This window comes from Artemia sp. Qi Xiang Cuo, chromosome 19, assembly GCF_049724085.1.
Source record: "Artemia sp. Qi Xiang Cuo chromosome 19, ASM4972408v1, whole genome shotgun sequence".
Classification (NCBI taxonomy): Eukaryota; Metazoa; Arthropoda; class Branchiopoda; order Anostraca; family Artemiidae; genus Artemia; species Artemia sp. Qi Xiang Cuo.
Window position 1 is genome coordinate 11,619,676 of NC_142812.1, and position 72,089 is coordinate 11,691,764.

At 34.4% G+C, this 72,089-nt stretch overlaps 1 protein-coding gene across 1 annotated transcript; it reads left to right on the top strand.

Moving 5' to 3' along the window:
• Nucleotides 1-17,029: 17,029 nt before the first annotated feature.
• Nucleotides 17,030-56,878, top strand: pasi2 (Protein). Its single transcript, XM_089104831.1, has 6 exons — nt 17,030-17,109; nt 31,511-31,712; nt 42,300-42,429; nt 46,432-46,526; nt 52,074-52,310; nt 56,456-56,878. Exons 2-6 carry the CDS (start codon nt 31,518-31,520, stop codon nt 56,540-56,542), a joined length of 744 nt encoding a protein of 247 aa, XP_088960957.1. The 5' UTR covers nt 17,030-17,109; nt 31,511-31,517; the 3' UTR covers nt 56,543-56,878.
• The last annotated feature ends 15,211 nt before the right edge of the window (nt 56,879-72,089 follow it).

Genomic DNA, 72,089 nt, shown 5'->3' on the forward strand with positions numbered 1-72,089 from the left:
TGAAAGAATTATCTGTATAGCAATTTATTTGAGGTTCACCCTTTTCTTACAGTTTGCAGGTTTTATGCTCAATTTATCAGTTTTGGGGAAAATACCGGAAACCCTGACTTGTATATCAAACAGTTCGTGATAACGAACTGTAAGTAAGGAGCAACCCAGCTCAATGGTAATCGAAACTCTAAAAACGAAATTTTGATACCAATAGATACATCAAAAGAATCCGATTTTAATGCTGATTTTAAATATATGAGTTTCATCAAGTTTAGTCTTACCCATCAAAAGTTACGTGCCTAAGAAAATTTGGCTGATTTTAGAAAAAAGGGAGAAAGACCCCTTAAAAGTTATAGAACCTTAATGAAAATCACACCATCATATTCAGCGTATCACAGAACCCTTCTGTTGAGGTTTCAAGCACCTATCTATAAAAATGTGAAATTTTGAATTTTTTTGCGAGAAGAAAGATCACGGATGCGTGTTTATTTGTTTTTTTTTTCTGTTTTTTTCCCAGGGGTGATCCAGTGGTCCTAGAATATCGTGGGAGGGCTCATTGGAACGGAAATTAAAAGCTATAGTGCCCTTTTTAAGTGACCAAAAAAAGTGGAAGGCAACTAGGCCCCCTCCCACGCCCATTTTTATCCCAAAGTCACCAGATCAAAATTTTAAGATAGCCACTTTCTTAAGCATGGTCGAAAATATGATAACTATGTCTTTTAGGATGATTTAATCCCCCGAAGTCCCCGGGGGGAGGGTTGAAAGTTATGAACTTTACCCAATGTTAACATATAGTATTGGTTATTGGAAAGTATACAGACTTCCAGGGGGGATTTTTTCTGGTAGGTGGGGGGGTAGGTGGGTCGGGGGTTATATGGGAGGATCTTTCCATGAAGAAAGTTTTAATGGGGGAAGGGATATTGCTATGAAGGGGGTGCCAGATTCCCCAGCATTATTAAAGAAAAAGATCAGAAATTAAATTGAAAAAAAAACTTTTTCAACTGAAAATAAGGAGCAACATCAAAACTTAAAACGAACAGAAAATATTACGTATATGATTGGGTTCACCCCCTAGTCAATACCTCGCTCTTTAAGCCAAAGATTTTTTAGTACTTTCATAAGAGCTATTTATTCTAATTAATGGTCCTTGTGATTAAGGGATCATTTTTAAAGAATTGGAACAAAACTCGAACTTTAGCTTAAAGAGCAAGGTATTTATTAGGTGGCGACCCCCCCTATTATACGTATTAAAAATCTATGAATATAGAAGTTCGTTACGTAAGTTAATTCGTAAGTTACGTATATTTATTACTGGTAAAAACTTTCGTAAATAAAATTAAACAAGTTTCGAGAAAGCCATTTAACCAAATAAAAGTAAAATGAATATCAAATTTTGTTTTAATTATTCATGTAGCCTACGGTGAGCCAAAATCAAAACCTGCATTAATTAAAAAACGTTAAAAAATTAAATAAAAAAAAGTGTTTTTAACTGAAAGTAAAGAACGACGTTAAAACTTAAAACGAACAGAAATTATTCCGTATATGAAAGGGGCTGTCCCCTCCTCTACGTCTCGCTCTTTACGCTAAAGTTTGACTTTCTCACAACTCTATTTTTTCTAAACAATGAAAACTTTAGCGTAAAGAGCGAGACGTTGCGGAGGGGACAGCCCCTTTCATATACGGAATAATTTTTGTTCATTTTAAGTTTTAATGTCGTTCCTTAAGTTCAGCTATAAAAATTGTTTTTTTATTTAGTTATATTTTAGACGCCTAATGCCATTAACAATACTTAAGAAGACATGCGCTCTTCTATATCCGAAATGAACTATACGCTATGGAATAATTTCTAAATATGTCATCCTGAATCTATTTCCTTGACTTCCTAGAGATAATTTTTCACGACAAATTTCTATGAAATAAATTTTAATAAATGATAACATAAATCCTGACTTGAAAACAGAATTTCCGATTACTTTTTAAGATTCAAACTTCTATATTTATTATTTTTTGGACGTGTAATGCCAGGAAAATTAAGCAAGAATATAATTACTTTTCTCTATCAAAAACTCAGCTGTGCCTTAAGAAATGAAAGTTTACAAAATTAACCGTTTCACGGAAATTCATTTACCACTTTAAATAATACAGAGTCTTAATATAGGTAAAAAAAACAATAAGGATAAAGAGTTTGATGATTACTTAGTAGACTCAGAACTTATTTCAGGATTTCTCTAATTACAAGTTAAACTTTCACATCATAGCTACAATAATCATGATGTATTTACACACATGGTAAGGGACCGGTAAAGGGACACGGTAAGGGGCTGTACATATTTATTACCAGTGAGACATAGTTATATGTTTCTTTTAAATTGTCACCTATGAGTTCACAGTTACTGCTATACTCTACAAGGCCTTGGCACCAGAGATAAAATTTTGCAGCAATTCAGTTTTTACGCTGAGTCAGTTTTTGGCTTGGAGTTTGTTTTAGTACTCATTTTTCTCTCTGCTAGTTTAGTGTAGCAATATCTCGTTTTGTCACCGAGTCAGGACCGGAATTTAAATTTTCGACTTAGTTTGCTTTTTCTTATAGGCAGGACTTCAGTCCTGTTTTACGAAAATCAGGATAAGCTTGTTTTTGCACCGACTCAGGTGACACTTTTGACTTATTTCATGTTTAGATTGAGTGAGGACTCATCTTGTTTCTGGACTGAGTAAGGACTTAGCTTATTTTTTCACCGAATCAGGATTTTACTTGTTATTACACGAATCAATCAAAATGACTTCACAAATTTTTGTAGCGGATCAGGGCTCAACTTCGTTCTGCACCAAATGAAAAATTATGTCATTTTATTCGCGACCACTCGGGACTTAGATCGCTTTCGCATCGAGTCAGTCTACAAACTGGACTAGCCAAGGAAGAAGTTAACTCATTTTCTGGACTGAATTAAGATATTGGCTGCTTTTGGACCAATTCAGGACTCACTCGTGTTTGCGCTGAGTTAGAACTTGGCTTTTTGTTTCCAAAGTCAATCTGCAGCTCTCAATTAACCTTTTCGGTATTGAAGTTGAAACTCTGGTTTGAAGGAGATTGAACATCTCCTTATTGGATATTCCAGAATACATTATTCTGGCTTTAAGAAGATGGAACATACAAACCTTTCTGTTATTTTGCTTGTAACCTGCCTTATTTGAACCTCTAAAAATATTTATAGAAATTCCTTGCATGATTCTAGTTTTAAGAAGGCGTAACATGCCCACTTTCCTCTAAATAAAAGACATCACTGAAGAACGGGCCGAATAATCCCAGGCCCTTGATCCTGTGGCTTTGGAGACTAAATCTTTTCTGAAGGAGGAATTGTGAACATATGACTGCAAGAACAACTGGGGGGGGATAGCTTGGGTGCTGGTGAGCTGTTTCGTAACCCTGAAAAACAGCCTTAGAATTTTAATTCTCGGTTAAATAACTCTCTTTTCAAGTTTCTAAAACCATCAACTCTAAGCGAAGTTGCAGGGGAAATAGATGATTACACATCACTCTTTACTAATAATGGTAACTATTGCAAATATTTGTTATTTTTTTATATTCTTTAAATACTTTCTTTTTTTAATTTTTAATAAGGGGCTACTAGCTAGTGGGGAAAAGAATAGATATTAGTGTACATACAAAATAGTGGTTTATCTAAAAGGAACACAGTGTTATGAAGCTGCTTGATGGTGTATCCTGGGACAAATAAGGAAAGAGTTTGCCTAAGAACTTAGATTATTTTCTATAACGTTACAGCTATGGATGGTTCTGTGTAAATGTGGGTGAATGAAAAAAAGAACTTTCAAGATGTTTCCTCCGAAGTTGAATGACTAAAGCTGAGCCCCTTCATTTTGGCTAGAATCCTGCAAGACCGGTAAGTAATTGTAACTCTAAGAATTCATATTTTATAAGCGACTACATCTTCTTCAAAGATCCATTCACATCGTTCAATGCTTTTAAAAAATGCAGTGCTTAGCCGACCTTAGGGTCTCAGCCAAGTAATTTTTATATGCTTTGAAATATGATTGGTTAGGTTCCTGGTTCTCACACCCCTTTTTTGGTTCAAGGCCTTTTGGGTTTATTATAGTTGTCGAAAGGGTGAGGACATGGGGCAATCTATATTAAGTGCTTTCCTAAGTTCACTGACTAAATTTCCTGATGCCTGTTCTTAATCCTCTTAGTATAGGCATGGAGAAGAACTAGTGTTGTCGGAGGAGCTCATTCAGTTTCAGAACACACGTCGTGTGTAGTCTTCTTCTAGTCTAGAAGACTAGACTAGAAGATCAAACTAGAAGACTAGAAGTTTTCTAGTCTATAAGTCTTCTAGTCTTATGGTCAAACTGTTTGTGGTAGCGAACGAACGTGTAAATAAGGAGTCACTTGAACAGATAGTAACAGAAATTCTAAATAACGGGGTTTTGATAGCAAATAATGTATTAAAAGGATTCGTTTTTATTTTGATTCCTAGTATATAAAATTCATTAAGTTTAATGTCACCCATCAAAACCTACGAGCTAGGGAAAAATTGTCAGACTTTCAAAAAAGGGAAGAAACGCCCCCAAAACTGCAAGCTATCTTGATGAATACCCCGTAACTAGATTCAGCAAATAAGAGAACCCTACAGTAGAAATTTCAAGCTCCGATCTACAAAAATGTATCATTTTGTTAGAAGAGATTTCGCCATGCGTTTTCCCTTGTTTTTGTTTTTGTTTACATCACTCTTTACTAATAATGGTAACTATTGCAAATATTTGTTATTTTTTTATATTCTTTAAATACTTTCTTTTTTTAATTTTTAATAAGGGGGCTACTAGCTAGTGGGGAAAAGAATAGCTATTAGTGTACATACAAAATAGTGGTTTATCTAAAAGGAACAGAGTGTTATGAAGTTGCTTGATAGTGTATCCTGAGACACATAAGGAAAGAGTTTGCCTAAGAACTTTGATTATTTTCTATAACGTTACAGCTATGGATTGTTCTGTGTAAATGTGGGTGAATGAAAAAAAGAACTTTCAAGATGTTTCCTCCGAAGTTGAATGACTAAAGCTGAGCCTCTTCATTTTGGCTAGAATCCTGCAAGACCGGTAAGTAATTGAAACTTCAAAGATCCATTCACATCGTTCAATGCTTTTAAAAAATGCAGTGCTTAGCCGACCTTAGGGTCTCAGCCAAGTAATTTTTATATGCTTTGAAATATGATTGGTTAGGTTCCTGGTTCTCACAGCCCTTTTGTGGTTCAAGGGCTTTTGGGTTTATTATAGTTTTCAAAAGGGTGAGGACATGGGGCAATCTATATTAAGTACTTTCCTAAGCTCACTGACTAAATTTCCTGATGCCTGTTCTTAATCCTCTTAGTATAGGCATGGAGAAGAACTAGTGTTGTCGGAGTACCTCATTCAGTTTCAGAACACACGTCGTGTGTAGTCTTCTTCTAGTCTAGAAGACTAGACTAGAAGATCAAACTAGAAGACTAGAAGTTTTCTAGTCTATAAGTCTTCTAGTCTTCTGGTCAAACTGTTCGTGGTAGCGAACGAACTATAAATAAGGAGTCACTTGAACAGATAGTAACCGAAATTCTAAATAACGGGGTTTTGATAGCAAATAATGTATTAAAAGAATTCGTTTTTTATTTTGATTCCTAGTATATAAAATTCATTAAGTTTAATGTTACCCATCAGAACCTACGAGCTAGGGAAAAATTGCCAGACTTTCAAAAAAGGGAAGAAACGCCCCCAAAACTGCAAGCTATCTTGATGAATACCCCGTAACTAGATTCAGCAAATAAGAGAACCCTACAGTAGAAATTTCAAGCTCCGATCTACAAAAATGTATCATTTTGTTAGAAGAGATTTCGCCATGCGTTTTTCCTTGTTTTTGTTTTTGTTTCTGTAGGGTGATCTTATCGAGCCGCTGGATTCAGAAGATCGGTAAAAGACTCAATCGAACGAATCAAAACTTCTAGTGGCTTTCTCAAGTGACCAAAAAGATTGTTCTACCGAAAGTGGTGTTTTCTGGCGTTTAGTGGCACCAAACTACGATTTGCCCAAAGTGGGACCAATTTATTGTCCTTTAAAAATTCCGAGACATTCGATTTAAAGTTATCAAGAGCTCAATACTACGGTTCCCAGTTTCAGAGGAAGTACTGCTGCATTGTTGTGCATTCGTTTCTGAAAGATCACGTAGTCTACATAAGATAGATTTTTAATATGGGAACTTACCTTAATGGTTGATTTTGACAAAGGTGAATGACTTGATTTTTCATGAAATTATGTTTAGTGATGCAAAATTGCGCATGTGCTATTTTGAAGAAGGGGCTTTGGGTCAGTGTGTAGGTGGGGGCAGAGGTAGTTACCTAAACGAGGCAACTGTCTCTTATACTCAAATTTTCTAACTCTCCACGAGCCTTCAGATATACACAGAACGGGGAAATGGTGAAAGAGAGAGTAAATATTAATTTTTCATCTCCCTTCATTTAGAATATGTCTTGATAAGGCTCTTCTGGAATTTATTTTAAAGCTTGGTTTAACTAAATCGATTTGCTTTTTGTTTGATAAATTTATGTTTATGGGTGTGTAAGAGCATATCAGCCATTGCAAAGGAGGGGCGTTGGGTAATATTGTAGTTGGAGAGGGGGGACCTATAACTCAAACGGTGCAATTAAACGCTCAAATATACTAACTCTCATCAAGCCTTCAGAACTATAGAATGAGCTTTGGGGATGAGGGGGAAAGGTGACTGAGATCTAATCCCTCTTGATTTCCAGGATGTTTTTGGTCTAACCCCTCAATATTTTTTCTAGTGGGTGGGGGAGAAGAGGTACAAATGCCTCACCCATTGCTACAAACTTTTCCTCTGTTGCCTAAAATATCACATTCACATGCCAAACGGTGCAACAGGCAAGCAGGGGACCATGAGCCTCGTCAGGAAATTATTATTTTTCGCGATTTTAAATACTAATAATTATTATAATATTAATATATTTGTTTCAAAAAATCACTATCACAAGCCCCGAAGGGCCAAATTCGGACTTCGGAGTAACAAATATCATAAATAAAGTCGAAAACTTTGAAAACTGGCAGAGAATGCCAAAACGACAAAAAAAAAAATCCGAATAAGTAATAAAAATAAATAAATGGTAAGATGTCTCTTCTATTTGCATGCAATGTTTTAATATATTTACACATAGGTATACAATGTACTTAATATCAGAGGAACTTAATGTAGAGGTCATGACGGTTTCAGTCGCGTAGAAGATCAAAAGTCACGCAGAATGGTCATCTATATCGATGGAACAGTAATATCTCAAAACGGATTGGGCTTTACGTAACTTGATATTTCTAATTCATTTTCCTCTACTCACCAACTTCTTTCAGTTATCCATGTTTAACTTAGATCATTATGATATCTATGTTAGGTTGGGAGCCCAGGCTGTTTTGCATCCCCTTTTTTCACTTATATTTCCGGATTCTTTTGATTTTTTTTTTCTTTTTACTACATCTTGAAAACTTGTTTAATTTTTGTTTACATCTGAATTTTATTGTGTATGCTTAGTGCACAAATTAGAGTCACTGCTGTGTATTGGTTACACAGATTTAGCTTCTTTTTTTCTTTCCCCAGGGACGTAATTTCATCAAAATACTGGGGGGGGGGGGCAAAGGCGAAGCCAATTCTCCCAAATCAAGTGAAAATGACTGTAAAAACTAAAAAAATAAGGCTTTTGGTACAATAAAGGTACTATTTAGTACTTTGAAAGTACTGTAAAGGTACTTTATATCACTATACAAAGGTAACTTATTGTACTATAAAGGTAAATATGTACTAAAACCTGATCTGTTTCTGTTGACGCTTGAATTACGCAGGGTTATCTTAGTTTTGACAAGATTTTGGAAGAAACTAAGTGTCAGCGGGGGGGGGGGCAAACCGGGATCTGGGGAGCAAGCCAAGGCCTGGGGCAGTTTCCCCCCGTCCCATAGCAAATTACGTCCCTGTTTTACCCCTCTCTTTTTTCTTTCCTTTTTTCTGTTAGCTGTTTCAGGAAGATCAGAAGTTAAATCCGTAATAATCTGAACATTCATTTAATTCATTTGAAGTACCCCTAATTGAAATTTTGAAAACATGGACCTGAAAGACTTTTTTGGGGTATAGGTACCTCCTCCCAATAAAAGAAGTCATTCCCCAGTACCCTGATAGATAATGTACACCTATGCAATACTCTATAGCTGTTTTATTGAATTAATGTTTTATAATAGGGATTCAATTTTTATGGACTGCATATATATTTGAGTGTGAATAATAAACTGCATTGTAATATGGCCATTGATGCTGGTTAAAAACGGTTGGTGATCCTCAAGAGCCATTATTGCCACATAGGCCACCAAATTGACGTTTCAGCTGCTGTTTGTTTTTGTTGTTGTTTTTTACTGGGAGAAGTAGCACGCTTGTCGCACAGAACAAGCTTGATGCTGGTTGGATATCTAAATGCCCTTTCAATAGTTCTCAAAATTCTTTGCTCGTGACTATGTTTTCCCTCTTCGGGGCCAAAACATGGAACTCGGCACTTTCCTTGAGACTTTGAATTCACCATGTTCGAATAAATGTAATTTGGTGTTTAAATTCCCATATCCCAAAACTTACCTACCCAGTTTTTCAGTAAACTGAAATCGAAATCAAATTTGAAAATCTGTTATTTGAAAAGAATTTTATCAAAATTCAAAGCTTATCTATAAATCGTAAATGCTATTTATATTCATCTTAATAGTAATAGTTAAAGACGGAAGCACAGTTCCAAGAATGTGGAAGTACAATTTCGAGAATTTTGCAAAATATTTGTTACTCAAATTTTAATCTTGAGATCAAAGATTATCAGTTTCTGTTTTTCAACTGACTCAGTATGCCGCCAAGTGGAAAAATATTTAAAATTTAGAGGATTATTAAGTGTTTTTTTCTGTAAAAATTTTCTTCCTCCATAAAACGACCTCACCATGTCTTATATTAACAAAAGATTTGAACAACCTGGATCTATCATAGCATTTTGAAAAGCCACAACAGTTTTGATTTGTTTCGATTTTGCATACTGAAAACTTAGAAGATATTAACTTCAATCGTTATTGTTTTAAAACGCAGATGAAAACTTCATCTCAGATCGACGATTCTGAGTTGAAGATATTTCTAAGAAGCCGTCAGTTGAAAGTGTATTCTTCAACTCCTGCACCCAAGGCCATATTTCGCTTATTTTATTGCTCATTGTTCAACTTTGACAAAAAAATATAGAAAATGAAATAGATCAAACCATAACAAAAACAGTGAATTCGGTAAGCAAATAATTTATTTTAGCTCAGAAACAGGGTGTACTTTTCTAATTTGAATTAAGCTGATTTGGCAAACTACAAGAAAGGAAAGTTGACGAATTTCATACTCTTACCATGTGCGTTCCGTCAAATTCACTTGAATTTTGTATTAAAAAGGAGGATTGAGATCAAGTTCTTTTTGCAAAATTCAATCAAATCTTAAACTTTTTTCAGAGATGCAGAACGATTTTGCGATACTTTATTCGCAGGATTTATAAGTTGTAATATTGAATTTTGGACCTTCTTTACCGGATCTTGGAATTGGTTTCGAAATCAGATTGAAATTTGGACCGTCTGAAATGCTGCTGTAACTAAACTTTTTTCTCGTATTCAGTACAATTTTGGACTTTTGGTCCAAATTATACCGAATTTCAACAAGTTTGAGGTGTTGTCCCTTCCCTCCGTTGCGACGTCTTTGTCTCCTAGAACGGAGGTAGAAAATAGGATCCACTTGCTTTTACTTTCATTGCGGCTTCCAATGTTCACATTTTGTCCTAGTCCAAATTTTGTCCCAGGGCCGCCAACCTGGGTCTAATTCAAATGCTATAGGGTATTTGCAATATTTTGTGGCTTGTAGGTTTTATCTCTCTACCCCCAAACTAAATAAACATTTAGCTTCTTTTGTGTTCTGTTGCAAAAGAAGAACTAAAGCTCCTTCAATATTGTGACGATGGGTTAAAAGGTGTAACTCTGTGATTACCAGGTTTCAATGAGCACAACCACATGTATCATGAAAACAAATACACTGGAAAAAGCTAACGCTACTGTTCATTGAATATCAAAATATTAAAACGTCTGGAAAAGAACTCTTGAGCCAACAGATTTTTGAGTGTTATTGCTTGTGTCGCGTTTTTCTCGAACTGTCATTATGTAGTGTTTTCTCTCAGAGTTCTAATGGGCTTTAACACACACGTATGTTTCTTCGGATTCGAAAGATACGTCGCTTGGCTTGTTTTGAACATATTTGAAATTCCTTCCTAATAAGAAAAAATCGGCGTCAGCCGGCGGTGCGTCACCGTTTCCCCTAAAAATCAGCTATTCGCCGACGAAAAGAAAACCGAGGTCACGTATTCTGTCATGCTGACAACTAAGATACATAACGATAAAAAGAAGAACCAGAACTGAAATTTGAAATCCAGGGTTTTTTCCTGGGACATTTGGCCAGTGATGCCAAACGTATTACAATTGTACCATTTTGGAACATTTCACCCCTACTGGTACAATTTAGTACAATACCATAAAATATGGTACATTTTATAAAATTATGGTACAACATGGTAAGATTCAGTATTTTCGTACCTATGCCTGTACTCTTTGATCTACAAGTATTTTATTTCATCCTGATCTGTTTGACATAGTCAAGATAAGAGGTAGATAAACAGTCAGTCACTATTTTCCTTTTTCCGAAAACAGACACTTAACTTCTGGTGTCCAAACGTCGACAAAAACCTTCTGTGTATCAACATCAAGTCTTACCGATTGAAACTGAAGCTATAATGACACATGGATTCGTGATGGTTGAGAATCTAGTGAAATAAAAGCAAAAGCCAACATTCCAAGGTGAATCTCCTCAGTTTGAAAATTTTTATTAAGGAAGAAGGACCCTGCTGAGAGAAATTAAAAGTAAGAAGAAATTTAAAATAAGGTGATCTAGCTCAACTATATATATATATATATATATATATATATATATATATATATATATATATATATATATATATATATATATATATATATATATATATATATATATATTATATATATATATATATATGTGTACTCCTTCGTTATACCTACTCTTTTATATACTGCTAGTTTGGCTAATGCTAATGAAATAAAATAAGATGAATATATAATAGTTTAGAAACAAATTTGGGCTACATATTTGCACATTAGATGGGGGTAGGGTGTGGCAAAGCATAGCATATATTAAATACGTAACCTAACCTAGGTACCTCCCCCCCCCCCAAAAAAAAAACAAAAAACAACACTAAATATTTTATACGCAATTAAAACCACGCAATACATTGTATTTCTCTACAGCGGTGGCTTGGATCATCCCGTGAAAGCGGGTTTTTTGTCGCGTCTGGAATTTGACGTTTACAAAAGAGTAGGTATAACGAAGGAGTACCTATATTACTATATGTAACATTAGAAAACCAGTCACAAATACCCCGCCCGACGGTTAACGGCAATAGACAGCGATCGTTAACAACACTGTACCACGTGGTTTTACGTGCGTGTACTAGTTTTATACGTTGGTTGTTGGGGTTTAGGGGGGGGGGAGAGAGGGTGGCGAGGGGAGGCTAGGTTACGTATTTAAAATAATCTATTCTTTACGTATCACCACTCAACACCTTGATTTTTACGCTAAATTTTTTAAGTACTTTTAAAAATACATCTTACCCTATTGTTCTAATTAAACGGCCCCTGTGTTTCAGGAGTCATTCTAACAGAATTCGAACAAAATTCAAACTTTAGTGTGAAGAGCGAAGCGCTGAGAGGGAGTAACCCCCTTTATATACGTAATAATTTCTGTCTGTTTTAAGTTTTGATGTTGCTCCTCACTTTCAGTTGAAAACACTTGTTTTTTTTTAAATTCTGATCGATTTTAAATAATGCCAGGAAACCTGCTCCCACCTCCAAGGAGTAACCAGTTCTACACGGAAATATCAACTAGAAAATTTAATCTCGGTGAAAATTTACTCCGGACAATTACTCTTAACCACTTCGTGCATAAAATTGAGACGGAAAAGAGAAAGCAAGACATATAAAGTAAACTTTGTATAAGAATTCTGGCAAATTCCCCCAGTGCATAATTTCCCTGAAAATTTCACTCCCTGGAAAATTTCTTCCCCATGGAAAATTTACCTGTGGAAAACCTCCCTGCCTAGAATGTGCCCGCCCCCCCCCCACCTGATAATGTATGCATACATCTCAGTAACAAACACTCTGCCCAAACACTCGCCAAATTTATAACCTAGACCTATCCCCTGGGGTGGTGGGGGGGGGAATCTTAGCCCCGAACGCATTTTTATTGGGCCTTTTAACTATGATGAACCAAATACCTATCTCAAAATGTTGATCTGACGATTTGGGTAAAAATGGGTGTGGGAGGGGGCGGAGCCCCCTCTCACTCACCTTTTGGTTATACACCTAATTTTTATACCTAATTGTTATTGTTATACATCTAATTGTTGTACAGATCTAAGGTTCCATAGATTCCTCGTAGCAATTTACTTATTATGTTATCCTTATGGTTATCATGATTCAAAGTTCCTCCTAAAAAAAGAGCTCTAATACTGTCAGTGAAAACAGCCCCTTAAAACGGAAATTGTCTGACTTTTATGAGTGTACAACTTCATTTTTTGAGCTGCTGGGTTGTCTGTTGTTCCCCACTAATTAATGACCTTATTTTAGAACATTTGGCAGAAGTCAGCCTTTAAATATATCCAATCAAGCCTTCGTTTATCCGGTTTATTTTATTAACAAATATGTGGAAAATCAGCAAGTGAACCATAGCTTTATCATTTTGTTGTGTTTTACAAAGTGTATAATGACTGAAAATATTGAAGGAAACAAATTTGATTACGGCAAAAACTGTTATGGTTAGTTTTAAGACCTTGAGGAGCATAAATGTGATGATCAATAATTCGATGAAGAATGGAGTAATATTTAATGTACTAGAAAAGACAGAATGAGACAAATTATTTAATTTTTTTTTCAGATTATTAAATATCAGCAGTATATTGACAGTTTTTTCAATCTTATTGGAAGACAGACACCTCATAATAAAATTTTATACAATGATGAGGATCAATCTCCAAATCCTACAGGCCATATAATTGAAAATTCTTGTAGCCAACAACCAACAACGATTTCCCAGAATGTTAATGTTTATCTAGTTAGTATAAATTAAGAAACATTGAGAAAAAGAAAAAGAAGGGAAATAGTAAGTAATAAAACCGGTGAAGAAGAGTATCATACATGCTCATCGATTTTGATCAAAATTTGACAACAGTTCTCTGAAGTGGAATATTTAGACCGAAACAAAAAAATAAGAAACAATCTTACTGTTGGGAGTGTTATTGCAGATTCATAGTTGAGCCGGTCTGCGAGCACTGCTGTAGCAAGGGAAAAGGAAATTCAGTCAAACAGCTCAACTGCTATTGCTAGATGTTTAGAAGATGACAACACACCTTCAGTTAGTTACTGATGATACAGAATCACACGTTACGGCTGCCGGAGCTAAGAAAGCTACTAAAAGGACGCTGAATGAAAAAACAAAACTTACCCAAAACTCGAATATCGACATTGAGGGTAAATAGTACATCGGAAAAGGGCACACAGGGCAGCCTTGCTGTAATCTGTGTAATATCGAATTATCAGGTAATCGTTTTCATATTAGGTACCACCTGAGAAATCCTTCTCATTTAAAAAAGTTGTCTGCAACACTTAGTACTGCTCCCGTCGTACAGTTCTCAATAAATAGTATAGAAAGGAATGACAGACTTCTAAGAAGACAGAGAATCAGACAGGTCGAACTGACTTTAGGTTAATTTCTAGCAAGGCATAACTTGGCAATCTATATTATGAAAGAGCTTCCCGAAATCTCAAAAAGAGTATTTCCTGACTCGGACAGTGCAAAAGGTGTTCAGTGTGGAGGCACAAAAACTCCGCATGTGATTAATAAAATAATTGGACAATTAGCTCACGTGGGCTTGTGCAACCTGATGAGAAAGAACCATTTTTCGGTAATCATTGATGAAAGTACTGATGTGAGTAATTCAAAAAGCCTAGTTGTTGTTATTCGTCATGTCGATGAAGTAAAGGAAGCTAAGAATGGTGGATGGAAGAAAGTTGTGAAGGACTCATTCTTGCAATTTGTTGAAGCAAAGCAGTGCACAGCTAAAGATCTATAAATATAGTGTAAGGGAAATTTCTGCTTCAAAGTATCGGAACGCTAAAGCAAAACCTGGTGGGTTCTATACCAAATAATTTATCTTTGATGATGGCGGGACAAGGTAGTGTGCAAGCAAAGCTTTTGCTGGATTTACCAAACCTGTTTGTTCTTGGGTGTACATGCCACTCCATCCATTTGTGTGCCTGTGCAGCAAGTCATAAGCTACCTACAGACGCAGAAGGATTCTGTCAAGACGACTACAATTTAATTGACAGAAGCCCCAAAAGGGCTGGTGAGTTTGTCGATACGTAGAAGTTCTTGGAGCTTTATGAACCCAGATTCCTGCACAATGGTACAGCTAGGTGGCTCTCCTGACTTCCAGCTATTATATGTTATCTTGAACATTGGGATTATTTGATGCTTTTTTTTCCGAGTGAAAGCTTCAAAGAAGGAAACAAGCCAGCCAAAACCACAGTTACATTCGAAAAGTAGGTGTCCCCGACATTCAAAGTATATTTTGCTTCTCTGGAATATATCCTACCATTTGTTACTGACCCTAATCGGTTGTTTCAGTCACAGGATACCCAAATCCACATCTTGTACAGTCGAGTTAGTGAGCTGTATAAAGCAATTATCAACCATTTTATGAAACCAAACTAAGTGGAAACGACAGAGGCACCTTTGATACAGCTCAGGGACCCACAGCACTTTCGAGACATGAAACAAGTAGACTGTGGTAGTCGTGTAGAGGTTATATTTATTAACAATAAAATTTTGTTATCAGCTGCAACTGCCTTCAAAACAGTTTGTGCCGAAATATGATAGAACTGAGCGATGAGATTAGGCAAAGGTTTTTCATTTCAAATTACTCGTCGGTTAAATACTTAGACACACTGGACCCAAAGACAGCTTTGTCTCCTGACCACTCAAACTCAAGCATTGTCTCCCAATTTGTCCAATTTCCAAATTTGGCCAAGGAGAATGATGTGGAAAACATTGCCGAAGAATGGAAAAGGATGCCATTTTGCGCTGATCTCAAGAATTGTGCAGATTCTGACCCATTTTATTTCTGGTTTCATGGACAAGAATGATTGTGACGTCTCTCAATTCAAAAGTTTCTCGTTCTCGGGTGCGTTCAAGATAATAATACTTCTCCTAGCGTAGTTTTTTGATTGTGCCGAGAGGGCCTTTTTAACTATTAATTTAAACAAAACAAAATTGAGAAACAGACTCGGCTTTACTACTCTAGATGCTGTTCTGGGTGCTAAACGAGTTGGTATCAAGGACTGGAAAGCCTCCATGAGCATAATGACACACCCCAACTGTAAATATACAGGACAAGGGTACAGAAAATCTGCAACTGCAAGTGCCACTATGGCTTCTGACTCATGTAGTGATGTTTAATGTTATATTTCTAATGATTTTCTGATGTATACCTTTTGCAGTATTGAGTAGTTGGAAACTCTGATAACCCCAAGCTTATAAAACCAGTTCTAATTTAAAAAATAAAAGATGCCGTTATCTAGATGTTTAAGGTGATTTAAGAAATAGTGAACGATATGGCCTCTATTGTACCATTCGTTGGGATATATCAAACTCGACCTTACAAGATGAGTAGAGGATCTTTTTAAGGCATTTGGAGAAAAATATTGTTCCAACATTACAATCTCCAGTAAATACTAATTAGACCATAGCCCCCAAAGTCATTTCTGTAATCAGTCTAAATTTAAAAATAAATTTTTTCCTGTATTGTTTGTAGTCGGTAGCTTATATTAGGTGAGGGCTACAAGGAACGATCCTCCCCTCTATCGAGATCTTCATAAAAGGGAAAAGGGGGATTTTTATGCAAACTATTCAATGGAAAATCAGGTCTCAGCAATTGCTTTTCGGCAATATGCTATAAGAACACAAGGTTAAAATGTAATTTCAACCCCTGATTTGTATTATAATCGTAATTTGGGATCAATTTCAAGTGGTACTATAAATGGTCGTAAATGGCCGAAACGAATATTGTTGGCCTGTATCAAAATGTTTCTATAGTAATATATGTTACTCCGAACAATTTCTTCAAGTACTGTCAAGAGTAATGTACTGTATTAGAAGAGAAAGAAAAACAAAGGAATGGAGAGAGAAAGTGAATGAAAATGTCTCATAAAGAAAGAAAAACAAGCAAAAATTTGGCTTTTAAAGGCCAAATGAAAATACTGAAAAAACATAACCAAGCGATTATTTCGAGGGGACAAACGCCTCTCTTCTTCAGCGCAAAACGAAATAATGTATCCAAGGAAAGTGCCGAAGAAAAAACCAACAAAAACAAACGCGGAAAATCAATGTGAAAAGAACCAAACAACCAAAGAAAAAACCAAAAACTTAAAAGAAGAATCAAATTCAAAAAAGCCAAAAGTTATAAGAATTAAAACCAAATACCTAACAACCATAAAAGCGAGTTATTCGCAAATATCCGCGATTTGCACAAAATTCAAAAAATTATTCGCATTGTTCTGTGTTTTCAGTATTTTCATTTGGCCTTTAAAAACCCCAATTTTGCTCTTTTTTCTTTCTCTATGTTATGTCACGCAAATGTGGTTTAAGAAATTATCTTTATTAAAATTTCTTATGCAAAATTTTCATAGATAGTACTTTATGTCACCGACGATCCGCGTGTTACGCGAAGCGTAACACGCGGAAAAAAATTTGGTACAATTTCTTTATCTTTGGTACATTTTTCATGCAATTTGTGGTACATTTTGTTTTGAGGTGTTGGTAACACTGCATTTGGCTCTAACAAAATCACCATCCAAGACCTTTATGTTTCTACCTTGTAAATAAACTAGGAGAATATTGTAAGATTGGTTATAGTATGGTCTGTGAAAAACTGTATAGCTTGTTCTGTGAGGTTTTTACCTACTTTAAACAAGTTCTTTGGCCTTGTCAATGCTAGGTTATAGGTCTATTGCATTGTTGATAGATTAAGTGGTAAATTTTAAAGTATATCAATAATGAACATTAAAAGTTCATTAAAGTGGTATAATCTTTTTGACTACAGGAGTATAAAGATATACAATAGCCTAAAAGGAATTTAATGTCAGAAAAACTGGGGGACAGCTCCACTCTGGGTAAAATTCTACTTAAGCTACTTTTGGCTATCTTGGAAAGAGGTTAGGTTAGAAAAATGAAGTTTCAGGGATGCATCTACAGGCTAAAGTATGCCCCAGGAAGATGTTTTGAAGTAGCCTAGTTACCTCCACTCCTCTCTCTAGAGGGTCCTAACCTTTGATGACCTTTAAAAATCTGTGCGTTATAAAAGTGAAACCTTTACAAAATAGATCTTCTGCTTAAATAAAGGACAACAACATTTTTTTCAGCTTCACAACTTTGCTCAATCCCATAGGCCTATAAGGTCTTAAACATATGCAAATATATTTCCTAAATTAAAAATAACCCATTGATATGGATTAAAATTTGGTAAATATTTACCAAATCATATTATTGACTTACAACTAAAGTGAATATACCACTTGATGCCTTTTTTATGCTCTTTCCAAATATGATAATCATTATAGTCAGAAATGAATTTTACCCAGATATCCACTCTTTGACTATTGGAAAAAATTAGTTTATAAGCTTATATAGAATGGTACTATCCAATCTCCTTATAATTAAAAACATTTTAGTCATCTAGTTGGAAAATTTGGCCCATCTGTATAGGAAAAATCTAAATTTGCCAACTAGTTGACAATAAATGTTGCCCCAGCAAAACTTTCATTTTCCAACTAGTTGACTAATAGCTTCTCCTCAGCAAAACATAATTTAGCCAACTAGCTGAAACAAACATTACCCCAGAAAACAAATTATTTTCCAACTAGTTGATTAATAATAGTTAGAATTTATTCTGTATAGCATAAAATATGTTAATAATATAGTTTTTTTCAAATTTAATTATCACTATTGTTACTATTGTGTTACAACTTCCATCTCTCTCCCTGTCTCCCTCTTAATGGGATATATATTTTGAGTTATATATTGGGTTTTGAAGCCAGGGATTTTTTGTTTTAATTCCCAGGATAATTAGTCTTATACCTGGTCCTAAAAGTGAGATTGAATTTGTCAAAGCTCGGAGGGTTCTTCCTCCTGTCTGTTTAAGGAAAACAGATGCATATTTGAAGTTTTGTTCATTTCTATCTTACATTTAATGGACATAAATTGTGTATGTTCCTTCATTTATATGTCTTTGTTTCTTTTTTGGAGGAATATTTTTATCTCATTTTAAGAATTTTTAATTAATTTTTCCAACTAGTTGACTAATAACTTCTCCCTAGCAAAACTTAATTTTTCCAACTAGTTCACTTGTAACTTCTCTGCAGCAACACTTAAATTTGCCAACTAGTTGACAATAAATGTTGCCCCAGCAAAACTTTCCTTTTCCAACTAGTTGACTAGTAACTTCTCCCCAGCAGCACTTAATTTTGCCAACTAGCTGGAAACGTTGCTAGTCAACTAGTTGGAAAATGAATTATTTTCTGGGGCAAAGTTTCTTTCCAGCTAGTTGGCAAAATTAAGTTTTGCTGGGGAGAAGTTATTAGTCAACTAGTTGGAAAACGAAAGTTTTGCTGGGGCAACATTTAATGTCAACTAGTTGGCAAATTTATGTGTTGCTGCAGAGAAGTTATTAGTCAACTAGTTGGCAAATTTAGATTTTTCCTATACAGATATGACAAATTTTCCAACTAGATGACTAAAATGTTTTTAATTATAAGGAGATTGGATAGTACCATTCTATATAAGCTTATAAACTAATTTTTTCCAATAGTCAAAGGGTGGACTCCCATTTTACCCCCACCCCTATATACCAATTCAGGGTATATATTTGCAAATTAGGGGGGGGGTTGAGGCAAATTTTATTTCTGATGTAAATGGGAGGTAAGTTTAAACTTTACCCCCCCTCCCCCTAATGTGCAAATATATACCCAGAATTGGTGTAAGGGGGTGGGGGTAAAATTTATTTCCAACAAAAATGATTATTATATTTGGAAAGAGCATAAAAAAGGCATCAAGTGGTATATTCACTTTATTTGTAATTCAATAATACAATTTGGTAAAAATTTACCTAAAATTCTACTCAAATAACAGGAATTGCATTTTCAAAACTAAAGCCAGAGACAAAGAAACTGAAAATTAAGGTTAAAAGGTTTTTTTTTGTCAAAATTTCAATAGGTATAGACCTGTCATGTAGGCAAATTTCAGGAGCCTCTAGAGGCAGAAAGAGTGGAGGTAGGTACTTCAAAATACTTTCCCAGGACATACTTTTGCCTGTAGACCCATCCCTTCAAGTTTCATCTTTCTAACTTAACCCCTTTCCAAAATAGCCAAAAGTATCTAAAGTAGCATTTTACCAGATAATGTTTATATTAATGTACTATTAAGGTAGCTAAGAAACAAACTTATCTCTATAGTCAGAATTGCATCCTGAATCCAAATTAACATTCATTTTTGTTGGAAATGAACTTACCCCCACTTCTATATGTATCAATCACCTCAAATTACCTTAAATCACACTTGCTAGCCATATGGATGAGTCCAGTGTATGCCAGTTAGTGATGATAGTGCTGTGGGACATCAGCTTCATCCCATTGCATGAGTCATAGTTTGGTCTCCCATTCCTTATCAAGATTTGCTTTGAAACTGTCAAAAACTGGATAGTGTACTCACTGTTGTTTTGCTCGGATTGCTCCAAAGGCTTATGATGCAGTTGGAGAAGAAATGGTTCCTTTTCCTTGTATTACCATGCTTCCAAAAAAGCTTTGCTGAATGATCCCTGGTTCTTGATGATTTGGCATGCTGGAATAAGTCTTTGTCATCAGACTAGAGCAGTTTGTAAGTCATTATCATATCACCTCTTTGCCAACAGTATGTTAGAGTTTTAAACACTTAAACCCCTTTAAACACTTAGACACCTGTCTTTGGATGGACTTGAGGGCCATCTGGCCTGTTTTATTAATTGGTGTGGCAACACACATTCCAAATTCTAATCTCAGTCTCACCAGGCTCTTTTAGAGTTTTGTGATTATTGCTGAGGATCTACTTGTCATTCTGCAATTGATGAGACCATGAGTTTGGTTCACCTTTGCTTCTGCAGCTCAGGTGTTGCATTTGAAATTAAGGTCTTCATCAACAACAACCCCCAGATCTCTTTCAGAGGTATTCAAGAAAGTGGTTGTCTCACACTGGCATTTGCTGACATAGAGTATTGCCATTGGGGGTTGTTTCTTCTGAAATGGAGAACCTTGCACTTATCTACATTAAACTTGAGCCTCCATATCTTGGTCCATTTGCCAAAGCTGTCAAGATCTGACTGTATTAAGGTCACACCTTGCTGAGTTCCTACAGGACCAATGAGCTTTGAGTCACTGGTATACAGGCTAAGTTTGCCTGTAACAGTTCTTGGAGCATTGTTAATGAATACATTGAAGAGTGTAGGTCCTAAAACTGTTCCTTGAGGAACCCCATGCAAGGAACCAAAAACTCTGACCTGCTGCTTTCTTCCCTTTAGGAAAGACATGATCCAGTCCACCTTACTCTCTTCAATTCCAATTGCCTTCAGTTTCAAATGAAGCCTTTGATGGCAGACTTTATTGAAGGCTTTAGCAAAGTCTAGCAAGACCATATCTACCAGGAGACCTAGGTCAAGGAGCTTGGTTATGTGATTATTCAAGTCAATCAGATTAGTTTTGACTTATCTGCCTGGTCAGAAACCATGTTGTTGTTCTGATAAAAGGTTATTTGTGATCAAGTTTCTAAGAACAGCAGTGTTGACAATACATTCTAGCTACTTTCCAGTCCATTGGTATGACTTTGGTGTCAATAGATTTCTGGAAGAGTCTTGAGAGGGGCATTGCCAGTTGGGAATGAGCTTCCTTTAAGAGTTGTGGATGTATGCCATTCAGCCCAACAGACTTATTTGGATTAAGCCTTTTTAATCTGAGATTTGAGCTCAGCCTGATCCACTGTTATTGCTGACATTTGAGGGATGATTTTGTAGCATGGTGGGGTTGGCCTAAGGGCATTGTCTGGGGGTGCAAAGACTGATGTAAACTGGTGGTTCAGGGCATCAGCAATTTCTTGCAGGTCATTTGACTGGGTTCCATTACAATCCAGCTCTGTAACCATGTATCTACCAGGCTTATGTGTTAAGGCATATGTTCAGAACTTCTTGGGATTGGTTTTTGAGGTTGCTGTGATGGCCTCCTCATATTTCTTTGTCAGTTCTGTGGAGAGGGCTGAACTTTATTCCTTGTGGCTTTGAACTTTACCAGGTAATCACTTCTGTGGGGGTCCTGATTTATGAGCTAGGACAGTTTCTTCTTCTTATTCCTTGCAGTTTTCATTTCTCTAGTCATAAAAGTAAGAGTTCTTGGTTTTTGTCTCCAAGTGGTTGTTGTATTTCTGCTGATGGTGTCTAACATCATATTTTTCATTTTCTCCCATGTGTCTTGTACCTCCATCATTTTGACAAATGACCAATTGTGCTGACTGAGTTTGCGCCTGATTTGATTGTAGTTAGTATACACAGGTCTTGTTAGATTCAATGTCTTTGGGTACAATCAAAATTGACATTTTATGGCTATGTGGTCACTATTTCCAAATGGGGGTTGTGATTCTATGTTGATGAGTGACTCAGGATCATTTACCAAATCAAGATCAAGGAGTGAAGGATTCTGTCCCTTTTGATATCTGGTCAGGAATGTCACTGCCTGGAACAGTGAGTGTACTTCTAAGCAGTCAAGAAAAGAATGCATAACTGCATTACTTGTATGGCCATACCCCTCAGTCTACTCAATCACAGGTAAGTTAAAGTCACCAACTATGACGGGATTCTTATACTTCTGGGAAGCACCATCAATAGACTGGCATAAGGCTAAGACTGAGTCCTCCAGACTCATTGAGGTGGGACTTCTGTAAAAACAACAAAGTATAAGGGGACCTCCAAGTAGGCTAATAGATATCAAAATTTGTTCTACACATGGCTTGTATACTAACTTAATATCAATAGTGCCTACCTGATGTACATATATGGCTATTCCCCTGCCATCATCCATTGATAAGTTTGTCATCAGTCTGTATCTGGGATTCTGTCAGGGGTAGGGAGGTTTACTTTGGTTTGATTTCACAGAACACATAAATATGAGCCTCATTAGCAGAGAGGACATATCTGACCTCCTGAAATTTCGAGGTTAGGCTGCTAAATACCACGCTAAGTCCAGCAATTTTCTTGCTATCTGTACTAAGTCTGTAAGAAAACATAGAAGTCTCTGGGATTACATTACTATTATTATCTCCTGTATAAACTTTACTTTGAAATCCACTACCATTTAACTGACTATTTACATAAGTTACTTCACTTGGTATATCTTTCAGAGTTCCATTGCAGCCAGCAGGACTGCACTAGTCAGCACGTTTTTTGGAACTATAGCATTGCCATGGATAACCAAATTGGTTTTGTCTTATGCTTGTCTAGCCTGCAACTCCTCATATAATTTTGCTCTTTTCTCACAATCAGTCTTTGAAACGTCATTCCAGAACTGAGTTGTATCTGACCCTTTCCTTTCATAAGACTTTTGAAGGATTTGTTTCTTGGTCTTAAAATCAAACCAAGAATATTATAGGAGCAGGCCTGTTTCTGGTGCTGGCAGTTCCAGCTTGTCCCTGGGTTTCCTGATTGCCCAGACAACGGAAATTTGGCAGCCCATAATCATTTGCAAGATATCTCTTGATATATAGTTGATCACTTGTCTGAGGGAGGACACCAAAGACAACTATTAAGGGTGTATATTTGCTCATTAGGGGTGGGGGTGTTTTGGTGTAAAGTTCATTTCTGATACAAATGGACATCAAATTTGGATTCAGGATGCAATTCTGACTATAGAGGTAAGTTTAAACTTTACCAACAACCAGCCCCCCCTCCCCCCTAATGTGCAAATATAGGCCTATACCCTGAATTGGTATATATAGGAGGGAGAGTTAAGTTCATTTCCAACTCAAATGGATGTTAAATTTTAAGATAGAGGTAAGTTTATTTCTTAGCTACCTGAATAGTCCATTAATATAAACATTATTCAAATATAATAATCTATAAAAGACAAAAAAAAAAACATTTTGCATGTTATAAAAGTGAGAATTTTATTGTTTTCTTGGCAACAATTTTAGTTTAGGGGCTTTTTTCTATCTTGGAAAGTAGTTGAGTAGATGACTAAGACTCTCAGGAATGCATCAGGATAAAAATTAATGACCCTTGATGACCTCTGAATAATATATTTTGAGGCAACTAACTTCTGCATTTTCTCCTTCTGTAGGGTGCTTACCTCTGATTACCTTTAACAATCTTTGTGTTATAAAAGTTAGTTCTTCCAAAATACATCTTCTGCTCAAGTGAGGCATAAGGAACCTATGTTTGGATCTCATACTGTTCTTCACTTATATTTGATAAATTTTCAAAGATCTACAAACCTATTTCATAGATTTTGGGAGAAAAAAAAACCTAGGTATGGCTTAAAATCCTACTGAAATAACAAGAATTACATTTTCAAAAAATAAAGCCAATGAAAAAGAGATTGAAAACTATTAATCTGAGTGAAAATTTAGTCAATGCATCCTCTCATCTTTTTAAAACCACACTGTTTGCCTCCTAAAACTTTTTTACAACATATTTAATACTATAGTCTAAAAAGTATCATCATGCAAAGTAATTTACTCCCAATAGAAACCAACCTAATGTCTTAATAATTCCCACACTAACTTTTATCTTCTTTCTTATAAAGGGGTTTAATTAAAGCTTTCCTAAAATTGCTAGGTGATTCCCTTTTTCAAAAATCATATTCATAATCTTTAGTAATTTATCTATTTTATTATTATTATTTTTTTGAACAAAAAGTATTATTTCTTAATCCCTTCAGTGCAGTTTTGAACTCTTCCTCACAAAATAAATCTTCCTACTCTTCCAAAGTGCCCAGAACTTTTTCATTCTTTATATATTAGTTCCTCTAACCTTATGAAGGTTTAACACATTCTTAGAGTATTCGGTCCATCTCTTTATAAATTTTCTTTTATCACTAATTGAGGCTCTGTTCTTATCTTTAGTTGGAACCAGTCCAGTTTGACCACTCCCTCTCAGTTTTTTAAATGCCAGATATAATAGTTTGCTGTCCTGCCATCTGGCTGTATCTTCCAAATCTTCAGCCATTTTACCCATGGCCTCAACTTTACATCTCCTTAATCCATATTTTATTGCTTTTTCTTCTTTCCTTACAATCCTCTTATTCTCATAACATCTATGGTTTAAATGTTTCTGGTACACCTACATTCTTTAGGTGGAGGGCAGAAAATAGAATTGTGAGAGTAGGGCTGGTTGTGCTGCAATGACTTTTGATTCTTAAAAAGGGCACTAGAACTTCTGATTCCAAATCAAATGCACCCCCTCTGAAGTTTCTATAATACCTTTCTTCATATGAAGTGGCCTAGTGAAAAAAAAACAATATATTGAAGCCATATTGCTCTTGACTTAGGCAGCACTCTTGTGCTGGCTATGATGGGTAATTTATCTACATGGATAGCAAGAGCGCCAGCAGAAAATTTTCCAGGGGGTGCAGATGCCAAAATAGCAGTGGTGGTTGGGTGACAGTTTAGGTGGTTTAGGGTACCAAACTACAACTTTACTCCAAAGACAACAAATTTGCAATCAATTTAAAATCCCGAGAGGCTAATTGATTTAAAAGTGTCAATAACTATATTTTAGGCTTCCTGTACCATGAGTAAAATGCGATGTATTTAAAATACAAGATTCTTTCCTTCTAAAGATGATTCGGGCAGAAATTAAACGTCCCTTAATTGAGTTCAAATACCGCTTCCATGAGTCTTAATTTATAATCTACAAAAAAAGAAATTGCATTCTAGTATCAGTTAAACTACGACCGTAGTTGTTCAAATTTCGCTATGATAATTAGTAGCACAAAAATGCTATGCATAATACTTCCAAGAAAGTTTAAATGGCAAAAAACACCTGGAATGCTTGAATCATCAAAAAATATTTATAAGAACTCATTGAATAAAAGATTTACATTCTTGGTTCTCGTGGGCCGATGGTGAGCCGGTCCTCATGGCGCAGAACTGAAAAACTGCGTTTGATAGTGGGGTAGATGTGCTTTTTGAGATTATTCGTAAAGTTGAAGCAGGTCCTTTGAGATAGAAGTCTTAAACTCTTTCATCTCGGTCACCATTATTGTCATTTGAAGTGACCTATTGCTGTGCATCTAAATATGTAAGTCAATAAATCTATTGCCTTTTTATCTGTGTTTATTTCATTTATATGTCTGCGTCTAGTCTAATAATAGGTAATTAGTTCGTATTTCTCCAAGGTAATCGCTCCCCAAGAAATCTGATCTCCAGATAGCTTGAGAAAAAAGAGGCCACATTTATATGTCTACGTATTCAATTTTCTCCCATTAATTGAGAGCGGCGCTAGCCTAGTTGACACAATCTTTAGCGCTATAAGCGGCGCTATCGGAGAAATTTCTATCGCTACAAATATCAATCTTTTTATCGCTACATTCCCAGTTGCAAAAGAAGTAATGCCACACGGTGGCAGTACTGGATTCAACCAAGTTGATTGCTTTATTTGTAATCAAATCAGGCTATGTTTTGTGATCTGTATTTGCGTATCAGCTAGAATGAGGGAGGGGCAAGTCATTGTTTAGGTTAGGGTAGATTCCTGCAAAAGTACGTTCTAATGGACAAACTGCTTACTCTTCACGAGCATTCAGATAAATGTTGAAAGAGGTAGGGGGGAGTAGGAATTAATTAAAATGTTTCTCTATACAACTAAAATGTTACATTCCCCGATCTACCAGCATAGAGGTGGAAAAGGCAAGGCAGGTCATCATCAGCCCACCAGGAAATTTCTTTGGGGTGGCAAATACTGCTAGGATTTTAGTTTTCAGCAATTTTAAATAGTAATTTTTTTCTTTTTCTATTTATATGAAGTACTTCAATGTATTTAAATAAATGAATGTATGTAATGTATTAATGGCTTCAGTTATGTAGAAGATCAAAAATCTCACAGAATATCCATCCATACAAACAATAATACTCCTATTCATCCAACCGAAAATTCTTTAGTAATAATATTAACAAGGACTTTTCACCAAAATTACAATTCATTGCCAATTTTTTAAGTATATTCAAATTTTATCCAAAACTGAAATTGTAAATTTAAACATAGGGTGGTACTAATAAATGTACAATTATTTGATGTACACATATTAAAAGCAATTAACCAGGGATTTAAGGGACTGTACCTTAAATTATATCTTGTTTAGGCCTGGGAATGATTTGGAAAACAATCAGAAATTATACAAAAAAGAGCTTTTCAACTAAAAGCAAGGAACAGATTTGAAACCTATTTGACAGATTATTTTTTGTATGAAGGGGGATGTCTCCTCCTTAGCTCCTTACTCTTTACTATGAAGTTTTTTTTTCCAATTTAAAAGAAATTATTTGCAATTGGAAAAAAAAGATTTTTCAAAGCACTAAAAAACTTTTGTTTAATGAGCAAGGCATTGAGAAGGGGGCAGCCCCCCTTATATACAGAGTAATTTTTATTTTTTTTCAGTCTTAAACTTGCTCCTTACTTTAGTTGAAAAACCTTTTTCATTTGTTTAATTACATTTCATGAAACTGTAAAGTCTTATGAATACAACTACTTTTGGTAATGTAGAAAAAACAATCAATATTTCAGTGATCTCTGTTTTGATTTTGATTGGTAATCAAGTAGTTAATGGTAACAAACTGTAAGTAAGGAGTGACCTGGCTCAATAGTAACCAAAACTCTAAAAATTGGAATTTTGATATTAATAGATATATAGAAAAGTTTCATTAAGTTTAGTCTTACACACCAATCGCTACAAGCCTGAGAAAATTTGTCTGATTTTCATAAAAAGGGGAAAGACCCCCTTGACGTCAAAGAATTTTATTTAAAATTACACCATCAGATTCAGCACAACAAAGAACCCTACTATAGAGCTCATATTTCAATCTTATATCTGTAAAAATCTGGATTTTTTTAATTTTGCCAGAAGAAAAAATCATGGATGTATGTTTATTTTTTTTTTTCCAGGGGTGATCATATTGACCCAGTAGGCCTAAAATGTCAGAAGAGGGCTCATTCTGATGGAAATGAAAAGCTCTAGTGTCCTTTTTAAGTGACCAAAAATTGGAGGGTAACTAGGCCCCCTCCCATACCACTTTTTCCCAAAATTGTCTGATCAAAATTTTGAGATAGCTTTTCTGTTCAGCATAGTTGAAAGGCCCAATAACTATGTCTTTGGAGATAAAATACAAAATGACCCCCTAAAGCCCATGGAGAAAAGTTTTTAAGTTATAAAATTGACCCATTGTTTTATTTGTTATTGGGAAGTCTGTATACATTTTTCGGGTGGGGAGGGGAGGACGAATTTTCTGCTGTGAGAATTTTTCATGGAGAGGGAAGTTTTCAGGGGATGAACTTTTTAGGGCAAATTTTACACTGGGTGAATTTGCCAGAATTCCTATACGAAATGTCTTTATATGTCTTGCTTTCTCTTTACTGGTTCAATTTTATGCATGGAGATATTGAGGGTAATTGTCCGGGATAAATTTTTGCCAGGATTTAATTGTCCAGAGGATATTTCTATGGGGAGGGGGGGGTTCATGGAGATGGAGCCAGGTATCCTGGCGTTTTTTAAAAAACCATCTGAAATTAAAAAAAAAGTTTTCAACTGAAAGAAAGCAGCAACATTAAAGCCTATTAGCAGAAATTATTATGTATATGAGGGGAGTTTCCTCCTCCTCAATGCCTTGCTCTTTACACTAAAGTCTAAACTTAGTCCCAATTCTTTGAAAACAACTCCTGAAACACAAGGGTTGTTTGATTAGAAAAATTAGTAACTTTTTTTTAAAGTGCTGGAAAACTGTAGCATGAAGAATGAAGTGTTGAGGAGGGGGGCAAACTCCCTCAGATATGTAATAATTCCTGTTAATTTTAATTTTTAATGTTGCTCCTTACTTTCAGTTGAAAAAGCTTGTTTTTATTTTATTTATTTAATGAAGCTGAGAGACACACATTTTTGTAAAGACAATGGAAAAAGTATGTCAATTAAAGTAAAAGTATATAAAAGTGAAAAAATAAGTAATCACAAAAAATACACAAAACAATAGCCTACTTACAAAAACTAAGATATAAACTCCCAGCACTAAGTTCTGTTGAGCAATGCCAAAGTGTTGGACAGATATTTTTAACAATATTGACAGTTTTGACCTTAGTTATCAAACACCAAAATATTTAATGCCTTTAGACTCAGTGTACATAAAAAGTAACGCGCTATCAAAGAAGTTTGCTCAAAGTAAAACATTAGAACTAAGATTAAGAATATCAAATGAAATTTTTTAATTCAATACGTTTAATTTAATTTTGAATATCAAAAGCCAGTATATTTGACACCTTTATGCTTCATACCTTTAAAAAATTAAATGTTTTCAAAGTGACGATTGGATAAATACAATCACTCCTGGAAACAAAATGATAATAAAAAACAAAAACATATCCATTCAGGGGGAAATTCCTAGCATTCCATTCAGGGGAAATATTTCTGATTATAGTGGCTTCATATAACAGCTCATGGGTACTCTTGCAGTGCAAGCAAAAGTTAATGGCATATTTTTGTCAAAATTGTCCCTTATTAAGTTGTTTTCCTTGGGGGGGCATGCCCCCCCCCCTCTGTTGGCGCCCATGTTGGCTAGAATATACCTTCAAAAAAGGCATAATAATGCAATTTACATGCAGTAATTCATGTTTTTAAGCCCCTTTAATTAGCAGCCTGTTCATCTTGTCTTTTTTTGTGTGTGTGTAAACTTTGTATATAAGACAGCCTTTCCCATCTTTCCAATGTGTCTGCTCATTTAGTTTTGCATTTATACTAGTACATTCAAATAAAAATTAGCATTATTATTAATTAGCATTAAATAAAAATTAGCATTACTAAGTTTCAGTAGCAGATCCAGGATTTTAGGGAGGGGGGGGGGTGACTTGTTGCAAAGAATTCCCATTCTAAATTAAGCCTAATGTACCTTACTGATATTGAAAGTTGGATGCCTCTGCTTTTATCTGTCGTTTAGCTGTCGGTTCTGTAAAGCTATCCACAAAACTACATTTATAAACACTATTAATATTATATAACAAATTCTTGTCTCCTTTTCACCTATTAGCAAATCTAATAATACTTTCTATGCTTATGACAATATCATGTTGAACATGAAGAAGGGCAAGTCTGGTGAGTCTTTCCTCTGTCATTTTATTTCTTTGCCACGTTTTAGATCTTCTCAAGGTAGAAAAACTTCGTTCAACAGATGCCACACTGACTGACTACATGCCACACTGACTGCCACACACACTAGGGTCATGAGAATCTGCAAGAGCACTGAAATATTCGGGAAAATATCAGCATGACAGTTCTGTTTCTGTAAAGTTTCCCCTAGTGTGTCAAGTATTCTACCTGTGTTTGCATTGCTTTCTCTCAGACAAAGACACTAAGTTTTCCATATTGTCGCTTCTCTTGCCAGGGCAGATTCACAAACCAATTGGGAGGGAAACCCATTACTGGCCAGTATTGCTCTGACAAGTCATGAATTGAATTAGCGAATTGTTGTTTGTTTGTTTCTATACAATTTATTGGCAAGAAAATACTGAGCTTAAAAGTGTCCAGCATTTCCATGGAAAAACGACTTTATAAGTTCAAATGATTGTGTCCAACAGAGGAATAAAAACTGACCATCTATAATATTCCTTATGTGAACTGAATGGTACATTAATCCAATTCGTTTGCTGTTTCAATATCCTTGGGACTGTCATTTCTAAACCTAGCTTGGTTGCTACTTTATTTACCTTGTCAAATATGTTTTTAAGCTCGCTTTCATTTTCCTGATGCTTGACTTGTAGCTGGGTAAGAAGGTTCTTAACATGGCCTGCTGCAGGCACGAGGTCTAAGCTCTTCTTCTGAAATATCCGACTGAGCAGTAAAATCAGTCCAGATATGTTACTAAGAAAGTAAATGGTTACTATCAGGCTGGAGGATGTGACAGCAGTAAATAAGAATTTTGCTTTTGCTCCAGTTGTGTATTCAGCTCAGCCGCTGATGATCTACAACAAACTGCATTAAGGAATTGTGCCTTTTGATTCAGCACGTTTCACACATTCCAGATAGCTGTGCTTTCATTACTCTGGTTAAAACATAATTGCGCTTTGCAGAAGCACAAAAAAGCAACTATTTCTTTTATTACTCTGATGGAGTTTCTAACACTCTGGACAGAAGGAGTTTTTGACATGGAAAGATTTAGAGCATGGTTGAAACATGGGCAATGCAGGGCATTCTTTGCTTCCTTTTGAACTTCTTTTACAGCACCACAATGTTCTGAAACCATCATAGCACATCCAGTGCCTGTGATTGAAGAAAATCCAACACACCATTTCCAAGCATTTCCGCTTTAATAGTCGGTTTGAAGTTTCCAATGCTGTCTGAAAAACATGTTTCGTGTAGGTCTAAAAAACCAACAAAATCTTCTCATCTTGTGCAATTGTAATTGTAGCAAAGGGCAATACTCAGCTGTGATTTGTGTCACCCATCTGTTGTTTCATCAACAACCAAACTGTAGAACTTGGCAGAATGAACTTGTGCCAGAATTTCTTTAAGAAGAATTTCTTTAATTTATGCAGACACCAAACACTCTAGACAATTCCCTAAAGACTTAGGCAGACAGACCAATTGTCGTCAAATCCTTTTCAAAGATGTATTGATCCAAGCATTGGTATTGCAATCAAGTCACAGAAAATTTAATGATAGAACTTTTTGCCCAAGCCAGGGGGCGATCAACCCCCCACCCCACCTGGATCCGCTACTGCTAAGTTTCCCATGCCTGCTTAATAGGGGCTCTCCGTAAAAAAGATGAATTTCCTTAAACAAAAAAATATGAAATACAACATGATTCCTATGTACATTGCTGTAGTATCATAGCAAGTTAATGCTTCTCACTCTGCAGCCATGAGACTGGTCCTTTTAATTACATCATGCAATAACAAGGAAATAACACATCAGGAAGGGATGGCCTGGATTGAGCACAATTTCGAATTTTTACTGTTTTTCAACATTTTTACTTATTTTTTAGATACACAATGAGTACAAAAAAGTCATATGCACCCAGCATTGCTGGGACTGGGTCAATTTATTCTATGGCCACAACTGTAAGAACTGGTATGTCCAGATCAGTTAAGTCACTAAGAGTCCCGTGGTATAAGAAACCAATTGTTCAGGATGCAGTGATCACTGACATACAAAATGGGGCGAATTATAATGCCATCTTTTGTGTGGTAAGTAATTTGATGCTGTTAAATAGTAAGGGCTGTATTTACATATAAATCTAGTATAGGCAGATTATTTTATTAGTAATGTAAGATGTAAATCATTTAGTTGAGTGTGAAAAAAATATTTATTTACAAATTAGTAATTCAATGTACATTCAATTTACAAAGTATATCATGTACAAGTTTAATATATTAATAAAGAAAACAAAATGCATTTTTTTTTATTTTTATGCAAAAGTTTAACATGCAGTTCATGCATCCCACTATGTATTTTGAGAAGTGTTTTTATGCTGTTTCAAATGTTTTATGCTGTTTGTCTGGTATACATGGTATAAATTTTAAGTGAATATTATCCCACCATGATGCCATAGCAATACAAATAAAAATTGATTTCTGAAAGGGGTTTCTCAAAAATGACAATGAATCCTTAATGTAGATGGTTTGATCTTTCTGTTTTTCACTTTATTGACAAAAACTGAAATGTAACAAGCATTTGCTGGGTATTTTATAAACGCTTTTGAAAAAATTGGACCTAATCTGGTGGTTCAAATCTCTGCAGGGACATATACTCATAGAAAATATTTACCAATGAAGTTGACAAGACTTTATGCACCCTATTCAGATATTGTAATACCCAAAAACTGCAGTGTTATCAATGCAGTACATTTGAACATTTCATGGTACAGCCCATAATTTCTAGTACATTTGACTGCATCCTCAAGCCAATATATTTGGGATATAAGCCGAAAAAAGAGATTCTCGTCAACATGACACAAGATGAAATCACTTTTCAAATTAATTCAAGATTGTTTTCTGAGAGAGGATGAAGATATTCTTGAAAATGTGCTTGCCTTTCACTTTATTCCTGTATTCTGTCTGTGAATCGGAAACTAATCTAAAATGCAATAACCATGCTACAAAGAATCTTTTGGGTACAATTTGATCAAAAACTGGTACAGTTTATCTCAAAGTGTTGGCAACACTGGTTGGTAGCTAATGCGTCAATAAGATGTTACTTGTGAAACAATAGCCTAGTGGTTGTACGTAAATGATCGCTTACTTTAAGTGCATTCAGTTTTAACTAAGAAGTAAAATAGGAGTGTTAGCAGTTTTTTTTTAATCTATATAAATGATCTCCGAATTGCTTCCCTTCAGTTGAGGAGTTGCCAATATTGTTTGCAGACGATAAAATAGTTTGAAGGTGGGTTACAAAGAGGGATTGTGACTATCTCTGGAAAATGTTGCTCTGAATATAAGTTCTGGGTAGCATTAATTGATTAATCTTTAATCTAGAGGGATCAGAATTCGGGGTTTTTGCGAGAACTTCAAAGTCAGTGAAGCATATTGTTTTAAATGTTAATATTGGGACTTCTTCCTTTAAAAAAGTATTCATACCAATTGTTTTCAACAAATTAAGAACTTTCAAATTAATAATACTTGACAAATAATTAAGACTACAGAACAAAACAAACTAGGTGACAAGGCTTGGAATGCTTTTGAGACAGATGAATTTTGGTACACGCACGTTCCTGGGTTTGAATTCACTGCAGGGTATTTTTTGTCACTTGTCGTTCAAGATTTTGTTTTTCCTGATTTTCCTTTTTTTCAATGCTGCCATTAAAAAAAGAAAAAAAATTATTCAAAAAGTCGTGTGTCTTTTTTTGGTTCGTTGTGTTGCATTGTCTAGGAGTATTATTTCCAAAATAGAACCGTGATGTATACAAAAGAATAAAAAAGTTTTTGACAAACTGGAAGTGAAGGAAGATTTCCTTTTCAAAGAGGAAACATATACACTACTTAAAGAAATGAAAAATGACAAGGCCTCAGTTGTGGATAGTGTTGTAAAAGAGATTTTGAAATATGGTGGTTGTGAAAACAGAGGTAAATTATTGAAGGCTACATTTATGGTTTTCTAAAAAGATAAATACCTAGTGCTTTTAGCAGAACCTTAATTAAAACCCTTTACGAGAAAGGTGATAGAGCGAGTGTGGTATTAGCTAATGATACAGAGGCATCAGCTTGATCAAACAGTTCGTGGTAACGAACTGTAAGTAAGGAGCGACCTGGCTCAATAGTAACCGAAACTGAAGAACGGAATTTTGGTATCCATACATACATCAGTGGAATCGGATTATTATGCTGATTTCAAATATAAAAATTCATTAAGTTTAGTTTCACCCATCAAAGGCTACGAGCCTGAAAAAAAATTGCCTGATTTTCGAAAAAAGGGGAAAACACACCATAAAAGTCATAGAACTAAATAAAAATCACACCATCAGATTCAACGCATCAGAGAACCATACAGTAGAGGTTTCAAGCTCCTATCTGCAAAAATGCGGAATTCTGCATTGTGATTGTATCGACCCATTAGTCTTAGAAGCTCGCGAGAGGGCTCATTTCGAACGGAAATTAAAAGTTATAGAGCCCTTTTCAAGTGACCAAATATTGGAGAGCAACTACGTCCCCTCCCCCGCCCCTTTTTTCCCAAAATGGTCAGATCAAAATTGAGATAGCCGTTTTGTTCATCATAGTTGAAAAGTTTAATAACTATGCCTTTGGATATAACATGACCCCCCCCCCCCAAAGCCCAAGGGGCAAGGGCTTTAAGTTATAAAATTTGCCTATTGTTTACACATAGTATTTTTTATTGGTAAGCATACAAACTTTTTCGGGTGGGGGTGGGGACGAACTTCCTGCTGGGGGCTTTTCCAAGAGGAGAAAAGTTTCCAGGGGGTGAACTTGTCAGGGGAAATTATACATTGGGGGTATTTGCAAGAATTTCTATAAAAATTGTTTTTTATTATTTCTCTTCTCTGTCTCAATTTTACGCGGGAGATTGTTAAGAGTAATTGTCCTGTGTAAATTTTCACCGAGCTTGAATTTTCTAGACAATATTTCCTCGGGGAGGAGGATTTCTCCGTGGAGGTGGGGCAAGATTTCCTGGCATTACTTAAAAAAGATCAGAAATTAAATAAAAAAACAAGTTTTTTCAACTGAAAGTAAGGAGCAACATTAAAAATCAAAACGAATATAAATTATTTTTATATGAAGGGGACTGCCCCCCCCCCCTTAACACCTCACTCTTTACGCTCAAATTTGAATTTTGTCCCAATTCTTTAAAGATGATTCCTGAAACACAACAGTCGTTTAATTACAACAATAAGCTTTTTTAAAAGTACAAAAAAATTTTAGTGTAAAGAGTGAAGTGTTGATGAGAAGGCAGCCCCCTTCATATACGTAATAATTTATGTTCTTTCTAAGTTTTATTGTTGTTACTTACTTTCAGTTGAAAAAACTTGTTTTTTATTTAATTTCATTAGGAAGCAAATGACTTTGCTTGGTAGTACTTATTAGATATTTATTAGTACTTATTAGTACTTATTAGTACTTATTAGTACTTATTAGTACTTATTAGTACTTATTAGTACTTATTAGTACTTATTAGTACTATAGATAAATTTTCTAGAGAAGAGCAGTGTGGTTTTCGAAAGGGAAGAGAATGCGTCACCTAAATTCTCAATCTTAGATTAAAAATTGTATGATTCATCAGACTCTTTTAGTTCTAAGTTTTATGTTTATGAACAGGCATTTGATTTAGTTGGAAGAAAAATCTTTAGTAAAGGTCCTGTCCTTGTACGGCATATCAGGTAACTACATTAAACAATTAGTGCTATATAAGAGAATAATATTGCCGGGTTTGAAGTAGGAAGTGAGACTAGCAGTTGGTTTGGTGCGGAATCAGGAGTTAACTAAGGTTATGTCCTATCCCGGTTTAAATTTGTTATTCTGATGGACTTTGTCCTAAGAAACAAGGCAAAGGGGAGAGCAGTATATCAAATAAGAATGTAGAATTCCTAGATTAAGATTGTTCAGATGAGCCAAGTAGCATTATAAAAAATGCTATCAAATGAATCAGCTTTGGAACTTTTGAGAGTTCAGGGTTCAACGGTTGTGTTGAAAATTAATGCTAAGTTAGCGAGTAAATAGATCTAGAGATAACTTCGCTTACCTTGGTATCATTATTGGTTAAGATGGCGCATACAGTGAATAGATAAAAAGTAGAATTACCTGTGTGGCATTATTGGTTAAGATGGCGCATACAGTGAATAGACAAAAATTAGAATTACCTGGGTGGCTTTATTGCTTAAGATGGCTCATACAGTGAATAGATAAAAAGTAGAATTATCCGGGTGGCATTATTGGTTAAGATGGCGCAAACAGTCAATAGATAAAAAGTAGAATTACCTGGGTGGCATTATTGGTTAAGATGGCACATACATTGAAAAGATAAAAAAGTAGAAATACCTTTTTGGCTTTATTGGTTAAGATGGCAAATACAGTGAATAGATAAAAAGTAGAACTACCTGTGTGGCATTATTGGTTAAGATGGCGCATACAATGAACAGATAAAAAGTAGAATTACCTGGGTGGCATTATTGGTTAAGATGGGGCACACAGTGAATAGATAAAAAGTAGAATTACCTGGGTGGTATTATTGGTTAAGATGGCGCATACAGTGAAAAGATAAAAAAAGTAGAATTACCGGGGTGGTTTTATTGTTTAAGATGGGACATACAGTGAATAGATAAAAAGTAGAATGACCTGGGTGGCATTATTGGTTAAGATTGCTCATACAATGAATAGACAAAAATTAGAATTACGTGGGTGGCATTATTGCTTAAGATGGCGCATACAGTGAATATATAAAAAGTAGAATTACCTGGGTGGCATTATTGGTTAAGATGGTGCATTCAGTGAAAAGATAAAAAGTAGAACTACCTGGGTGGTATTATTGGTTAAGATGGCACATACAGTGAATAGATAAAAAGTATAATTACCTGGGTGGTATTATTGGTTAAGATGGTGCTTACAGTGAATAGATGAAAAGTAGAACTACCTGGGTGGTGTTATTGGTTAAGATGGCGCATACAGTGAATAGATAAAAAAGTAGAATTACCTGTGTGGCATTATTGCTTAAGATGGCGCATACAATGAACAGATAAAAATTATAATTCCGTGTGTGGCGTTATTGGTTAAGATGGCGCATACAATGAATAGATAAAAAGTAGAATTACGTGGGTGGTATTATTGCTTAAGAGGTACAAGATGGCGCTTACAGTGAATAGATGAAAAGTAGAATTACCTGGGTGGTATTATTGGTTAAGATGGTGCATACAGTGAAAAGATAAAAAGTATAATTACCTGGGTGGTATTATTGGTTAAGATGGCGCATAAAGTGAATAGATAAAAAGTAGAACTACCTGGGTGGTATTATTGGTTAAGATGGCACATACAGTGAATAGATAAAAAAGTAGAACTACCTAGGTGGCGTTATTGGTTAAGATAGCAAATACAGTGAATAGATAAAAAGTAGAACTACCTGGGTGGTATTATTGGTTAAGATGGCGCATACAGTGAATAGATAAAAAGTTTAATTACCTGGTTGGTATTATTGGTTAAGATGGCGCATATAGTGAATAGATAAAAAGTATAATTACCTGGGTGGTATTATTGGTTAAGAGGCACATACAGTGAATAGATAAAAAGTATAATTACCTGGGTGGTGTTATTGGTTAAGATGGCGCATATAGTGAATAGATAAAAAGTATAATTACCTGGGTGGTGTTATTGGTTAAGATGGTGCATAGAGTGAATAGATAAAAAGTAGAATTCCCTGGGTGGCATTATTGGTTAAGATGGCTCAAACAGTGAATAGATAAAAAGTAGAATTAACTTGGTGGCATTATTGGTTAATATGGCGCATACAGTTAATATATAAAAAGTATAACTACATGGGTGGTATTATTGGTTAAAATGTGCATAAAGTGTATAGATAAAAATTAGAACTACCTGGGTGGCAGTATTGGTTAAGATGGCGCATACAGTGAATAGATAAAAAGTAGAACTACCTTGGTGGCCTTATTGGTTTAGATGGCGCAAACAGTGAATAGATAAAAAGTAGAGCTACCTGGGTGGCATTATTGGTTAAGATGGCGCATACAATGAACAGATAAAAAGTAGAACTACCTGGGTGGCATTATTGGTTAAGATGGCTCACACAGTGAATAGATAAAAATTAGAATTACGTGGGTGGTATTATTGGTTAAGATGGCAAATACAGGGAATAGATAAAAAGTACAACTACCTTGGTGGCTTTATTGGTTAATTTGGTGCATAAAGTGAATAGATAAAAAGTAGAGTTACCTGTGTGGCGGTATTGGTTAAGATGGCACATACAATGAAAACATAAAAAAGTAGAACTACCTTTGTGGCGTTATTGGTTAAGATGGCACATACAATGAACAGATAAAAAGTAGAACTACCCGTGTGGCATTATTGCTTAAGATGGCGCATACATTGAATAGATAAAAATTAGAACTACCTGGGTGGCATTATTGGTTAAGATGGCGCATACAGTGAATAGATAAAAAGTATAATTACTTGGGTGGCATTATTGGTTAAGATGGGGCATACATTGAAAAGATAAAAAAGTAGAACTACCTGGGTGGTGTTATTGGTTAAGATGGCGCAAATAGTGAATAGATAAAAAGTAGAGTTACCTGGGTGGCATTATTGGTTAAGATGGCGCATACAGTGAATAGATAAAAAGTAGAATTCCCTGTGTGGCATTATTGGTTAAGATGGCGCATACAATGAATAGATAAAAAAGTAGAACTACATTTGTGGCTTTATTGGTTAAGATGGCAAATACAGTGAATAGATAAAAAGTAGAACTACCTGGGTGGCATTATTGGTTAAGATGGGGCACACAGTGAATAGATAAAAAGTAGAACTACCTGGGTGGCATTATTGGTTAAGATGGCACATACAGTGAATAGATAAAAAGTAGAACTACCTGGGCGGCATTATTGGTTAAGATGGCGCATACAGTGAATAAAGTAGAACTACCTGGGTGGCATTATTGGTTAAGATGGCACATACAGTGAATAGATAAAGTAGAACTACCTGGGCGGTATTGGTTAGATGGCGCATACAGTGAAAAGATAAGTTGACTACCTGTGTGGCATTATTGCTTAAGATGGCACACAGAATGAATAGATAAAAATTTGAGTTACGTGTGTTGCATTATTGCTTAAGATGGCGAATACAAGGAATAGATAAAAAGAATAATTACGTTTGTTGCCTGATTGCTTAAGATGGCAAATACAGTGAAAACATAAAAAAGTTTAAATACCTGTGTGGCGTTATTGGTTAAGATGGCAAATACAGTGAATAGATAAAAATTTGAACTACCTGTGTGGCACTATTGTTTAAGATGGCGCATACAGTGAATAGATAAAAGTAGAACTACGTGGGTGGCATTATTGGTTAAGATGGCACATACAGGGAATAGATAAAAAGTAGAACTACCTGGGCGGCATTATTGGTTAAGATGGTGCATGCATTGAAAAGATAAAAAAGTAGAAATACCTGGGTGGCGTTATTGGTTAAGATGGCGCATACAGTGAATATATAAAAAGTAGAGTTACCTGGGTGGTATTATTGGTTAAGATGGCACATACAGTGAAAAGATAAAAAAGTAGAACTACCTTTGTGGAGTTATTGGTTAAGATGGCAAATACAGTGAATAGATAAAAAGTAGAACTATCTGGGTGGCATTATTGGTTAAGATGGGGCAAACAGTGAATAGATAAAAAGTAGAACTACCTGGGTGGCATTATTGGTTAAGAGGTGCATACAGTGAATAGATAAAAAGTAGAACTACCTGGGTGGCATTATTGGTTAAGATGGCACATACAGTGAATAGATAAAAAAGTAGAACTACCTGGGTGGCATTATTGGTTAAGAAGTGCATACAGTGAATAGATAAAAAGTAGAACTACCTGGGTGGCATTATTGGTTAAGATGGTGCATACAGTGAACAGATAAAAACTAGAACTACCTGAGTGGCATTATTGGTTAAGATTGCACATACAGTGAATATATAAAAAAGTAGAACTACCTGGGTGGCATTATTGGTTAAGATGGTGCATACAGTGAAAAGATAAAAAGCAGAACTACCTGGGTGGCATTATTGGTTAAGATGGCAAATACAGTGAAAAGATAAAAAGTAGAACTACCTAGGTGGCATTATTGGTTAAGAGGTGCATACAGTGAATAGATAAAAAGTAGAACTACCTGGGTGGCATTATTGGTTAAGATGGCATATACAGTGAATAGATAAAAAGTAGAACTACCTGGGTGGCATTATTGGTTAAGATGGCACATACAGTGAATAGATAAAAAGTAGAATTACCTGGGTGGCATTATTGGTTAAGATGGTGCATACAGTGAAAAGATAAAAAAGTAGAACTACCTGGGTGGCGTTATTGGTTAAGATGGCAAATACAGTGAAAAGATAGAAAGTAGAACTACCTGGGTGACATTATTGGTTAAGATGGGGCTCACAGTGAATAGATAAAAAGTAGAATTACCTGGGTGGCATTATTGCTTAAGATGGCGCATACAGTGAATAGATAAAAAGTAGAACTACCTGTGTGGCATTATTGGTTAAGATGGTGCATTCAATGAAAAGATAAAAAAGTTGAACTACGTGGGTGGCGTTATTGGTTAAGATGGCACATACAGTGAATAGATAAAAAGTAGAATTACCTGGGTGGGATTATTGGTTAAGATGGCGCATACAGTGAATAGATAAAAAAGTAGAACTACCTGTGTGGAATTATTGGTTAAGATGTCAAATACAGTGAATAGATAAAAAGTAGAACTACCTGGGTGGCAATATTGGTTAAGATGGGGCATACAGTGAATAGATAAAAAGTACAACTACCTGGGTGGCATTATTGGTTAAGATGGCACATACAGTGAATAGATAAAAAGTAGAACTACCTTGGCGGCATTATTGGTTTAGATGGCGCATACATTGAAAAGATAAAAAGTTGAGCTACCTGGGTTGCTTTATTGGTTAAGATGGCGCATACAGTGAATAGATAAAAAGTAGAACTACCTGGGTGGCATTATTGGTTAAGATGGGGCATACAGTGAAAAGATAAAAAAGTAGAACTACCTGTGTGGAGTTATTGGTTAAGATGGCAAATACAGTGAATAGATAAAAAGTAGAACTACCTGGGTGGCATTATTGGTTAAGATGGGGCACACAGTGAATAGATAAAAAGTAGAACTACCTGGGTGGCATTATTGGTTAAGAAGTGCATACAGTGAAAATATAAAAAGTATAACTAACTGAGTGGCATTATTTGTTAAGATGGCAAATACAGTGAAGATATAAAAAAGTATAACTACCTGGGTGGCATTATTGGTTAAGATGGTGCATACAGTGAAAAGATAAAAAGTAGAACTACCTGGGTGGCGTTATTGGTTAAGATGGCACATACAGTGAAAAGATAAAAAGTAGAACTACCTAGGTGGCATTATTGGTTAAGAGGTGCATACAGTGAATAGATAAAAAGTAGAACTACCTGGGTGGCATTATTGGTTAAGATGGCATATACAGTGAATAGATAAAAAGTAGAACTACCTGGGTGGCATTATTGGTTATGATGGCACATACAGTGAATGGATAAAAATTAGAACTACCTGGGTGGCATTATTGGTTAAGATGGTACATACAGTGAAAAGATAAAAAAGTATAACTACCTGGGTGGCGTTATTGGTTAAGATGGCAAATACAGTGAAAAGATAGAAAGTAGAACTACCTGGGTGACATTATTGGTTAAGATGGGGCACAGAGTGAATAGATAAAAAGTAGAATTACATGGGTGTCATTATTGGTTAAGATGGCGCATACAGTGAATAGATAAAAAGTAGAACTACCTGGGTGGCATTATTGGTTAAGATGGCACATACAGTGAATAGATATAAAGTAGAATTACCTGGGTGGCATTATTGGTTAAGATGGCACATACAGTGAATAGATAAAAAGTAGAACTACCTGGGTGGCATTATTGGTTAAGAGGCGCATACAGTGAATAGATAAAAAGTATAACTACCTGGGTGGTGTTATTGGTTAAGATAGCACATACGGTGACCAGATGAAAAGTAGAATTACCTGTGTGGCATTATTGGTTAAGATGGCGCATACAATGAACAGACAAAAATTAGAAGTACATGGGTGGTTTTATTGCTTAAGATGGCGCATACAGTGAATATATAAAAAGTAGAATTACCTGGGTGGCATTGCTGGTTAAGATGGTGTATGCATTGAATAGATAAAAATAGAATAGTCAAGGTGCAGGGTCTTTTTCTAATTAAAAATTATCAATAAATCTTCTTTTTAAGCTTTCCCTTCTGTTTCTTTTAATGACTTGGTCTAATTTTTATATAAATATTTCGTATGTTTTGTTAATTAATGTATTTTTATTTAATTTTTGTAAATCATACCAACACATATGTAAAACATATATCATTCTAAAATTGAACAAATTGAAACAAAAAATACAAAATAGTTTGAAATATTTATTTTATTCCACAAGGTGATTCCAAAACTAAATTCAACAATAAATGTTCTTTTTGAACTTTCTGTGTTGTTGGTTTTATTTGAATTGGTCTAATTTTCGGCTAAATTTTCTCTATATTTTTGTTTTCTTTTAATAAATGTCCATTTCATTTCAGTTTGTGAGTCTTTTTACAATTGCGACTGCCATTTTTGACATTTATTGTCTAGGGATGGTCTATCCTGGAGTGCGCCACTTTGGTTTTTTTATTATGAATTTTCAGTTTGTCTATGTTGGAAATCGACACGGTAGGTTATACGCTGCTTATTCACATCTTAAATGCTGTTAATTTTTCTTTCATTCATCCATATTGATCTGTTAAACCTAAGTATCAACTATAGTATTAAGCTCATAACCATACCCAATTTTTTTTTTTTTTTTTTTTTTTTTTTTTTTTTTTTTTTTTTTTAGTTCAAACTCTTGTAGTAGAATTCTCATTGTCAGTTTAATATACATATACTGATATTTAGTGATGAAAATGTTAATATTATTTGATTTATTGAAGTTATAAAAGTAAAAACATTTATATTTTCTTCAGTTAAGTACAAATATTGTTCTGGCCTTGGGAAGGTATAGGGGTTTTGCGCCCAACTTATGTTAATTTCTGCTCGTTTTGAGTTTTACTTGGTTAATTATTGTAACTTCTGTTCGTTTTAGGTTTCATTTATTTATCAATGCTGATTTGTGGTAGTTTCACGCTTGGTAGATTACTTGATTCTATTTTTGCTCATTTTTTGTTTAATGGAGTTCTTTACTTTTCTTTGAAAAACTTATTTTGTGGAAAAGTTTTTTAAATTGATTTATGGTATGAATCATATCAGACGTCTTCGTTTACAAATGAGCAAACACAATTAGCCTACTAGTGTTGTAAAGTCGAGTGTTTTCAAAGATTGCGTGGTAATGTACGTTTTCACGTTTCGGCAATGTAGTGTTTTCAAACAGTTGATTTTCTTTATTATGAATTTTCAGTTTGTCTATGTTGGAAATCGACACGGCGGGTTTTCCATTTCTTATTGATAACTTAAATGTCGTTAATTTTTATTTCATTCATCCATATTTTCTGTATTGTATTTCAGTTTTTGGTTTCTACTTCTCTATCTAATTCTAAACCTCTTCAAGTACTTCCTAACAAAGCAAGAGGATATATTGACACATATGACGAATCATTACTTAGGCATCTATGCGAACTTCTGGGGATTTCTTTAGATAGACTTTATCTGATTCCACTTTCTATATTTTGCCATTCTGTATTTATAGTTAGTTTTCCCAACAATTTCACAATAACCTCAAAGCCTATAACTTATTTCTAATGCAATTCGTCTGATGTTAAGAGTAGATTGGAGCATTCGACATGCTCCAAGCTACTCCGACCTTCAAGTCGGAGGTTGGTTGGTTGGAGCATTTGGAACTTCACTTTAATAACACCATGATAAAGATGAACTTTTAAGTCTTAAAAAAAAAATATTAGACGCTTAGCTGAGTAGTTGTTTTCTTATTATTATTGTTTCACTTTATCTTTTTCTTGTTTTGTGTATTTGGTATCATTTTGATATTTCGTGTTGTGAAGATAAATGATTTTTTATTTGTTTATGTAATTCATTTGTTTATGTTTATGTATAAAGGTTCAGTGCTAAAGTATACTACCATTCATGTGCGCTGAGTTAAAGCTCATTTGTTTATGTATAAAGGTTCAGTGCTAAAGTATGCTACCATACATGTGCGCTGAGTTAAAGCTATTTGCTAATATATTATATACAAACTAATATATTAAAACTAATATATTTATTTATTGCTAATGAAACTGTTCTAATCTTCTCTACTTGGAATTAATTAAGATAGCCTGACAAAATTTGGTTCGTTTAAAAAAATAAGAGCATTATGGCCTTGAGGGGAGATAATCCTGGAACTGGATTAAAAGTGTTTTATTATATCCAACTTGCCAAAAAACCTTCAGAGGTTCGGCCTTCCATATACAAAAATAACAAAAAAATCGCATTTTTCCTAAAAACAGTGGTCACAGAAGCGTGTTTATTTATTTTATTTTATTTTTTTTAGAATTAATTGTATACAATCAGTGGCTCTGAAAAAAAAATTGTGAGAGGGATCGTTCATATTTTTTTTTCAAATTCTTCTTGAAGAAAGAGAAGAGATTGAAACCGTTCATATTATAATTATTATTTATTTATTTTAAATCCTTTTTTAAGAAAGAGAAGAGGTTGGGCCACAGTGTCGTTTTCAGTTGCCGTGTACTGCAAAAGGATAATATTTGGCCCAAACAGGGCCAAATGCTAACAAATGAAAGCTTCTGCAACCTTAGGGCCATGAGGTGGCAAATATTTCGTCTATAAACATGTATAGAGTCGACGCAAAAAGAAGATTATTACTAACAATTATTTTAAAGCCTCGTTTAAATGAGATGATTTATTTGAGACTCCAGTAATTTATGTTCAGTATTACGTAGTTTCATTCCATGATTTAAGAGGGGGTCGGTGAGTGCTTCCTTGGATGGCAGGGAGGGTAAAACCTCAAAATTTGTTTTTTAAGACTGATATTTTTGGGTAACAACAGAGTTGAATGAATTGTAGGGGATGTCACACCAAGGTTAAGATTGCCCTGAAAACTTTTTAAAGAAGAAAAGAAAAATGTGAATTCAGGGTATTTTAGACCCCACCCTGGAACTTTATTGTTAGGGCTGGACCATTTGGAGGGGATTGTATTGAACCAGGTACAATTACTGCAAACAACATACCACTTGAGAGCTAATTCAGCCACAAAACTGTCAGTTTTGTGGCTGAATCTGTTTTAAGGGTTGCCACTCATCGGTGCAGAAGGTCCTGTGGCAGGCAGGATTCGATCGCTGTCTCTAGAGTTTCCAGGCACGGTCGTATCAAACCAACGGGTCTTTAAGTAGAGATAAGACTTATTTTGAACTGTTGTGTCCTTTTTAAGTAAAAAAAATTCCTAGAATTTGTATAAATGTAAAATATAAAAAGATTTTATAATATCTATAAAATATTTATATAAAGATATGAATATAAAAGATGATATAAAATACAGAAAGATATTGTAGATTTTATATTTTTTTAAATATACAAAGTGAAACTAATTCTTGGAAATTTCTGGATTTTCAAATTGGACCATCTTTATAGATCCATTGCATTTTATTTTATTTACATTTAATTAAGTGACATCTAATATCGAGCTATTATGAGAAAAATGAAAGTGTGATAAAGAGCAGGAAGTTCAGAGGGGTAGGTGAAGAAAGAAAATTTTTGAAAATTTTAAGATCGGTGGATGATACTGTCAGCAATGGATCTGCAACACATATTAGGTCTAATGAAGCCTAACTCACATAAATAAATTGACTTTTGATTCTGATTATGAATATGTAGTATTCATTAATTTTTTAATTTACTCATCAAAAGTTAAACTAAATGGTTTTCTTTATTTTTATTTTATCAGAACTGGTACAAACGTCACAATAATATCATAAATGTTTATTAATTTTTTATTCTTTCTTTTTTTGTTCATTTGCCTGACAGATTCTTAAAATAGTAAATGAAAATCAACGAACATGAGTTAAACCCTCCAACGATTTTTTGAGAATTTGGCGATTAACCGCAATTTCTATATTTTTAAGTAGTTTTTTCTTCTTTTACATTATACCGAATTCGGTACCAACATCATAATAAAAACGCAAATGTGTTTTGAGTTTTCTTTTTTCTTTTTTTCCCCATTTTCTTTCCTTTGTTCGAGAGACCTGTAAAATAGTACTAAAATATTTTACAAAAGTGAGGCAAACCCGCTAACAAATTTTGTTTTTTGGCTCACGACCCAAATTTCTACCTTTTCAAGCTCTGTGTTTCTTCCGTTTTTTTACCATACCAAATTTGACGCCAACATCTTTCTGATAATGCAGGTTTGTCTGAGTTATTTTAGATATTCAGTGGTTCAGAGACTCTAAGTGTATTTGGCAAGGGCATATCTAGGATTTTCGTTCTGGGGGGGTCTTTTTATTGGGGAAAGGAGCTTTACGAAATTCTTTAAAAACGCATCATAAGTCTTTTATACGTGTTTTTGTTACGTTTTTTACGAGTCGGACACACAATTTGGGGGAGGGTTCAAAATTTGTACCCCCCCCCCCCTCTGGATACGACCTTACTATTTGCTTTGGATGCATTTTCCAAACTGTGTTAAAACGAACCTGTATTTCTATATTAAAAGTTTTTGATGTCTCCGTTTTTTTTTAGTGCGAAACTGTTTGATCGTATTTGCGTTGTTTTCATTCATCGCTGCCGTTGCTTTGCTTGTCACCAGTGTGATGTTTCTCAAAGCTCTAAGGAAGGTTAGTGTTTTTTGTTCTAATACCAAGGACATTGAAAATGACATTGGATTAAATTGGTTAAAATTACACAAGTATATATTTTAAACACTTAGGAAACTGGGAATTATATTTATAACTTAAAAAGACCTCCTTTTGCAGTTATTCGGTTTTGATATTAACGGGCGTCAAATTAAAAAAATCGAAACGTGGGTAAAAAAAAAGCTAAAACACCAAACAGCTTAAGAAGGTTTAGCTTTCTTTTAAAGTTCTAGTGAAATGAAAGTTCAAATAAAAATAAATTCTATTAATAGACAGTGATAAATTTTCACAAAAAAATACTAGATATTTCAGTCACATATGCAGTGACCATCATCAGTAGTAATACTAAGCTAAAACAATTAAAAACAATAATTTATATACAAAATAAAATAACTATATATTGTTTAATAACCTTCTTTTTTTTCAAAGCAAAACCGGAAGCGAGTCTCTTTGACCTTCTTCGTTCGGGTTTGTTATCATGATTTGAACTATCATTTGGACAGAGACGCGTCTCTATATAAAAAACATCATTCATATGTTTCATTTAGTTTTTTTTATTTCAAAAGAATCACCCCCCCCCCTGTAAAGTTGTTTTGTAGCCTATGTATCTGAAAAAGTACTTTATTGGTTTTCAGCAATACGAATTGGATTCAGAAAATAGAAAAACATGGTTATACCATGCAAAAACAGCAATAAAAAAAAAAATATGATTAAATTTTTCATTTCATTTTCCTTTCACAGAGACCCCTCCCCCCGTAAATTAGTTTTGTAGCCTATCTATCTGAACAAGAATTTCATTTATCTTCAGCAATAGAAATTTGATGCAGAAAATAGACAAACATGGTTATACTCACGTAAAAACAACAGTAGAAAAAAAACATGATTCGTATATTTCATTTAGTTTTTCCTTTCACAAAGAATCCCACCCCCCCTCCGTTAATTAGTTTTGTAGCCTATCTATCTGAACAAGAACTTCATTTATCTTCAGCAATAGAAATTTGATTCAGAAAATAGACAAACATGGTTATACTCACGCAAAAACAGCAATAGAAAAAAAAACATGATTAGTGTATTTCATTTAGTTTTTCCTTTCACAAGTAAAGTACTTTTGTAGCCTGTGTATATGAAGAAGAACTTCATTTGTCTTCAGCAATAGAAATTTGATTTAGAAAATGGAAAAAAAACATGGTTATACCGTGAAAAAACAGCAATAGAAAATAAAAATAAGACATGATTCATATATTTCATTTAGTTTTTCCTTTCATAAATATGACGTAGATAATTTCGGAGACCAAACTGCCTTTCTATGACGATAAGTAAAAGTTCAAATAAGAATAAAATCCTTTTAATAGACAGTTATAAATTTCACAAATAGTGATAAATTTCACAAAATACTAGATGTCGGTCACATATGCAGTGATTGTAATCAGTAGTAAAACTAAACTAAAACAAATAAAAACAATAATTTATATACGAAATAAAACAAAACTACATATTGTTTAATAATCTAATTCTTTTTAAAGCATAAGCGGAAGCTAGTCTCTTTGACCTTCTTGGATCCGGTTCATTAGCGTTGAATAAACTAACACTTGGACAGAGGTTAACTACTTTGGGTGAAATGAACTTTACTCTATCAGACTTTGATAAATTATCGTAATTAGAGTTCAAAACAAATTCACCCATGTCTCTATTAAAGCCAAAAATTTCCAATGAAGGTGGCAAAGTCTTCTGTGTCTTCTAATTGAAAACGAAGTGTTGAGTTTATAATTTTATACTTGGTTGTCTCATATGACGTCAAATAATGACGTAATATTATACCAAATATGGCGTATTTTCGACACAACGCCTTAAATTAGATATACTTTCTTCAGACCACACTGCTTTTCTATGATGAACAAATAAACGTCAAAGTTGTATTTTTCTTTAGAAATCAACAGATTGTTAATGCTTGGATTTTTACAGACGAAAAACGTTGTCAAATTCAAATAACTAGTTTTGCCTTTTTATTTTCACAGTTCAACATTGCAACACTGGTGAAAATTGTGCACTGCCGTAAAAGTTCATAATTTTGAAACAAACAAAAGAAAAATCTTAGAAGATCTTGGTTTTAGGCTTAAGGTCTATATCGATTGGAAGTGTCGTAATTTTGTTTAATTGCATTTTGGCCTTCTATCTGCCTTTTTTTTTTTTTTTTTTTTTTTTTTTTTTTTGTGCCATGGAATCCCAGAAAACTATTTGCTGCATGATTAGACTTGAGGTCGTTCGCCAAATTAAAAAAAAAAGAAGAAATGAAACGGGTGTGAAATAATAAGAACAAAAGCTGAAATATATGACACCAAATAGCTTAAGAAGGCTTAGCTTTCCTTAAAAGTTGTAATTGTCTTTGGGAATTAACAGATTGTTAATGTTTGAATTTTTACAGGGGAAAAACTTTGTCAAATTTAACTAATTAGTTTTGCCTATTTATTTTCACAGTTCAACATTGCAACATTGGCGAAAATGTCGTACTGCCCTAAAAGTACATAATTTTGAAACAAACAAAAGAAAAATAATAAAAGATCTTGATTTTAGGCTTAAGCTCTATATCGACTGGCTATATCATCCAGTAAAATTTTTGCCCTCTATCAGCCAAATTGCTGTTTTGCGCCACGAGATTTCAGAGAACTTGCTTTTGCTGCGGCTTTATTTTCAAGGGGGTGCGAGTCCTGGTATCGCTGGCTATTTGATTTTGAGCGGGGGTCAATGGTGTGACTCTGTAAACTCTTGCAGAGGCAGACCCAGCTCTAAATGGGTACCTGATGAAATCTGGGGGAAAACACGGGAAGCGTCGGATGATTTGCCCCCAACCACACATTGCACTCCCGGTCAAAGGTATCAAATCAGAAGATCGGCACCTGTGCAAAGTGGACCATTGATCAACATGCGAAACAGTTTTTTTTTAGTTTTATTTTGCTGCGTTATTAGACTTAAGGTCGGTCTAGAAAGCTAACATGGTTTTGTTTTGATGTCCTTGGTGCTTCTTTATTATTATAATTATCCACTTTATTTTAAACATGGTTGTTTGAGATTTGGAGGTTGTAGATTTCTTTAGTGTAGCTCAGCCATAGGCAATAACATTTTTGCTTTTTATTCATAAGAGTTGACTCCTAAGCGATTCAGATTTATAGATGGATAGATTTCTTTTCATACACATGTGCTCAATTCACATAATCATTTTAATTAATTTACATTTCCAAAATTGGGTAAATGCTGAAGGATTAAGCAAAATAGGGTAAATTTGGAGATATTACCATTACTGAGCTATGAATTAGATGTACATACAGCTTGATGCCTTTTTATGCTATTTCTAAATATACTAATTGTTTTACTCGGAAGTACTTTTTTAATTCCTTTATGGTCCCTTAAAGATAATATATTTTTCTTTTAATTTTGGCTACAGAAAAGGGTTAAAAAGAATAGTTCTTACTTCTTAATATGCAGAATAATTGTAGTTGACATATTTTGATTGCAGAACCATTATAGTCCCCCCCCCCTAATGTGCAAATATATAGCTCAAATCATATACTTCTCATGTGTTTCCTGGTTCTTGATTTCGTCATAGTCGATTGAATTTACGAGTACAAAGGTTTAAACAGGGGTGGTGTTAACAGCTTAAATTAAACACTGCAATTTTTTTTTTTAATATTTATAAATTTTTTATTCAATTGGATCATGATGAATCAATGCCTGCGGATTATGTAACTTAAAAAAATTGAATTATGATCAAATAGTTAGTTTTTAGTCAATATGTTTGGAGACAAATGTATCATCTTTAAGGGTCCATAAAGGGCTTAAAATTGAATTATCGAGTAAAATGACTATTACATTTGGAAAGAAGATAAAAAGGCACTGATTTGTATGTTCACCTAATTCATAGCCAAGTAAAGGAAGTATCTCCAAATTTACTGAAAAAAGATTGCAACAATTATCCGCAAAGAAAATGCTCATAAAAACAGGAGAGAGGGAAGAAATGAAAGAAAAGAGAGAAGGATAAAGGGAAAGAGATGCCAAACAAGGAGCAGAGAAAACAATTGCAACAGGATACCATAACTAAACACAACAAGTTAAACGTAATTTGAATACGTAATTTGAATTTGACTATAAATCTAAATTTAATTTAAATTTTAATTTTGATTATTATCAAGCCTATTTAATCGTTCTAGAATTTTTTAATTTAAGATCTACTTTGTAAAATTAATCAAAATTAACATTAAACAATCCATATTAGGAGGGATTTCAACTTAGTTATCTGTTTGGTCTTAATGCTTGTAGACTGTAATGTTACCCCCCCCCCCCCCCCGACATAGACTATACAATATATTTCATCTTGGCACTGGCAAAAGGTATCAGCAAACGCTATTTCAAACAATTATAGTGGTGTTGAGACGGTAAACTCAGGCTTGGATGATTTTCAAGAGTCAACCTTGTTGAACCTTTGACGAATCCGGTTTGAGATTCCGACAAATTAGGTTCCAAATTCAGTGTGTCTGAGGTTTGATCGAAGACTGAGTGCAGAGTTTGAGCGCCAGTTAAAAGAATTGAAATACCTAACAGTTATACGTAAACTTATGCGTAACTAAATACGTGTACAGTTAAGAACCTAGCCAAAGAGTGCGGAAAACGGATGAGAGAGGAACCTTCAGTTCTTCTATGACAAAAAAGAAACAACTAACGAGATCTAGAATTACCGTTTTTAAGTTAGTTGTGTTGCCCTAAATAAAAATATTTGTGCATTCTTTTTGTTTTATCTCTATTTTTACATTTACTGTAAAAGACGAAGACTAAAAGAAAAATTTTTGCCAAAAGGGTAAAACTGGTGTATCTGCGTAGACCTGCGTAGGGAATGAAAAAATTAATTCCGCCACAAAATAAAGCCTATATAGCAACACTGTCCTTTACTTGTTTAAACCCAAAGCCATTCTGAAAGGAATAAATTGAAACCCGAAAAGTAAGCATTTATCGATCTGATGTTCTAAAAAAAACTTGGATGTAGACCTTATTTAGCGTTATGGGTAATCAAATCATGTAGCCTACTATGGACGCATTCCATATCTCCTAATGATCGCTAATTTGGATGTGAAGCGTGCCTCTGTAACATATTCAAAATTGATTTATATGCATTGTTCGTTCATGGAACGCAGTCTCGGCCACAGAAGACCTCTTTTTTACCCTGATACAATCTCCCAGAAAAATGAAAAAATAATTTTCTTCGCTATACAATTGACGGCAGAAGTCGAAAGCAGGTATCTGTTTCTGATCTATGTGGTTAAGATAATTCAGATTTAATTTATTTTTGTGTTTTATTGTCTTCAAAAATTCTCCTTTTTCTCCAGTTCATAAAAAGAATTCGTCCATGGGGCAATGCTGAATACGAAATATTGTAAATTTTTCGGTCTATTTTTGGTTGACCGTAATTTGAGTAAAAACGGCTTGAAGATTATTAAATCTAGTCTATTGAGGATCAAAAATTCAAATCTTTTTGTTTTTCAGGAAAACGAGAAGAAAATAGTTCCATGGCTCTACTGTGGTGCCATCTTCTATTTATGGCGCCTCTTTGCATTCATTTTTGCGACCATCGTTAACGACATGATTTTCGCCTATAACATTATGATGTGTCTGCTTTGGATTTTTATTATTCTGGCGGGGGCCTACGGATGGATTGTCTCCTATTCCTTATATCTCGATCTTTGTGATCTAACACGACTTGAAGATATAGCCCACTTAAGGGTAAGTATCAACAAACTTGATACTTTTTTTTTCTTTTTTTTTTATCTGAAGACTAAATTTCGTAAATACCGTTTAATAACTAAATGTTTCCAAGAAAGACATCTAAAAAGCCCCTCTTGGGTTTTTAGTGAAAAAATTGAATCTTTTCAATAAGATAATTTATAAAAGAAGTGCAAAATTGATCTTCCTTATATTTTCAGTAAAATAATCAATTTTTTGCCCAAATCATGGGTTTTCCAATGGGTACGAGTAAACCTCCGCTTTGAATAACTTTCCTCTGAGACATCACGTTTCTGGGGCCGGTTTGTCGATGATATTATCTCTGTGTTGGATCATGGAGACGTATTAATCTTCAATAAATCTCTTTTTTTCTTTTTTTTTTTTTTTTATAAATCTAATCTCTCTATCTAATCTCTCAAATCAATAAATCTCTCAGTCTTGAATATTCGATTTATAGGAAACCTACACTTAATGATAGGTATTTGCATTGCTCTTCCAATAACCCTCATCAAGCTACTGGAATCCATCATAGAAAAAAGATAAAAAAAAGGCAGAAAAGGGTGCATCATCTCCACAACCTCCAACATATATCAACCCTTTGGTGGGTGATAAGAAATTCTTTACTGTTTTGCGCTATTTTCCCACACTAATTCACAAACTGCAAGAATTCTAAAAAAAACATAACTTAAATGTCACCTTCAAAAATTCTAATAAAATTCAGAGCAATTTTAACAGCGGTAAAGATAAAAGGCATTTTGGGCAGTGGTGTTTATAGAGTTCCCTGTTCTTGCGGTTGTTTCTACGTTGGAAGAACCCACCAGCAATTGGGGGAGAGGTTTTCGGAACACAGACCCTTAATCGACAAAGCTATGGAGCTACGCCAAAGGCTTTCTCAGGTTGGGGCAAACCTGAGACTTTTGATTCCGCCTTGGCTCAATATGTGTATGACAATTCACACACATTTTATTTGACAACTCCTCCATTACTGCCCCCGTTAAAGGTCTCAGGGAGGCAGCTGAGATAAAAAGGCACATTCACCGAAAGGTAGCTCTCAGTAGAGACACTGGAGAAACCTATTTAAGCCCCATTTATACTGAACTAATTAATTCTGATCGTTGTTGTAAAAATCAGCAAAATCACATTTCGCAACCTAACCTAATCTGTGATAGTGTCTTACCTGGGAAGCGATTAGCTTTTAAAAATGCTCTGTATAAATTAACAAATTGAATTGCCATCGAGTATTGCATTTTTATTCAGTTACCCTTTTACCGTTACATTGGGAGGATCCTCATATTTTAGCTCTTGTGTTTGTTGTAAGGTTTGATTTTTTATATTATCCTTGGATTTTTATTACTAATTTTTATTTTATTATCGTATACTGAGGACGGTCCAGCGGAGGTCTTGACTGAAATATTTGCATTGTAGTGTACGTTTTTCATTGGCCTGTACTATCCTTGTTTTTGTCTTCTTTACTGTTTTTTTTTCTTCGTTTTTTAGCATTTAGGACAAAACATAACACCTTTCAGGAAGAAAAAGATTTTTTTTTTGATTTCCCCCTTCCCTAAAAAAAAGTTGCAGATTTGCAACAGGCCATTCAGAATATTGTTTGTAATGCAACGATACTGCTAGTTTCTATTTCTAGATTGATTTTTTTATGGGTTTTTTTCTATATATGTATTATATTTTTTCTATGTTTCCTATATTTTTCTATAGTTTTTTTTCTATATATCCAGAAAGCAGAGGGAGAACATTAGATGCGTGATTCAGAAAAACAAATTGAATTCAGATCTATAGCCCTGATTATTTTGTTTTTTGTAGACGAGCTTTTTGAGTTGAAATTCGTGTTAAATTTGACGTTGAGGCTATAAATGAAAGGTTGAAAGTGTATTATTTCCACACCAAGTCCAATTCATAAGAAATTAGAGTTTAAATTATGAAGTGCCTGGTCAAAGAACTTGTCTGACGACAGGTATACAAATAAAAACAAATTTGCTCTAATTGTGCAATAGAGAAATACTCGTTTTAGGAACCCCTTATGTAAAGTCACGTGATAGTTTTCAAATTAGTGATAGGTTGAGAGTTACGGACACTTATCGATTATTTAGCTTGGCAGTTTTTGATAGTAAAACTAAAAGTTAATGTTAAAAAGATTATGTAGCCGATTCTGTTATCACAATCATATCTACTTAAATGTATGTTATGTACAGTAGACTTGACGTTAAGATGTGAATAAAAATAATATCACTTCCACAGATTGCTTAGCTTATACGGAATTAAAGCTAAAAAAATTTTAAGTATGCACTCCTTCGTTTTTGTCACAGTAGTATCTTTGTCGGGATAGGTTTCTTCTTGTTTTGTGACGTTAACAGGGCTCCTTGAACTTAGTAGCCTAATGCTTTTTGAACACAAAAAGTTTCGCTAAATTGTGACAATCTTGCGATATATTTGGCCTAATACTACCTAATAGGCCTATTAGGCCTAATAGTGCCGAATAGGCCTAATACTACCTCCTCTTTAGATGAATGCCTGTCTTGAAAGAGTTTGTAGGGCTCGATTCCCTTTAACACTGACCTTTGTAAATGTGTATACTGCTACAATTAGAATTTAACATTTATTCCATGGATATCAGTCAACTAAGAATTTTAACAAATAAAATTGCCAAAATTCGGCTCTTTTTAGGTGTAAAAAGTTAAACTTTCCAACTTTTTACAATCGTAGAAAATTTTCGGCAATTTTAAGAAATGACACTTTCAGGAACGTATCTATAAATGAAATTCTGCTGTATAGTCTATAAGCTATGTATTGTAGGCAACGTTTTTGTTTATTCTATGGATATTAGTCAACTAAAAATTTTAACAAATAATATTGTCAAAATTCGGCTCTTTTTAGGTGTATAAAGTTAAAGTTTCCAACTTTTTACAATCGTAGAAAATTTTAGGCAATTTTAAGACATGACAATTTCAGGAACGTATCTATAAATGAAATTCTGCTGTGTAGTCTATAGGCTATGTATTGTAGGCAACGTTTTTGTTTATTCTATGTATATTAGTCAACTAAAAGTTTAACAAATAATATTGTCAAAATTCGGCTCTTTTTAGGTGTACAAGTTAAAGTTTGCAACGCTCAAGTAGATCAAAAACCTGTCTGGATCAAAAAGTGATTCACTTTTAAAAAATAGCTTGCTCATATACAAACAAGCCTAGATTTTAGCTGCGCATTACCCTGTGTGCAAGAGACCCAGAATCGCTCCCGGGGGGGGGGGGGCTGCAGCCGGGATAGTTGCCCCGGGTGCCGTGGTTTGGGGGTGCCGCGGCTGGGGCATGGCCAATTTCCCACTTCGATTCAGCTTTTTTGCTTAAATTTGAGTCGGGAGGGGGCGCTGTAATTAATTTTACCTCGGGCACCTCCAACCCCTGAACGGCTCTGGAGATCCCATAAAAATATATGTTGTTTTTCTTCGTATTTTTTTGAGTGTTTAAGGCATTATTTAAATAATCGAACAAAATTATGTTTAAACAGTCGGCACTGCAAGAATTTATTAAATGGTTTTGACCATTTTGACTGTGACTTTTTTGACCGTTTTGACTTTGACAAGCCAAATTAACTATCACGCGAAAGCTATTTTTGCCACATATTTTTAGCTTTTTTTTAACAAATTTTTCACCCAAGTTTCTTTGTTTTTTTTTATTTGGTGCTCACAAACATCCAAAACTGTATCATACAATATCGAGATTTTGATTATATAAATATCGAATATAAACATCGAATATATCGAAAATCGATATATAAATATCGAAATATTTCCAATTTTTCCTCATTTTTATTATCTATTTGATTAAGTTGCCACTTAACTAGATCAATTAATCAGATATAATTTTCAATGGCCGTAGTACTTCAATGATGTTCAAAATTTGTGTGTTTGGACAGTTTTGTTATGTTGGGACAGAGATTGACTGTATGAGAATCAAGAGGTTTTGTTCCCAGGGTGGGGGGGTCAAAAACATGAAAAACAAATTTTGGGCCACTTCTAGGGCCTTCGGGCGAATCCCCCTTCCCTCTTTGGTCAGGTATGGCTTTCACACAAACAAAAGAAGAACCAGAAGGAATTTTAATGTTGTTTTTAATTTTATGGTTTTTGTTTTCAGATGGGAACAATGAGCTCTTTAAATGTTGGTTTGAGCTCTCGACCAACTACACCGTTCAGCACCGTATCCACATCTCACATGGTTTGAGTGATTTAAAATATTGAATTTATCCGTCCATTATGTGTGTGTTAAATGTGCTAATATATATTTTTCTCTGTTTACAAGGCATTCTTGCATGTGTGACATATCATATCAGTATCATGGCACTTGGATGTGTTTAAATTATAAATAGGCTTATATGTTTTAGTCTTAGAAGTTCATGGTTGTAGATAGCTATTTTACTTCGGGGAAAGAAGGGGGAATTACTGTCTTACAGTGCTTAGCTTTACACTCGCTCTATAAAGTTTCTCTAGAGTTGTACATTTTTCTATGGGGACTGAACTATCCTATGTTAGAGAAAAGAAATACATGGATCTGATTTTTTTTGTTTCTTATACAATGTAGGCTACATGACGTACATTACAATGTACATGTACATTACAACGTACATACACTGCATTACATTACAATGTACATTACAGTGTACACGACGTATGAAACCAAGAAAGGAAGGGATATAATAAATGAAAAATAAAATCAAATAGGTGAGAAAACGAGGATTTTGTCAGCCAGTGGCAAATTATGAAGACGAAGAACAAGCAAATATTACGACCCGGACCTGCGCCAAGTCGTCCTCAGTTTAAAACAATAAACTAACCTTTCAAAGTGATACCAACAAGAGCAGAATAGATACGCATTGAGTATATATTCTTCTCTTGTTAGGTTCAGTTCAAAAGGCTAGATTTTTTTTTTTTTTTTTTTTTCATGAGCACTGAGGACGACTTGGCGTAGGTCCTTGTCAAAATATTTGCTTGTCTTTCGTCTTCATACTTTGCCACTGGCTGACAAAATCCTCGTTTTCTCACCTGTTTGATTTTGTTTTTCATTTATTATTTCCCTTCCTCTCTTAGTTTCATATGTCGTGTACTGCCAGTGTGGTCATAGAATGTATTTACAGTGAACAGGGTTAAAAAAAGATTGTAAGAGTTTTAAATCAAATGTGGTTTAATTTTCTTTATGTTTCTGCTCGTCTTTAAGATGCGGGAGGACCTACGTCCCAGCCTTAAAAAAAATCAATAGCTATATTGGGAAGTGTAAGAAACATATGGCCAGTGTTGCCACAATAATGTATTTCGCTAGTTATAATGTATATCGGCTGTCATATGCCAAAACCTAGTATTTACTCAAAAATGAGATTTGAGCTAAGGTGAACTCCTTTAATTTTTATATGGCAAGTCCAATAGTGCGGTCGGAATTTTCTGATCGGTTTTACTTTCCGAGATACGATCTTGTATCTGCAGTACTAAAAAAAAATCCATTCGTTTTCCGCAGCCAAAATTTAGATCGGATATTTTAGAGTTGTTGAACTTTAAAATCTACATTCCATGGTAAATAGAGAGATAAAGATAAAAAAGAAAAACTTGGGAAATCTATTGACGAATTTCCGTACAATAATGGAAAAAAAACAATATTTTGTGATTTTCTCATAAATTTGGAAAAAAAAACTACTCGGTTTTGGATGAGGACACCATCTTTCCTGTGAGAAAAATATCGGGATTATACGTCAGAATTAGATAATTTTCATTTAAATAACAAATCCTAGAATTAGATTTAATTCCCGCTAAAATATTTGTATTTTTTGCTTGTATTCCCAAATTAAGTCCAATTTGGGAGTTGGTCCTTTGGAAATGTGACGCAAAACTCGTATTTGAATGACAAAGTTTAAACACAATTATCTTTGAACTTATATTTGTTGTAAAATTTAGGTTTTCAAAACAACCTTATTGATTAGTGTTTCTACTTTGGGGTTCGTTTATCTCTGCGATTATACCCATTTCGTTCTTGATTAGGTATAAAACTAATTATTGAATTCCATATCCATTCTACCGTCTTATTTTATGACCTTGACTGGACATTTTGATTCTTATCAGCAAACTTAGTGTTTAACCTAGGGCTATATCCAGACAGAGGGGAGGGGGGGGGGGCTGGGGCGCTAGTAGTCTATTAAACTGATAGCAAATATAAAAATCAACTATCTAGGGTTTCTCTGATAAGGAGGAAGTAGTTTTTTTGTTGTTATTGTAGTCTAGAGGAGGCTTACACTACGATTATTTCATCGAGTTTTCTTTCATTGTTGTTTAAAAAAAACTGAATAACTGATTGCAAGGTTAAAATAATGTGTATAAACACTGAAATGTGGAGAAGGTAGGGGATGACGGTCTATTATCGCGATCTGACGCGAAGGCCCTTGCTCAAAGAAAACGTTTGCTTTTTTACTATTCTAAGGTTAAATTACCAACATTCCGACTCTTTTTCCCAAATTCTTCTTTTAAAGATTATTTAAACCGTGGAATCTACTGAGGACAATAGTTGTCCCAGTTGATGTTGAGTAAACAGTTTCTCCTTCTTCATAATTTATAGTAGGCTAAAGAGAGCTTGTTTTTTTTACGAGCTCCCTATGCTTTTTCCTCCATAGTACCGGCAAAGGTCTCCTAAGGTTTCTTTGCCCGTCTGTCTTCATTTTCTTCCGAAAATCTTTTAAAAGTCGCCTGTTAAAAGCAAACTTATTTAGAACACTTATTCTTTACAAAAAAAGTCGAGAATATTAAAGTAACTTGTCAAGTAGTGATAGTTTAATATTTATAATTAATTCAGATTAATTAATTATAATTAATTAAATAGTCGAGAATATTAAAGTTAGAATATTAAAGTAACTTGTCAAGTAGTGATAGTTTAATATTTATAATTAATTAAAATTAATTAATTATAATTAATTAAAAAGTCGAGAATATTAAAGTAACTTGTCAAGTAGTGATAGTTTAATATTTATAATTAATTAAAATTAATTAATTATAATTAATTAAAAAGTCGAGAATATTAAAGTAACTTGTCAAGTAGTGATAGTTTAATATTTATAATTAATTAAAATTTGCTAAGAAAATTGCTAAATAAAATGAATTGATCGCTTGATGGACATGGTAACACTGTCTTCCAGCATACCGTACGATCATGAATAGCTTCAGGGCATGTGTAATACTCGGCCTCCTTTTTTAACATTCCAGTATAGGCCAATTGGGCATCTGGGTGAAAGTCGAGAATAGCGGCTCTTCAGATGGAGACCTGGAACAAAAAGAGACACATTGTTAGATTGATAATTTTATGCTCATTTTTATAGTTCTTTCAGGTTTTTGACAATTTACCCCAGCCTCCCTTCTTATAGCTCTAGGCTATAGAAAAGCCTTATAGGCTATACAAAAAAAAAACAGAAAAAAGATTGAATCTTTACTCTATAACATACTGCAAGTATTAATGAAACATATTTTCTTGTTTTGAATCAGTTTTCATCAATTATTTTCTGCATAGCCTAAGGCAGTATAAGAGCATTTGAAGTGAGGGGGATGAATTATCAAAAAACCCGAACAAAACGATGAAAATAGCATAAAATTAGCAATCTAAAAGTGTCACTTTTTTCTAGTATGTCTCCTTCTTAAGAGACACTATTCTTGACCTTTATCAAACATCTGTAATACATAACTTTTGTCTGTGTTCATGATGACTAATTATATGTTCGAGTGTTGCATTGCTTGTTCTATATTACTGATTTCTATTCAGTTAATAAATCTATGGCCTTGATCTGACCTTCAGCATGAAAAGTTTAGTCTCCTACTTTAATGCCCAAGCCACACCATAGTCACAGTCGATGAAAAGAAGTCAAGTTTTATGAGTGGCATGGGGTTTTTCTTGGTTTGACAATATTTGTATTTCGGAAGCGGAAAATTAAAATGTCAAGAAGTTGGTTTGAAACTGCCAACACTCTTCTCGACTACTCTCTGTTAATGCTACGTCTTCTTGTCTTTTGTCGAATTCCTGTTAAAGATAGAAAAAATATGCTGCTTCAAACTTCCATCTATTCTAGTTTCAAAAAATTACGCCTTAATTCTTGACTGATTGGTCAATCAAAAATTTCGTGTTTGAAAGTTGGCTCAACTTGAAATTATTGACGGCGTGCATAGTTGGCGCTGTTGTGTGTAACTTTAACTTTATCAACAAATGCGACTATAATGTGACCTGGGCATAAAACTGCAATTGTTGCTCGTTTATACAGCATGTGTACGGTGTATATCTTTAACTATGTACAAATTAATCCGTCCTTTCTGTTTTGTATATTTCTGCCAAATAAAACAATGTAATTGTAATGATTTCTTTTATATATTATGGACAGACTTTCACTGAGGAGCGACAGAGCCGTTCCTAGGGTTGGTGGAGGTCGGGGAAAATTAATTATAGTGCCCCCCCTCCCGAATCAAATATAAGCAAAAAACGAATTAACCTGAAAAATTGGATCATTGGGCAACCCCTAGCCACCCCCACCCCCATCTGCCTCTGAACAGTTCTGTGCAGTGAGCATATTATAGTTGACGCTAACAGTGACAGGAGGAGTACTTAAGCTATTTTTGACCATTTTACTAAAGCTAAGTTTTTATTAATATTACTAAAATCTATATTTTACTCCTTATGAAGCATCAAAAAAAAAACAAAAAAAAACATATACACTTAAGAGAATAGGATGCGTATAAGAATCGGAACTGGCGCTTGCGTTGACGCCATCTAACATTTGGTGACTTTGTTTGACTCAAAATATCTACATACTTGTTTTTTAGGTAGGCTACTTTAATATACAGGGAAGGATAGAAAAGTAAAATCTCAATAACCAGTAAGCCTGCCACCTTCAATTCAACTAGCCTAGTTTGAATTCGAGGTTTTCCCAAGCTACCTGTATCCTGGATTATATTTTGCACGAACTGGATTTTGACTCGAAGCGATCTTGAAAAAAAAAATTATAATTAATTATCACTTTCAGCTTTAATCCTATTGCACTATAGATTAACCACATCGAATTTCAGTTGCTACTTTTTGATGAAGTCACCAGACGCTATACTCTAGGTAGGGCTAGTAGTTATTTAATCTCTATCTTCCCATGTTAAATCACCGAACCTGTGACTCCTATAAGTATTAAATTCTTTTTGATATACACCTTTTGTTATTCCATTGCTAAATTTCAATAAGTAAACTTAATGATATAGCTAGGCTACCGTGCAGAGGTTAAAGTTATATATCCAATTTGCTCAGGTTTGAATACTATCAATTTTGTGAGGAGCAAAGCCTCTCGAGGATATTATCGACAGTTAATTATAGTTAACTGATTATCGTATAAATTAATCGGACCTTGTAAGAAACTATAAAGGATCAAATGAAGTGTAGGTCATGCCTGGTAGGCAGTGCTTTGTCGCTAAAATCCATTTCAGCTCAGGTTTGTTTTAATGGAAAATGGTATTATGGCGTTGTTAAGTCCTTATCAAATTTACTCAGCCCTGTGATATCGAACTAGATTGATGCTCTGCTTGGGAATACCCAGGGATCGGTCCCTGCTGCCACAACTCTAGAGGATAGGGTCACTAATTGTCCTTGCAAAATTATCCAGTAACTCAACCGTCGGCTAGACGCCCTACGTGCCATAAATGGTTCTGGATGATCTTCATTATCTGTTTTTATAGTGCAGTATGTGTGCAGTAATCTATGTGCAGTAATGGTGTTCTGGTTTTGAGTTGTTGACTTTTCGGGCTATTCAGCCTCTGCCTGGTTATGTTGTTTTATTACAAGTCGCCTACTCATCGTGGCATGTTTCTACACGTGAATATATATGATGAGTCATAGTTAGTAGGCCTAGGGTTGCTTTTACAGGATGTTGAATCCTTTTGATGTGAGTGTATAGCCAGGTGTTTTGAGACATCTAGTGACTAAGACCAGCCTAGGCTTGCTCATGACCTCTTTTCAACTAATCTTGAAAGTTTAGTGGGGAACCCCCTGCAACGGAATCCTAAAAATGATCTTAGGCAAGTGTACTTGGATTCTTGAATAGAGCTGCTAGCCAAGACACCTCTTTACATGGCTGTAATGAAAGGAAGTTTAAGACAGACTGGTGCGAGTCCAGGGGACTTATTGGTCATGTGTCAATCCTACGACACAGTATTCCACCTTTAGACTACAAGCGGTCAAGCCTATTAGGCTTAGGCTTCACTTGTTCACCGCCTGTGAGTCCAAGCAAATTCAGTCCCAAATTTTGCATACAAGTCCAGTGGACATTGTCCGTCACGCGCCGACCAAAAATCAATCCAATTTTTCGTCCCTTAATTCTATGACTATTTACCTTAGTTCTGCCCTAGGAATGACCTATGGACGGATAATAGATAGACTTATCTATCAATAAATGAAATGACATCATTTTTATCCTAAAAAAAGCTTGTCCCAGATTTGCCTCTCACTCACTTAGAGTATCTGTCTTGGCTTTTTCTACGATTAGCCATGTCTTGATGCCTGCAACTACTTGATTTTAGCTGTACCTGATTCTTTTTAGAGTGTAGAGCGTGCTTAACGGATGAAGAATAATGTGTTGCAGAAAATTGTGCTTTCTGGCAATTTAGCTCAATCCAAATGACAATCATAATGCACCAATTAGAAGAAGTGGACGAATTAGAAAAAGTATAACTTCTTCTCATTAAGAAGAAGTGAGAATATATTTAAAGAGTGTAGAAACTTGACATAGATAGCACAGCTCTAAACAGAGGTAGAGGAGAAACGTGCAGCTGTGTTGGCCTAAAGTAGCCTATTGCTGTGACAGGTCGTCACTTGTAGTAATATTGAACCATATTTTTTGCAAGGCATATTCTTTAATATATGTTTAGTCAAACGGATTCCTAAAACTACCTTTAAACTATTTAATATACGTTTAAATATGCGTTAATATACATTAATGTACGTTTAATATACGTTAGATTCTTTAATATACGTTTAGTCAAAAGTATACCCAAAACTACCTTTAGACTATTTAATATACGTTAATAAACGTTAGACTCTTTAATAGACGTTTAGTCAAACAGATACCTAAAACTACCTTTAGACTATTTAATACACGTCAAAATATACGTTAATATGCGTTAGATTCTTTAATATACGTTTAATCAAACAGATATCTAAAATTACCTTTAGACTACTTAATATACGTTTAAATTTGCGTTAATATACGTTTAATATACGTTAGACTCTTTAATATACGTTTAGTCAAACGGATACTTAAAACTGCCTTTAGACTATTTAATATACGGTTTAAATACACGTTAATATACGCTAGACTCCTTAATATACGTTTAGTCAAACGGACACCTAAAACTACCTTCAGACTATTTAATATACGTTGAAATATGCGTTAATATACGTTAATGTACGTTTAATATACGTTAGACTTTAATATTCGTTTAGTCAAACGGATACCTAAAACTACCTTTAGACTATTTAATATACGTTTAAATATACGTTAATTTACGTTTAGTCAAACGGATGCCTAGAACTACCTTTAGACTATTTAATATACGTTTAAATATACGTTAGACTCTTTAATATACGTTTAATCAAACGGATACCTAAAACTACCTTTAGACTATTTAATATAAGTTTAAATATACGTTAGACTCTTTGATATACGTTTAGTCAAACGGATACCTAAAACTACCTTTAGACGATTCAATTATATCAGCCATTACCTTTATTCAAATATATCAGCCATCTTAATCAATTATGCAATGGTCATGCTATCCGCTTGATCAGTATCCTAGTCACCTCATCGTCCTAGTCACCTCATCGTCCTAGTCACCTTATCGTCCTAGTTACCTCGTCGTCCTAGTCACCTCATCGTTCTTGTCACCTCATCATCCTAGTTACCTCATCGTCCTAGTCACCTCAAGTTACCTCATCATCGTAGTTACCTCATCCTCATCACCTCCTTGTTTATCATAGTCTAAGTGACATCGTCTTCTTTTTGTTAATTTTCAAGGCCTCTTCAAAGTCGTAACGAGTAAGCCTCTATCCAGTTAAACGAGTACTTTAAATTATCTTTAGACGGTCCTTTTGGAAAACATCTAGCACATTTTCCTCTACCTTTCAAAGCGCCCATGGTTCGATTCATACATGCCCAATAGACTATGACATAACCCCTCATCAGAAGAATCAGATACATGACAAGAAGTGGATTACTGGTCACTTTACGTTTCTAATGACATTTTGACATAATGACATAATGATTGTATATAGCAGAAATTTTAAATCAAGATTTTTATTTTCACAAATAATTAAACTAAACAACACTCTCGCGCTAAAGAAAACTTCTGAGGATTTGCGGTGGCACGAAAGCCCACGTAACTTTGTACCTATTAATTCAGCTATTAAAAAAGAAAAAACCCTCAACTATTTAAATAAATCTATTATAAATAAACCAAAAATAAATTAACTATAACTTATGTATTAAACAAAAAATAAAAAAATGGAATAACTGAATTAAAAATAGTAATAGATAAAGATAAACAAAAATATACAAGAATAATTACAATAATAAATCCATAATAACAATTCCGTGAAATATTATATTTATATTTGGAGCCGAAGTTTGAAATTGAAAGAAATAATTATTTTCGTCAACAGTTTCGATTTACTTTGTGTGTTTCTTCAGACTAATCTGAGAAGAGGTTCTTCCTGGTGTGATGAATGATGGCGACGGTGAACCAGTTGGTTTAAATTGCTTTGATCTAAAGCACTGCGAAAACGATTCACGATGTTTGGTCAGATTTGCAGGAAAGTCACACAACGTCTTTTGGTTTCACATCATGTCAATCTTTTCAGTACCACAGAGTATGGGTAACTTATAAAAGCGAGGATTAGTCCTAGTCTTGACAAAAAACTATCAGCGCCATCTAGCATATGGCAACACTTGACATTTTTCAAGCTATGTAGTCATTTTTTTGTCAGGAACTGGTATTAGATACTTATTACTACCCTAGTTTTAGCAATTACACTAATTAAATTAATTATTCTTGTAATTACGCAAAAAAATGCCAAGTGTCGCCAAACGCTAGACGGCGTTGATAGTTTATTTTGTCGATACTGGGGCCAGTTCTCAATCTTACAAGTTACTAATACTCTTTAGTTCTGACTGTCACTTCTACTCTAATTATCGTAAAACAACTGTCAGTCCAAAGAAACATAACTTAATATATTATTATGTATATTTAGTAACAAAATTCAAAAACACATTTTTAAAACTGCATCGTAAAAAAACCCTCAAAAATCAAAACCATGCTAATTGGATTTATTGGTTACCTTATGCAGTTTCTGGGTCACAAGTCTTCAGACAATATCCAATTTATCTTCAGCATTCGAACGTCACAGGCGAATACACACTGGCGAAAAAATGTTTTTATTATGTACAACTTTTTCGTCAGCGTGAATTCACCTGTAACTAGTCAAATTGTATCTCAGTTAAACATCTCCTGAAGCTTCAAGAACCATGATCCAGCCAGCTCATTTACTATTGCTCCAAGTTTGTTATATTTTTTTATCATTACCATTTTTTTTATCATTTTCATGCTTGTCATTATATTTTTTTATCATTAGTGCATGCTTGATACAAAAGTACATTAAAGAAACACAAAAAAATTAAAATATTCGATTAAAACTAGAAGTAAGCGCTGAATTTCTCCTCTAAGAATTGTCGTTTCTTTTCTTCTTTTTTTCATAATGTAAGCACCTGGGATCTCTAGTTTCCTCTAAGACTCTGGAACGCTAGACGGAAATACCGCCATTTTTTAGAACTGAAACTTAAAACACGCATAAATTATTCCGCATAAAAGCAGGCTACCATCGCTTCAACCCCCTACTCTTTATGGTTATTTGAACATTTGCCCCCTCTTAATATTTTAAGAATGGCTGCTCAAACTAGGGCAATGGGAATGAGATAAAAAGTATTTTTTATAATGTTAATATAATTATAAATAATAAAGGAATAAACTAATAATGTTAATTAGATAATAATGTTAATTAAATAATAATATTTAATTAACATAATGTTAATTAAATAATAAAGAAAGAGATAACTTTTAAAAACATTTTTAAAAATAACTTTAAAATTTTTTTTAATTTTTTAAAATCGATAATAAAACAGTAAATTGGTTGATAAAATCGTTAATTGGTAAATGCTTGTAATTGCCCATAAACTACATTTGTTGCACTCAAATGCTTTCAGTAGCCTAAAGCATTGTAAAATTTTAGTGTGAGGAGCAGGGTGCTAAGGGAAGGGAAGGGGCCTCCCCCTGATATACAGAATAGTTTATATTCAGTTAAGCAATTATCAAGCTTTACCAAAAAAATGGGACATTGATGGGGTGACAGCTTCCCTTGTATAGGGAATAATTTCTGCTCGTTTCAAGCTTCAATATCGCTCTTTACTTTCCTTTGAAAAAAACTTGTTTTCTATTAGATTTTAAATAGGCCTAAAGAAATTAAGTATCAGACGATTCGTACTAGGAACCCAACAGGATAAATATATTTAAAATCACTATAAAAAGGAAGTGCTTTTGAATATCATCGGAATTTCGATTTTTAGTCACTTTTTAGTCAGTTGTTTTTAGAGTTTCGATTATATTATAGTCACTTGTTATTCTTTACTCAAAGTTCGCTACCACAAACTGCTTTATACGAATCTACTAATGCCAAATTTAGGCTAAAAGTAAAACTTGGCTTTAACTAATTCTCTTGATCAGCTTTTGGCGTTTGAAATAGATAATTACTAGTGTATTTTTCTATCATAATTTCGAAGATTGTAGCCAATCATGATATTCGAAGAATGACCCAACTCGCTTCTTTTGACTTGTTCAAATAAAAAATATCATTATAAAATGGTTAAGGTTATATATAGCCTGTCGTGGAACAGCGCATTGATCTCTGCTTTTCAACACGGGTAAATGACTCGATCCAGCTAGCGTGGGGCCTGGAATCGCCCCGAGATTATGCACTGGCGTCTCCAAATTGTCAAAGAAGAAGAAGAAATTAAGTTCCTCATTCCAGAATGCCTTTTGTGATATAAATGCTCCAGTTTCCTTACAGCCCTTCATAAGGTCTTTCCAATTAACAAATCCACTTTTTATTCCATTTATCCATGTTGTTGTTTTTGCAAATTGTTGGGTTTTCCTTTGACAAATTTCAAATAAATCAAAGTTAGGTTTTCACCTGATCTAGTTCTTGATAATATCTAAACCTTCATTGTGACCGGCTTACATTTAGCTGCTTCCAGAAACAAGGTTAGCTGAACTTCGGGTTACGAAGTTCAAGTAAAACATGGTTCTTTAGTAGATCTTTAGTTTTGACAGCAGTGAAGATAACATATAATGAAAAAATAGGTATAAAATAATACCTTTCATCAGTGCTGCGACTAAAATTCTAACAATATACCAAGATGCTCTTCCAGATGGGAAAAAAAACAAAAACATAAGAACAGTGTAAAAAGATTTTAACTATTGACTTCAACATGCGTAGAGAGCGTGCGACTTCACTGCAAAACTGTTATCAGATGAGCAGAAATAACACCCACTCAAGTATCTTAAGAACTACTTAATCGAGCAGAAACGGACAAAAAATCTTGAATATGATAATAAAAGGTGACGAATCATAGCTTTTCGGGTATGTCCCAGATACATAGGCCTAGTATTCTCATTGATAGCAACCAGATTAACCAAGATCAAAGAACACGGAAAAGTCCGTCAAATGTGAAGACAGTGCCATTTTTTTTTCTATGGGTATTGTTCATTATTAATTTATCTCTAGGGGCTACTAGGGGTAATTTAGCCAGACACACGATAGAAGTGACCTTCAGCCTCAGCGCAAAAACATCCGGTGGAAAAGGGTTGCCCTCCGGAAAAAAGAAAATGGGATGCTTCGCCCCGAAAACGCATCCGCACTGTGTTCAGGAATTTGTGATACCAAATTCATCAGTTCTGCTCTTCCATGACATCCCTATGCTCCTGATTTAACCCCTGCTTACTTATACCTGCTTCCTAAAAAATTGTCACAGATGGGAATCGATTTGATTCAATTAACGATATCCAAGCAAATAGATAAAGTTCTTTGCACCCTTACGGAAGACAATTTCCAAGGAAGCTCCCAGAAGTGGAAAAATTTTTGGAATCAGTGTTCATTCAGCAAGGAACTCGTTTAAAAGAGATCCATGCAACTGCCTGCAAGTCCTTCCCTTTTTAAATTACGGTTTTAAAACTTTCTTATCGTGCCCTATTCATATACTTTATTTATTTTCTGAAGGTAGTTTTCGCAAGATCCCAAGCTTTGGACTAGAATATCAAGATTTTGGAAAAAATTCCGAGAAGTGGCAGCACTGCGACACTGCGATGTACAAAGGAGTAGAGGACTAAGTACCATTTTGCGTAGACATATAGGAATCTCCATGCTATTCTCGGCCTTTACGTTCCTTCCGGTGCTATTTGGGGAGATTACGTTCCATGGCACCTTTCCATGTCAGATTACCAGACTGGTTTTTTGGCAGTGTATAATGTGGTCAAACATGTTTTGAGAGTATGCAGTTTGTTATTAAAAAATTGGATACTACAATCAGAATTGTTTGATTGACGTTTAAAAAGGGGTAATGGGATTTGCGAATTGGAGTTTAGGATTTGCGAATTTGATCCTATTAAGGATTGACTTGAAATAAATATTTTTAACAAGAAATGGCTGAAAAGTTTTTTTGGGGAGATGGGGTGATTGTGTACTGTATAATACACAAGTGATGTTTGGACAGTGTTGTCAATTTAAAATAGTTTAACGTTATACTATACGAAGAAGTAAAACGAATTTTTTTTTGTTAAATAAGTAGTTCTTGTATCTTTTAAAAGAGCTTTACGGGGTTTGAGAGACTTGGTTACCTGAATCAGTGTTGTTTTCCATTTATGTGTGTCAATTAATACCATTATTTAGTCCTAATATTAGTATTTCATTTACATTTAAAAATTTCTTTACGGGGTTTGAGAGACTTGGTCGCATGTTTACGCGATGCGGATCTTTACTGGCGGCCCAATATTGTCGAAATTTTTTTCATTTTAACTTAGTTCTTTCATAAATTAAATTATATGTAAGGGGTTTAACAGACTCGTGTGCCTGATTCCGTATGGTTTTTCTTTACTTGGTGCCCATTAAAAACGAAGTTTTGGTTATATATTATTAGTTTTTGTAGATGTTAAAAGATCTTTAAGGGGTTCTTGCGAATCTGTTACATGGTTACATATGGTTTTCCTCATCTTGGTGCCCGTTAATAACGACATATGTGTGGTAAATACTTCGTTCTTGTATCATAAATTATAGATTTAATTAAGTGGTGAATTTAATGCAGTAGTTTTTTTATTAAGGACATTAAATAAACTAAGACCGTTTGATCCCATCTAATGTCTTGAGATTCAGTTTTGTTAGCAGAATTTCAAAAGGATCATTTGTGAATGCTGGCACATCGGATCAAATGATCTAGTTCATCTTCTCAATTTAATTTATTTTTTAAATGCAGTAGTTTTTCAGTAAGGACACTCGATATCCTAAAAGTGTTTGATTCAAACTTTTACCTTGAGCAACGATGTTTTTAGCAGAATTTCAAAAGGATCGTTCATAAGTGCTGGTGTATCTGATGAAATAATTTAGATTGTATGCTTAATTTAATTTTTAATTATTTTTTTTGCAGTAGTTATTTAATAAGCACACTCGATATCCTAAAAATGTTTGATTCAATTTTTACATTGAGCATCGAAGTTTTTAGTAGAATTTCAAAAAGATCGTTTATAAGTGCTGACCTGTCATTGATGAACTAATTCATGTCGCATGATAATTTTTTTTTTTAATGCAATAGTTTTTTCAGTAAGGACACTCGATATCCTAGAAGTGTCTGATTCCAACTTTTACATTGAGAATCGATGTTGTTAGCAGGATTTCAAAAGGATCGTTAAAAGGATTGTAACACCTGATTGGCTCGTATATTTTGCATGATATTTCTAAAGTCAATTAAGATGAAGAAATGTCGGAGTGTAGGTTTGTATGAGTTTATAAGACGGCTCGTGAAAATCCCAAGGTTTTTTCTGATTTTATGGACAAGTGCCTTAACTTGAGAGTAGTTTGTTAGAAATGTGTCGATGATAATGAAAAAATCGGATGCTAAAAACAGACAAACAAAAGGATTGTAGCATCTGAGTGGCTCGTATATTTTGCATGATATTTCTAAAATCAATTAAGATGAAGAAATGTCGGAGTGTAGGTTTGACATCACCAGGCACGTGCGAGGGAAATTTTTTTTTAGTGGGGGGGGCTTAAAAAGGCAAAAATGGGTGAACTACATGAGTTTATAAGACGGTTCGTGAAAATCCCAAGGTTTTTTCTGATTTTTTGGACAATTGCCTTAACTTGAGAGTAGTTTGTTAGAAATGAGTCTTTGATAATTAAAAAATCGGATGCTAAACTCAGACAAACAAAAGGATTGTAACACCTGATTGGCACGTATATTTTGCATGATATTTCTAAACTCAATTAAGATGAAGTAACGTTGGAGTGTACGTTTGAAATCACCAGGCACATGCGAGGGAAATGTTTTGTTGGTGGGGAGCATAAAAAGGTCAAAATCATTTAAATACTAGAGGTTATAGGATGATTGGTTAATATACCAAGGTTTTTTTCTGATTTTTGGATAAGCACCTTAACTTGTGAGTAGTTTGTTAGAGATGAACCGCTAATAATTACAAATCCGGATGCTAAACTCAGACAAACAAAAGGATTGTAACACCTGATTGGCTCGTATATTTTGCATGATATTTCTAAAGTCAATTAAGATGAAAAAATTTCGGAGTGTAGGTTTGATATCTCCAGGCTTGTGCGAGGGAAATTTTTTGTTGGTTGGGGGCTTAAAAAGGCAAAAAATGGGTGAACTACATAAGTTTATAAGACGGTTCGTGAAAATCCCAAGGTTTTGCCTGATTTTTTGGACAATTGTCTTAACTTGAGAGTAGTTTGTTAGAAATGCGACGTTGATAATTAAAAAATCGGATGCTAAACTCACAGACAAACATTAAGATTGTGATACCTAATTGGCTCGTATATGTTGCATGATATTTCTTAAGTCAAATAAGATAAAGAACTGATGGAGTGTAGGCTTTACATCAACAGGATCGCGCGATAGAAATGTTTTGTTGGTAGGGAGCTTAAAAAGGCAAAAATGGGTGAACTAAATGAGTTTATAAGACGGTTCGTGAAAATCCCAAGGTTTTTTCTGATTTTTTGGACAATTGCCTTAACTTGAGATTACTTTGTTAGTTATGAGTCCTTGATAATTAAAAATCAGATGCTAAACTCAGAAAAACAAAAGAAGTGTAACACCTGATTCGCTAGTATATTTTGCATGATGTTTCTAAAGTCCAATAAGAGGAAAACATGTTGAAGTGTAGGTTTGATCTCACCAGGCCCGTGTGAGGGAAATGTTTTGTTCTTGGCTGGCTTAAAAAGGTGCAAAGGACTTAACGACATGAGTTTATAATACGATTCGTTAAAATACCAAGGTTTTTTTCTGAATTTTGGACATGGGCCTTTACTTGTGAAGAGTTTTTTAGGTCTTCTCCGCTGATAATTAAAAATCGGAATCTGAGCAAAGCCGGCCAACAACATTGTAACATAATAT

What these genes read in the sequence shown, in the direction of transcription:
- pasi2 (XM_089104831.1), top strand. Translation starts at nt 31,518, where the DNA reads ATGAGTACAAAAAAGTCATATGCACCCAGCATTGCTGGGACTGGGTCA. An exon ending in ATAATGCCATCTTTTGTGTG is followed by an intron (nt 31,713 to 42,299) that starts GTAAGTAATTTG and finishes ATTTCATTTCAG; the next exon opens with TTTGTGAGTCTTTTTACAAT. An exon ending in AAGATATAGCCCACTTAAGG is followed by an intron (nt 52,311 to 56,455) that starts GTAAGTATCAAC and finishes TTTTGTTTTCAG; the next exon opens with ATGGGAACAATGAGCTCTTT.